We start from the raw sequence: 56,418 nt of genomic DNA, 5'->3' as shown, positions 1-56,418 counted from the left end.
TTGGAATTATTTATTTATTGGTAAGAAGAGAAGGTCATTATGTGATTGGATATATGTAGCTCTGAGAACTCTTAGCCGTGCCGAAACCTTTTTGTCTTGTTCGATCCGAGCGGCCGAAGGGAGCCAAGAAGGTCCGTTTCCAGATTCAAACAAAACATGAATCAATTAATGACACTTCTATTGTCATGATGTATGCATGAATTAGGATAACTATTAATAATTTTAATTTATATATATTTTTAAATTTTAATATTTAATAATAATATAATATTTTAAATTTTTTATTAATTATTTTATATTTTATTTTTATTATTTTCAATTACTTAAACTTTTTAATAAAAATTTCATAGTAGAAATAAGTAAAATCTATCTATATCTCATATATATATATATATATATATATATATATATATATATATATATATATATATAGTTTTTGATATAAATAAATTTCATGAAATTTTGTAAAATTTATTTATAAATTTAAAATTTTAGTATTTGATTTAAATAAAAATTCATTTAAAATTCTTAATAATCAATTCCATAAATTTTATTATAATTAAATTAAATTTCATTAAAATTAATAGAATTTACAAATGAATTTCTAAATTTAAAATTATATATATTTCGAGTAATAAAATTATCTTCTTATTATATATTATTTTATTTTATTTTGTTTATTTTAAATATAAAATTCATTTCATTTGAACTGAATTCCATATTTAATATAAAATATACTAAACAAAAGAATTCATTTGTAAATGAATTTTATGATAGAAATGAATTTTATCAAGAATTGAATCAAATAGAGCTTTATTGTAATATTAATAGGGTAACTATTAAATAATTTATGATTTACATATAATAAAGAATGCCACGTGGTAACAATATGAGAGAGAATACTACGTGTTGTTACATGGCAATATTACAATAGATAATATTACATGTAAACTCTTGGGAATACCTTCCTAATATGTATATATATATATTTTTTTATGTACTATTTTTGTACCAAGTTTAGTTGAAAAATAGCAATATTAATAATATTGATATTAAAGTAGATGTTAAAATTGTGGTGAATGCTATTCATTCTATTCAAATAATTAGTCTGAGTTTAGACAAAATATTTCTAATTGTAAACAACTCTTATTTTAAGGGTTTGACTGGATTTTGATTTGAGTGACGAACTAATATAGTAGCTCATTCTTTTATTAGGATAACTATATTTCATACTAGTCTCATTTTTTTCCTATAATATTTTTTTGTTCGATGTTATTCTATCTTTTTTTTTCACTTAACATTTTAGGTTATAAGTTGAGTCTATTGGGAAACCTATTAGCCTAAATTTACTTGAGTGTATTTAGAAAACCTACTGCCTGAATTTAGTTTGAATCTAATATGTTAAATTTTTTTTTTTAATATTATTAATAAAATTATATTTTTTTTAAAAATTACCCTTTTCGTTACTTCATTTTGTTGGTGATTTCTGGCTTCATTATGTTGTATGAAATAATTTAACTGCATGTAAAATATATCTTTTGAGAAAAATAAATTATTTTTCTTCATTTGTTCTGATGTATATTTGGTAAATATTTAGCCTAATGTACTTTCTCTGTAGATGTGCAGGAAGTATTACAGGAAGGCAAAAAAATATATTATATTTAGGGGGCATGCATAAAGTTGCATAATTGTGATCATATGCGATTAAAGTGCGTTGGCTAGTGGCCTAAGGGACAACTCAAAACTCAGGAAAGACAATCCAACACCTCCAAACCAGTAGCTAGATATGGACAATATTCGGCAAATCCACAAGCCCACCCAAATAACAGGCTTAAAAGGAAAAAGAAAACCCTCCTACCATTATTAGATAGCAGTATAAAACAGATTCCACTCCCTTCACAACCGCATTGAGTAAGTGGAGTTTACATATCGTCCACTAAAAGTGATAGTCAATAAAATTCCAACTTTCAACTTAATGAGAGTGTTTATTGGATTTTAAAAATAAAAGAGATTTAAAATATGGGTAATTAATCTTTAAACAAATACTAATTAAAAAAAAAAAGATTACTTATATTAAAAGTTACCACTTCCATAGCCATACCAGAAACAACAAGAAGACTATCAAACATAAGCTAAGATCTAAAAGTCTCGCCAAAATGGTTTGTGGGAGCAATGGGTGTTGCGGGAGATGCTTCTTCACCATGACAACTAGAGATCTTGACAAATTAATTGCTTAGTTTTCGTCGATGGATCAATTCTAATCGATGCAATCTATGAATCCCAAAATCAACACAACAACGTACAGACACAAAATACTGCCAACTTTTATCTGTGTATACTTTTCCAATTTTTTTTTCTTTGATTTTAGTTTGTGATAAAACCGAATATAAGACGACATAATTAAGCAGCATTTGGAGGCTGCTTTAGTTGCAAATACTTAATAAATAACGATTAAACCATGTCGCTAATTGACATAAGCAAGAACCCTATGGATAAAACCAATAGAAAAGACGGCCAAGAGACTTTATGCTCCCTTTCCATGCTCATTTTTAATGATATTGTGCTATGAAAATGATGTTTGATGGAAGTTGTAGACATTTTTTTTCGGTTTATTTTAGAATTTCAGTGTGCATCATGTGTGAAACCTTGTCAATTTCATGTCAACTTGTTTCATGCACGGCATTAGCGATTTTTTGCTCCATTTTTTTCTAATAATAATCATGAGATACCATAAATCATTAACGCTATCATTGTTGCCGCCAATCTTATGATATGGAGTTTATTCACACTTTCTTCTTATGTCTGATAATAATTTATATAGGCTATACTTTTATAGGAATAATTATCTTCTTCTAATCTTTGAGAGAAAAAAAAAATAAACATGTAAAACTTACTATTAAACTCTTTAAAAATTTATTTTTAATCTCCACAATCAACACTTCTGGGGTGAAATATTTAAAATAAAAGAATAAAAATGACAAAAATATTATATTAAATGGAAAGATGACAGATAAAATAAATATAAAATATTTTATTTCAATTTTATGTATCAGGTCGAGTATTAATTGGAGTCTATTTCTACATCACTATTCAACTAACTCAACTAACTTTGCACTCAAGTTATTTTTGGTAGTTGGACTAAGGTTATATAAACCTATTTTCTTTTTTCTATCTCACCTACGTGGAACAATCTCACCTGTGGGTGTTACAATCTCTCCCCATTAAATTTCTGATTGCAATCCATACTGATACTATGCTAATTTCTGAATACAATTGCTAAATCAGGACTGAACCCTAAACCAAGAAAGAACACTAGGGTATTGTGGTTTGCTAATATTTCAAGCGGCTCTACCTCGTCTCTTTTCCTCATAGCCTACTAAAACTGATTTTGATATCAGTTATAATTCTAAATAACTTTTAAATCTTAAACCACTGAACTGGTTAACCCAAGTTGAGCTTAATATTATACAGACCCATTTTCGATATGGAAAAATCCCATCAAGCGGTGGTTGTTACACAACTGTAGCAAAAAATTTTTAATTTTGAATTTTAAAATGTTAATGGGGCATGATAAGAGAGCTTTTGCTCTAACAGCTTTTTTTTTTTTATTTAAGTCGAGAAATATCTACCATCCAAGTTAAGCCTGGCAGGACCATAAGAGAGACAATTTAGTCATCATCATGAAAAGCAAACTAATAAAAAGAGAGGGACATGTCATTTTATTTCAGCAAGTTCCTCCTTATCTTTCTTTACTATTTCCTTTTTCCCGAGCAGCTGAGGGTTGGAGCAAAGAACTAAAAGCATATAGCCATATGTCATAAACCATTATTCCATTCAAGTTCTACAAATTTCACGAGAGATGTTATATATTTTTTTATTTCACAATGTAATAATATGTATATTCACCTGTATATGATAAGGACCAACAAGCTATTTCACAAATTCACAATTATCTGTTTCTTCGTCAAGGTTGGGGATGTGATACCTCAAGCAGAACCTCCCTTGCAAAGAAACTGCCATATACATCAGTTACTCCAAGATGTTATGGTCAAGTGGCACCTTGTTACATGCTTTTGGCAATGTCCCCCTCTAAGCTTTCATCTGACTAATGTGATACTCGATTTTCCCTGCAGCCACATATGCTGCGTGTGTGCAAATGGTTGGGTGACTGAACAAGGCATTCCTGCTCTTTTCTAGTATGATTAGGGAAGCATTGCAAAATTTTTAACCAGTGACAGAACATAGAGAAGACCAATATCATCCATGTCCTTTTTCCATGCATTAAACCTGAGAGAAATTGACCATGTCAGTGTTATTGTGGAAGCCATCCGAAATATCCCCTGTTCTGGAGTCTGCGACCTCATTCACAGCACCTTCCTTGGAAGTTGCTTTAAAACTGACCCTTCCACGAACTCGCCTAGAAGGCATTGATATCGAGTTACTTTCAGGTATGCCTGCACCTTTTCTTTTTTTCTTTGTGTTGAAAAATCCTAATTCTAAAGCTTCCAATGCCTTTGTGGTCAATGGCCGGTTCCTTGTACTCTGCCTCCGGTTATTTACTAGAGGTTGCTGCCTTGGATCAACTCCATTGTCACAGATCTTAAAAGACTCAGGTTGCTGGCCTGTTCCAGACAGAAAGGATGAACTGTCATTGTTTTGCTCAACATCTGTCATAATATGTTCTTCAGCTGCAAAATCCGGTGATACATGAGGGAAGTTCAAGTCAATCAACTTAAGGGATTGAGGTTTTTCTGGAGATGCTTCTCTACCTAGGAAATTCTCACCAACAATTCCTTCATTGCTCTCAGTTGGCCTGTCTTTAGCCAAAGAACTGGGAAACGGCGAAATTTGAGGTGGGCCCACCTGGAAAATCCTGTCCTCACATGCGTCAGGCGATTTTGATATGTAGTGGGACTCATCTTCTATATTTAAATTCTTGTCCGTAGACATATTTTTAGTGCTCCAGTTCGATTGCCCAGGGTCACAAGCAATAGTATCCTGCTGCTTCGTAATAGGAACCAAATATTTTGAGCAACCAGACTTTACCTTCCTGCTGAATTGATACTTCAGAGTCTTCCTTTCCTCATTGTCATTAATTAGACTTATTTCCACAGCTGCAGTACTGGGATCAGGATTGCTATGAGTGCCACTATTTAGAAGACTACTTGTACAATATGATGAGTCAACACAAATTCTCTTCTCAGTCACATCATCAGCTGGATTTGAGGTGTTAATTTCTTCTGATTCCTCTTGTGAGTCTTCTGATGTATCTTCTTCAGTTTCACTAGAAAGACTAGATGAGGTAGATACACTAGTAGTTTCAACAGGTAAACTTCTGAGCTCTCTCACCTTAGGTTGTTCTGCTCCATGAGCCAAACTGGTATCAACAACTGTAAATTTCTGTACATGCCGATTATAATTTGGAGTACGAGGCTGGAGGTAACAACGGCGTTGCTTGCTTGACACATCATCTTGGTCCTCTTTTAAGGATGGGTCCCATCCACATTCTTCCTTATGTTGGCTGGCATTGGCTGTTTCAGTTTCAAGGTCAAGTAGTCCTGGTTCTGATGCAACTTTATTTAAGACGTCACTAACAGAATCAAAATAGTGGTTACCTTTCACAAGTCTTCTCCTTGAAAATTTTTTAACACCGGGAATGAGAAATACCAAAGAATGCTTAGAACCAGAAAAGCCATTATCCTTAGGCTGCTCAGAGTGCCATCCTTTTGTTAAAAGTCTAGGCCAAACAGCTTCCCAGAAGAGATCACTGGATCGGGCTTTACTTAACCTAAAATTTCCTGTCAGAAACTTGATAATGTCAGCAGATGTAAGAGAGGAGCAGGCCTTGCCGATTGGTATTTCAGGACGAACAGAAATTGTATGATTGGGCTTTATTGGCTCCATGGCTGTGCCAGTGAGATCATGCTTCCCTTTGCCAATGCCCACTGCTTCTATAAGCATATTGATGCCAACTGCACCTTTTAGAGTGAAAACATATTCTGCAAATGAAATCTTCCCTTCTGTAAATGCCCTAGATACCTGCAGCAAGATAATGGAGTAAGCCAAGCTATCAGAATATAGTGAGACATAACAGCTACTGTGCCAAGGTGTTCTTTGAATTCAATAATTGGAATTAAATAAAAAAGAAAAAGAAAGAAAAGAAGTGCCGATTGATGCTCATTGTCTGCTTATTACAAGTTAAGAATTTGAAAGAGAGAGAAGCGAAGAAGAAACTGAAAAGGTAATGAGTGGTCTGACAAAGATGCTTTAGTGGAGAAAAACTTGCAAATGTTTGATCTGAACAATTAAGTTTCACAGCTATGGAAAACCAATATCAATAAAAAATGAAAAATTACAGCTCGCATAAATTTTTGATAGTAGGAAGATCAATTTGAGAGATCATTGCAACAGGAACAATAAGAAAGCCCCCTCTTTTCAGTTCCCATTTTTCCCACTTATATGCCCTTCAAGTTTTGTTCAGAAAGATCATACATACCTTTCTGCATTAAAGGATTACAATTAAAATCATCGGGAATGCTGCATGGAATTGAGTTATATTTGTGGAAATGTTGCAAGCACATTAGGTGAGAGGATAAAAAGAAAAGAAGGGGTAGACCTAAACTGACTTGGAGGAGAGTAGTACAACATGACCTAAAAGCATCACACATTTCCTAGGATGTTTGGAAACCAGCATATACATAGAAACAGCAAGGAGAAGTTCAGGATATAAGTAACAAACAAAGGTTAGGCAAATCAAAGTGGAAATTTTCTTTTGTTTTTTCAACCAACTCTATAAGCTTGAACATGAAGATGAAAAAGAACATACAAATAAATGGACAAAAAGAGGAGGGAGGATCCTAAAAGAACATAAAAGTCAAATAACCATCAAGAGAAATTGTGTTATATTCCAAAGACAAAGTGGGAGGGCCTTTTACAATACTTTGGATAAAAAAGGGTGGGACTTCAGAGAAAAATTTTAAGATGCTCAACTACCATGCATCATAGGAAAGGGAACCAGAAAGTTTGCATACATTGCATCATACTAATCAAACAAGAATAAAAGACCAATATCAATGATAAAATAGGAAGACTAAATGGGTATCCACAATAAAGTTTCTGCACTTTCAAGTAAAAACTCAGTAAAACTCGTCACAAGATTAAATGAATGCCTATGATAGGAAATGATATATATTTGTACATATGTGGCATATTTTAGCAATTATAACAGACTTATATAAGTCAATCACAGCATTGTGGCATGATCTTTAAGTAATAAACCTGCTATTGTTCAACTAATCTATCAATTTAATAGCACTATAATTCAATTAAGTACTATAGCTACATTTTTAACATTTTTCAGCCTTGTGAATGGTCTATCACTCTAGGTGCCATGTTCATAATGATTGGAAATTCAAAACTTTATTGAGAAACATCATCATAATCCATAAACAAAGGATATTTCACCACGTGCATAATAACGGCAAGAAGAATATAATTTTCCCAAATAATACATTATGGGCATTGTAGGTGTCTCTACAACTTCCCATGATAATTGGCCAATCAACAAAATTAACAGGCATGTGACACTCAGTAAGATCAATTCTAATAAGTTTGAAATGAATATAGATTCCAAGAGAATGACATATGATATAGTGGGTGTGTGATTATATAATTCTAACATTAAGAATATACCTCGAGCAACACACCCTGACATTTTTGTGAAACGTGAGAAAATAATCGTGATAATAGTTCCTGTTGCCTCCACCCTGTAAATATCTTTCGTCCATGGATACTTTGTCTGCTTCTTAGCTTTCGGCACTCTGACCACCTGTAATATCCATCAGACCTGTAAAACTTTCCATAATAGAAAGACAGTATATCCCCCATCTTTTTACTACTGACAAACTTCTTCACAGCAACAAGATTCTTCCCAAATATGTATAAACCAAGAAGAAAACTATCATGCTCAACATCTGTCCATGATTCACCCAACAAGCCAGGCAGAGGACAGAAACCTCTTTCTAATAGATCCATTTTGATTGCAGATTCTGGCAGAAGGACTGAGTCGACTTCCATCTTATCACTTCCAGCTGCCTGTTGAATATTTGAATGAATTCCTATATTTTTCCCATAGCCTGATATAGTATCCAATGGCTCAACTTTATGTTCTGGAGATTCATTGTTGGAAGTAATTTGGCTCTCCTCACTGTTTTCAAATTCTACTGTCCCATTAATGCTTTCAACTCCAGCATGTGACCACATAAGCGGGAGGGGTAATCCCAGTAGAAAAGGCTGGTGAATATTGAGCATGAAATCTGAATTTCTTGATGTATTTATAAGCTGTAAAAGATCACATTCTGCAATTAGAGGAGGAATTTCTGCTTGATATTCATCTCCTACATGAGGAAGCACCTGTGGATCTCCAAAAATATCTCCCATTTCATAAGGAGATGAAGAAAATGATTGCTCAGCATATTCATCTTGATTATCTTCCATGTCACAATGTAGAGAAACAGAATCAATCTGCCCATAATGCAGGAGAAATTGAACTCAGAAGTCAGAATGTGCAAGAATCTTAAATTTTAATTACAATTTTAATTCATCAGCCCTTGTCAGTAAATGATATCCCTTCCCTTGCCAAGTGGAATAAGGGACCATCCTATGCAGCAAGATAAAGATGCAAATAGCAGAAACAAAATTTAATCTAATGTGAAAATCATACAGTTTGTTTGATAGAAACAATGAAGCTAATGCAAAGCTAATTACAATTGAAGACTGCAGTACGAGAATTTCTGCTTTGCAAGCATATTGAAGTGCCAACGAATAAATGAATATTTTGGTAGAACAATAAGGTCATAAAACAGTACTGATTTAATTGCAAGTATCAGAATCCCAGTATTGCATCCCAAACCCCAAAATATTAGATTAAATTAATTATGAATTAAAAAAAAATTCCACCCTATGCATGCAGTCAACTATGCATGGACCAAACTCCCTTAACCATTAAGGGAAGGGCAAAAGCATGAAACAATTTACATATTCATCACATAATAGGGGGGAAATAAAGGCATTATTGAATCAATTTAATTAAGATCTGCGTCCCTACTAAAAAGCCATTAGGATTCCTAAATGAACGTGCCCTTTAGTGTCATTTTGATCTATAAGTACCACTCTTGGATTAAGATCAGTACAAATAATTATCCATGTAGAACAGATGAAATGCTCAAAGCAACATCGCGATGTAGATGAGCTTTCACATTCAGCACTATGATCATACAGCAAGACATTCTTTGCAATATAATTTAGCATAAGAACAACCAGATGGAGGTCCATGATCGAGAGCAGAACCAATACAAAAGGCAACCGTACAAGTTCATTTACCGATTAAACTTAGTAAAAGTAATCATAACACCAAATCAATGAAACCCAATAGCTAAACAACTCTCGATACCCAAAACTATTGCATAATCTCGTGCAGGCAATAAACATTCAAGTGAAAAAAAAAATGGACTGCCCATTGTTTAGTGAAAAGTCTTATACAACCCCATTAAATTCAAGCGCTAGAGCAATAAATAACTGTTTAAGAAGAGAGAGATACAATAAGTCATATCTATACAAATAAAACAAAGCAATACGTAAAAAAGAATGGTTTTGAAGAAAACATATAGCTAACCTCCTAGGAAGAACTTGAACGTTAAAACCCACGAAGAAGAGAAAACCTGGGCAAATGGGCATTTTAGTTATGCATCTGTTAACCTCGATTGTCAACTCATTCTTCTTCTTTAAAAATAACAATAAAAGCAATAATAGAAAACACACAAAACCAAGAAAAATAAATGAAAGAAGATAGACGTGTTTAAGTTAAAAAAGAAAATGGAAGAGAAAAGGAAAAGAAAAGATTTATTTGCTTACCTTGTAGGAGAAAGTAGAGATGTCATGTAAACGAAGGTTGAATTGTTGAGGAGAAGGAAGGGAATAGAGGAATATAGACTGCAAAAAGAAAATTTTCGCTGTTTTTGTGTTCTCTCAGGGGGAAGAGAGAGAGAGAGAGAGAGAGGTTTAACGCTTGCTCGGTTTGATGTATGAGAGTGAGACCACGCGTTCGTAAGGTGGGTTCTGTAATGAACCCAAAATTACCGAAAAGTCCATGCTTCTCCTTATTCCTTTTTCTTCCCTTTTTTGGAATTTTAATGCTTCTTTCTTTTTTTCCCTCTAAATTTATTAGAAAAAAAATATATAATAATAAAGAGAGATTTAGATTTGCTGTCAAAACTATATAAAATAAAAACAATTTCGATTGAGCTTTATTATATTTAAAATAAAATTTAAAATAATAAACATATTGCAATAAAATAAATATGTGTATTAATACACATTTTATCAAAATCTAAAAAATAATTTCTCATTTAATTATAAATAGTAATTATTTTCAAGTCTTAATATTTTCATTGATAAAAAAGTGTTTTATTGTTTTTTTTAATTTTTTAAAAAATTAAACATTAATTAAACAAGTTTAAGATAACTACTACTTTAACTTTTTGATCTCAAACAGTCAATCACTTGAATTTTTTTTTTTTTTTTTAATACTCTCTCTGTGGAAAACTTTTGTATTGGCACTGTTGACACGTGTTATATCTCCGACAGGGTATAGTGACGTGGCTATCTTATTGGTCAAAATATTAATAATCCCTAGTGGGTACTGGACCCACTAGCTTCATGTGGGTCCATCTCAGGCCAGTTTCTGGCGGGCACGCCTTCTGTTATTGGTAAAATAGGCGTGCGATTTTGGTTTAATTCAGAATTTATTTAGGAATTGTAATTGGATTAAAATTTTAATATAATTTTAATTTATTTTTTTATTATTTTAATTTTAATTTAATATTATTTTTTATTTGATTTTTAATTTTTAAAATAATTTTATATAATTATTTTTATAAAAAATTATATTTAAATTTATCCTTAATATAATTAATATTAGCAAATACCTACTTTATAAAAAGAGAATCACATTTAGTGACTTTCAAAAGTGGGCAACATAGAAGTCAAATCGACTTCCTCTTAACTAGGAAGACAAATAGAGCTCTATGCAAGGATTGCAAGGTCATTCCAGGAGAGGCTTTAATAAGTCAACATCGGTTGGTGGTCTTGGATGTCAAGTTTAAGAACAATTCAAGTAAGGTCAGAAGAAATAGTGTAGCTCGAACAAAGTAGTGGGAGTTCAAAGGAGTAAAGCAAGTGAAGTTCAAAAATGAGCTTCTCGAGTCGGAAGTATAGAAGCTGGATATGGAGGCCAATGATATATGGATACAGATGGCATCAAAGATTAGAGAAGTAGCTAGAAAAATACTTGGAGAGTCTAAAGGACATAGACCACCCTCAAAAGAGAGATGGTGGTGGAATGAGGAAGTACAAAAGGCAGTGAAAAGAAAAAGAGAATGGTATAAGAAATTACCTAAATGTGATAATAATGAGACATATGAACAGTACAAGATAGCAAAGAAATAGGCAAAAAAGGCAGTTAGTCAAGCAAGAGCACAGGCCTTTGAAAAATTATATGAGAAACTTGGAACTAAAGAAGGGGAGAAAGATATTTATAGATTAGCAAGGAGAAGATAAAAGAAATGTCAAGATCTAAATCAAGTTAGGTGCATTAAGGATAAAGAAGGAAAAGTGTTGGTGAAAGATGAGGACATTAAAGAAAGATGGAGAAATTATTTTAATGATCACTTTAATAATAGTCAAAATAGTAATAGCGTGAATATAGATTATAGAACAATAGAAAATAATGTAAATTATACTAGAAGGATTAGATCTTTAGAAGTAAAGGAAGCACTTAAGAGAATGAAAGTGGGTAAAGCCTGTGGACCTGATGAAATACTAATTGAAGTGTGGAAGTATTTGAGAGATATGGGAGTGGCATAGTTAACTAAATTATTTAATAAGATTCTAAACTCAAAGAAAATGCCTGATGAATTGAGGAAGAGTATTTTAGTACCTATTTTTAAAAATAAGGGAGACATACAGAGTTGCTCAAACTATAGGAGAATTAAACTCATGAGCCATACTATGAAGTTGTGGGAGAGAGTTATGGAGCATCGACTACGTCATGATACTTCTATCTCTCTCAATCAATTTGGTTTCATGCCCAGTCGTTCAACTATAGAAGCGATCTTTCTCATTAGAAGCTTGATGGAGAAATATAGAGATGTGAAGAAAGATCTACACATGGTTTTTATTGATTTGGATAAAGCTTATGATAGTGTTCCAAGAGAGGTCTTATGGAATGTGTTAGAACAAAAGAGGGTATCTATTAGGTACATACAAGTATTGAAAGATATGTATGAAGGAGCAACTACTATTGTGCGCACAATGGGAGAGGACACAAGAGATTTTCCGATCTCAATTGGATTACACCAAGGATCAGCCATAAGCCCTTACCTTTTTACATTAGTTTTAGATGAACTGACGAAACATATACAAGAGAGTATTCCTTGGTGCATGATGTTTGCGGATGATATTGTTCTGATAGATGAGACACAAGAAGGAGTCAATAGAAAGCTAGAACTTTGGAGAAGTACTCTAGAGTCAAAGGGTTTTAAGTTAAGTAGAACGAAGACAGAATACATGCATTGCAAGTTCAGTGAAGGCCAAACTGGTGATAGGGAAGGAGTTAGTTTAAATGGAGTGATATTGCCCCAAAGTAATCACTTTAAATATCTAGGCTCAGTCCTTCCAGTAGATAGGGGATGTGAGGAGGATGTTAGTCATAGGATTAAAGCCAGATGGTTGAAGTGGAGGCGTGCCACGGGAATTTTATGTAATCGTAAGATTCCCAATAAATTGAAAGGAAAATTTTACCGTACAGTCATACGACCGGCTATGTTATATGGTAGTGAGTGTTGGGCACTGAAAGAGTCATATGCATCTAAGATAAGAGTTGCAGAGATGAGAATGTTAAGATGGATGAGTGGCCATACTAGACTATATAAAGTCCATAATGAGAGTATTAGCAAAAAGGTAGGAGTGGTGCCAATTGAAGATAAGTTGAGAGAAGGGAGATTGAGGTTGTTTGGTCATGTGAAGCGTAGACATACGGAGGCTCCGGTTAGACAAGTAGAGCACATTAGGTTAGAGGATAGAAAGAAAAAAAGGGGTAGACCTAAATTGACTTGGAGGAGAGTAGTACAACATGACCTAGAAGCATTACACATTTCTGAGGATTTAACCCAAAATCGTTCAGAGTGGAGAAAGTGAATCCATATAGCCGACCCCAAATTTTTGGGATAAAAGCTTAGTTGAGTTGAGTTGAGTTTAAATTTTAAATTTATTATTAATACATAATATATTATATAATATATTTTTAAATTAATTTTAAATTATATAATCTTTCATTATAAAGTCTATATAATTAATTTATGATTAATTATATTATATAATATAATAATATAAACATATCACATAATATATATTTTAACTATTTATTAATTATGTAATATTTAATTATAATTATGAATTAATATATATAGTATCATAATATATTTATAATTAAAAATTATAAAGTAATTTAATATATTTACAATTAAAATTATTAAAAAAATAAAATATATTATTAGATTGTGTTTAGTTCATAATTATACATATATAATTATATTAAAAGTATGTAATACATATAAAAAATAATAAAAAATATATATATTTAAATTCAGTTCTTAACTTGATTTCAATTAAGTATAATTTTAGTTCGATTTTGATATAATTCTGATTCAATATTTAATAAAAAATTAAAATTAAATTAAAATATTAAAATATTTTTTATTTAGTATAATTTCTATTGATTTGATATAATTTTTTGGTTCAATTTAAAACGCTCAAGAATCATCGCCACCAACTACGAGGGGTGTGAAGTGTGATGTTGAAATTTTTTGTAATATATTAATCTAAAGATATTAAAATTAAATTTTTACACTTTAATTATAATAATTTTAAAATAATTAAATAATTTTCTTAATTTATTTTTTTAACATTATTCAGAATTATATTTTTTAAAAATTACATTTTTATTCTTTTAATTTTAATTTTAAATAGAAAAAAAATTCTTCCGTCATTATATTTTCAAAATAATTTTTATTATTTATTATTACTTATAAATAAATTTTTAATAAGTTAATCAACAAATAATTTAATTGATTTTTCTCTGCTTCTACACATAATGAATTCAAACATTTTCATTTATTTATTCTGAAATTTGTCGTTTTTATTATAAAAAAAATTATTTTTTCTAAGATTTCAAACCTTGAATTAATATTTGAGATAATTCTTAATTTTTTAAAATAAAATCTTTATATATTTTCAATAGAGACATAATAAATGGGTTAAAATTGATAGGCTACATAATAGAGGTAACCATTTTGCTTTCTTACACAAAGATGAATAATCTTAAAAAAGGTAAATGAGAAAAGTGACATCAAAACTAATCAGACTATCCCTTGATTAGTAAAAAAAAATTTATTTTTTAATACATCAAATTAATAGGTTGAGAAAATTTTTTTACTAAAAATCTTAAAATACTTTGAAATACTTTCAATTACTCTCTAACAATAAAAAAATTTTAAAGATTCAAAATTTATGAAAATTTTCATTTTAAAAAATTTTACTCAAACAAAGTGTAAGAGTATATAAAAAGATAGTATTAAAAAAAAGTAATATAAAAAAATAAAAAGTAAATAAAAATTTATTATCAATGATAATGCAGTGAGGCTGAGCAGTATCATATATGGTCCTGATTGAGTAGTTGTAAGGGTGGACACAGTCCGGTTTTGAATCGGAATCGAATCAAAATCGGCTTCGAACTAGACCGAAACAGTCCTTCTGCGGTTTGGTTCAAGTTTATATTTTTTTAAGAACCGTGAACCGATGGTTCCGAACCGGATTGAATCAACGATTCCAAACGGAATTGAACTGACAATTTCAAACCGGATTAAACCGGTGATTTAAATATAAAAAAATTCAATAAATATATTATCTCACTTCTAATTCATTTATATATATAATTAATTATCTACACAATTATTCTCTGCATTTTCTTCAATTCTTAATATTTTTTCAATTTTTTTCAAATTCTCTAAATAATTATTTTCTACACTCATTTTAATTTTCAATACTCTCTCAATTTTCCTACTTTATTATTTTATATACTTACTGAAATTTTCAATACTATCTCAATTACTTTGTTATTACTTTAAATCCTCAATAAAATTTCTAATACCCTCTATTTTAATTTTTTTTTCTCTTTTATACTTTTTAATTATCAATTATTATATAATTTTAAAAAAAGGCAAGTAATAGAACTATAAATTTTTATTCCTCTAAATCCTAAAGGGATATTTAAGCAAAATTAAGTTCATACACTTTTTGCTAATTTCTTTAAAAAAATTAATTTCTTCTCTAATTTTTTAATCATATTCAAGTCTTTATTTATTAAATTTTTCTTAAAGATAAATTATTTTCTTTCTTTTTTTTTCTTATTTTATTTTGATTGAAATATTTCTAAGAAAAATTAAAATATTTTTACAAATATAACTTAAATTTTGAATTAATAAAATTTCTCTAATTTTTTTTGTCTAAACTACCCTTAAACCATCTCTAAACTACTTTCAAACCGTCCTCCAAACTGTCTTGAACCGTTCTTTTTCGAACCGTCCTTCAAACCGTTTTAAACCAGGGTTCAAATCGGCGATTTAGGAACCGTCTTCCAAATCATTCCCTGATGATTTGATTCAGGTTCATGATTTCATTGAACCTAAACTAGCGATTCCTGAACCGTGGCCACCCCTGAGTAGTTGGGTGATACAGCGTTCTATAACTTGGTGTTGGAGGAGACGTAGTCACTCATCGTCTCCTCAAAATATCATCCTTATTGCCATGGCCTCGGCTATCGCTCAAGGAGGAGAGAGATTATAGTATGAATGAGTTATTTCATCCAAGACTGTTATATGAAATAATAATATAATTAAAGAGTAACATTTAAATTGGAAAAATAATTATAATTTGAAAATATAGTGATAACTGAATTTTATATGTCTCATTATTTTTTATTTGTCGTGTTAGCGAATTTATATGGAATCAGTGTAATAGAATGAAAAAAGATTTATTAAAGTAAGATAAAGATAAAGTAAAATAAAATATTGAAAGGTAATGTATCAAAATTTTTATAACCCATTAATTTAATAAATTAAAAAAATAAGATTTTTAAAAATTTTTAAACCTTATATATCGTTTAAAATATCTTCCTCCCACTTTAAAAACTTATGCCTTACTTTTAAAAACACCCTTCCAAACGTGATATAAGGGCCAAAGTCCAAGAACAAATGAAGAAAAAAAGAGAAAATATGGAGCGTCTATTAAATAAAAGTAGAGGGGATGAGGGTCATATGCATAGGAGAAGCCCAAAATTAAGATGGGCCAAAAATGAGTTGTTGGATCCAATTCTCTGTGCTCAAAAGTTTCGACATGCTATTTGAATTATGATAGCAGTTTTCTCGAAGCTCAGAAGAAGAAAGAAGCTAATTTTGGGATTGAAACAAGAAGCCCAAATGCACAATTACATAGATGAATCCGAAGCCCAAAAATCTTACCCAATACCCAATTATGATATTGCCATTTCCGCACTACATATATATATATATAAAATATAAGACATTGATGAAAGATGAATCAGGTTCTCAACAGTACAGCTTAAAGGAATTAATTATTTTTTTTATTGAAAATTTGCAAGAGGGAATGAGTTGTTAAGATTAAAATTTTAATATCTTATATTATATATAAAAAAAATATTTGATTACCAAATTCTTAATATAATAATAAAGAGGCTAATTGTATTTTATCTTAAAATAATGGAACCTAATCTGAGATAAGACTGGTAAATCAAAAATATAGAGAGGGCAAGCATCCAATAAAGAGAGTTCAAGTGGCAGTATTTAATATTGTTGACACGTAGAGAAGGGAATAAATGAAAAAAACAACAGAGAAAATCTAGCTAATGCGTAAGCATTCAGCATACTGAGTTGGGTTAAGGAAAACCTAAACAAACTGAAACAAGAATCAGTGATTTTCCCTTTCAGCGTAGACTTTCCAGGATTGGTCCATAAATTCTTTTATTAGATCAGCTCAGATGCCCACCAACTGGGAATTTGATGAGGCGAATCTCACGTTCTCAACAAAAGCTGGATATGGAATGTGGCCTCTTGAAATTAAAATTAAAGAGATACAAAAGGTTTTAAAGGGAGATTATGAGACCAATAACTATGTCCTTCCTGTTGTTTTTATGCTGCTTTTATTCAGCTGCGGGGCTAATGATCGAAGCAAACTTTGTAATTATTTAGTAAATATGGACCACAAATCATGTTCTATGAACAGTGGATTCACGCAGCAAAGCAAAAGTATAGTTAGATCTACAGGTTTTTCACTCATTAAGCAATGGAATATATATTATATATTACAAGATATCTTAATTAATATAAAAATGGCAATGGGATATATTCCTTAACAACGCAAAACTTTCTCAGAATATATATACAATAGCATATACCTGAACCTGAATTTCCTCAGAATATAAATGACTTCAGCCAAAAAAAAAATTATATTTTTTAATTTCTCACCGTCCAAGTTTTGTTTAATTCCTCATCATTCCATTTTCATTTTATACTTTCAATCTGTTTTTTTTTTTTTTTTATACTTTTAAATTTTGAGAGTATTTTATTTGACTACTTATTTTTAACTTTTGACTTAAAATATATTTTTTTAATTTACGAGTCAAATTAAAAATAAGTAATTAATTATTTAATAAAATTATTTTAAAATAATTTTTAAATAATTTAAGTGTAAAGGGTGTCTAAAAATAATTTAATTGATTAAATTATCAAATAGATATATAATTAAGTATTATAGTTGTCAAAATGAGAATAATTTTAATATTTTTAAAAAACATTTGAATAATATAGTCTTTTACTTAATTGAAGAGTAGTTTTAAAATGAATAGATAAATTATAAGTGAAGTGTTTTTACTTATAACTTATTTTAAATAAAATTTTTAACTAATAAATAAAATTAAATATTAATCTACTTATAATTTTTTTATTTTACTAATTTATAAGTCAAATTAAATATTCTCTTTGTGTATTATACAGCCTTAAACTCAAGATAATTGGCAGGTTTAATCTTCAACATAATTTTTGCAAATTTTTGTATATGTTGATTTTTTTTTATTTATTAAAATATTTTTTCATGTTGATTTTATTGCTGGCAAAAGATTATTCTTTTAAGAGTTTGTAAGTTAATTAAAAATATAATTAATAAAAAATATGAAAACATTAATTAACTATAAAATATCAAGTTGGGGCACAGTTTTCTAAACTATTAATTAACCCTGATTATAACTCTTCTTTCTAAGGGTTTTGTTGTCGTTTACTGCACATGTTTTGTCTTTCATATCTTAAATTTTTCAATGCTAATCGGCCACTTTGAATTAGGGTTTATGTGTATATATAGTAATTAACTTATAATATTTTTGACCTCAAATAGCAATTTAGTTCATGAATTTAGAACTTTTAACTAAAAAGAGGAATAAAATTTTTATAGCAATTGTCATACATCTAGTAGCTTTTGCTTATTTTATTTTATTTTTTAGCAGAATCTATGAGTGTTAGATATGGCTGATGTAGAATTTGATTTAAAAAAATATGAGCATCTAATAATAATGTGCTCTCTTAAGTAGTTCATATATTTAATTATTGAAAAAAAAATTCAATAACTTTATGGATGATCTAATTAATTAAAATGGAATTGAGTCATTTTCAAAGTACATGTGGAATGTAGGGATGGCTTAACAATGCATAATGATTCATGACCTGAAAATGAATTTGCACCAAATGAATTAATTAATATTTAAAAAAAAAATTCATCCAAACCGGATTGATTGATTAACCAGTAATCGCCACGCGACATATTGCTACGTATAAGTTGAATTTAGAGCTATAATTCTCCAAGCTTTTTTATTCATTAGTACAGAGTTCCTGCTGGAGGAGATGGAGATCGCCATCATCAAGAACTCTTAAAGTTTAGCTTCCAAAGTAAAATGATTTGCTAGTCGTCTAGGATGACAAAATCCCATATTTTAAAGAACTAATGAAAGTAGGTAATCCAACACTACATAGGGTTTCTAATTTATACAATTAATCCATTCTTTTTAGGTCTTAATTTGGTTGTCTGTACATATTAAGCAACACACTTGTACAATAGATACACCACAAGTTCACTTCACACTATTATTTAAACATTGCTTGTTTCAGACTTATTGGAAGCATTAATGATTAATTAATTAATTAAACACTTAAATCTGGGAGGAAGGAAGGGGACCATTTTTAATTTTTGTCCACATTTAATAAGTTTTGAGTCCTTTTCTTTCTCAATTAGGGTTAGGTTGCTCCCATGACCACTTAATTCTTATGCTTTCCAATTTTAAAAGAAAAAGGGAAGACCTAACTCATGCCAACTCTAGTAACTTGCCCACCATTGTGTTCCCCATCAAATGCTGACCAGGATCATGTTGTGACATATCATCATGACCATCATGCACATACATGAAGATGACATATGCATATTCTTTTAATTATTAATTTTAAGGAAAAGAAAAGTTTTTGAGACTCGAAACTTACGGCTCCAGTTGAAATTGCTTTATATATCTTCTTATTATATAAAGGATATTTGCTATATATTAATACATTAGTTGCATTTAAAAGCCAAGTGTTTGTGTTTAACAAGATATCAGTTTCCTCTCTTTATTGAGATATGGTGGATAACATAGGCAGTTATTCATGCCAAAAGTACAACTTTGCAGGAGCTAGCAGTGCTTCAGGTGAGGATGGCATCATGAAAGAGCAAGATAGATTGCTTCCAATAGCTAATGTGGGGCGGATCATGAAGCAGATTCTGCCTCCGAATGCAAAAATATCCAAGGAAGCTAAAGAAACCATGCAAGAATGTGTCTCGGAGTTCATAAGCTTTGTCACTGGTGAAGCATCCGATAAATGTCATAAAGAGAAGCGGAAAACAGTTAACGGGGATGACATTTGCTGGGCTCTTGCTACTCTAGGGTTTGATGACTATGCTGAGCCACTCAAAAGGTATTTGTATAAATACAGGGAGCAGGAAGGAGAGAGAGCTAACCATAGAGCAAGCAAGAATGAAGAAAAAGACGATTCGTTGAGTTATAGAGGTGATCAGACGAGGAAATCTACCACTCCATTGATTTTCCCAGTGGTTGAAAGAAGTAAAACTTCTCTGTCCAGGCGATTTTGAGCTCCATCAAGTATACATATGGTAACATATAATCTATCTCTAGCCTTACTTGAAGATATTAATTGATATAGTAAGTGTGAACAATATGCAGTTTTCTGGGTGGGGGATGGGGAGGGCTAAGGGATTTTAGTTGGTGTGGGCTTAAAATCTCCCTGGTTTGTGTTTTGATTGACTGTTATTGGAGTAATAGTTGTGTGTATTATGTCGTTTAATTAATCCTTGCGACTGGGAATTATTTATAAACTTGCCACAGCTTATTGCTATGCTTTTTTAGAAGGATTTATAGCTAACTTAATTGGTCTTGGTTCAATTACCTCATCATTTTGATTTTGTTTTAACCTGAACTCTAATTGAGTTAAACGGGCTATTGTTTGCCTTTCGAGGTTGTTTATCATGCTGTGGAAAGAACTGTAAGGCTTGCCTCAATAGTCTGTTGAAAATTGAAATAGAAGTTACTTGACTTGTACATGCCCTTGTAGATGGTCATATCACCGTAACATAATTTTGGTTTGTTATTATCATGATTAATTCATTGATATGTAAAAAATTTATCTAAATTTGATTTATTATAGATTCAATATGTAAATATGTGAATTTCATCTATTTTATATATAATTTTCACTTATATATTATACCCTGTATCTATATATAATAAATTACGTATAGATAAAATTATTTCATTTATATATATATATATATATATAATAGGTTTTTTTTTTTTAATAACAGCCATTATACATGATCATATGCTCTTGTCAATTTTTTTTTTATTAACTTCTTTAATTTTAGTATAATTTCAATTAGGGAAATTCTTTCCTAATGAAGATTATGATAAAAATTGAATATTTTATATTTATTTTGCAATTGAGAATCCATATTCATGATAACATTTATCTTTTTCATTTTTATTCAATGGTTTTTATTTTTTTATTTTAAATAAATAGAGAGAAAACTTATTTAAATCTAGTTCATTATAAATTTAAAATGTAAATATATGAGTTTCACTTATTTTTCATGTGAATTTTATTATATATATATATATTATATATTGACTCCAAAATAATTGTATTTATAATAAATTGAGTCTAGCAAAAATTTCTCATGAATTAAATATATGGTCTCTTATAAATTTCTCGATAAATCTAATTTATTTTATGATGGAGGTAAGTTTTTCCATGATTTCTTTTAGTAGAAAATTTTAATTCGAAATCATATATGAAATTAGAAATACGATCTAAATAGATTAATGTTCAACAATTTATGACCCTTTTTTTCTTTAATTGGAATTAGCATGTAAGAAACATATTTACGGTTTAAACTTGCTCTTCCACTCTCCTCATTCACCTTCATTCTCACTACCTCAATTCATTCTCACTCTATACCACGTCAATTGGAAATAGTAATATTTAATTGCTGAAAATAACTTACACTTTACTTAAGCTTTGCATATACAATGGCACTACATCAAGAGAAAATTATACATCAGTCAGCAATACTAAGCCTAGATAGCACTCCATTTTCTCTGAAAGATGAGAAATCCTCAGCTATACGTGCTTTACATAAAACATTCTGTTTTATCGTTCACAAAGAGAATAGCTTCATGCATGCATCGAACTTCTGCTTCACTTTCGGAGAAGGAATTTATCTTCTTTTACTTGCCTTCCTGCTTGTTTAGTTGTTCTTAGTAACCATTTTTTTTACTTCTAAGGTTCTCAGGTTGATCCATCACACCTTCATTTACTTCATTTTCTAAAGCTCATAAGTCATACCTACTTTGAGCATGCGCTTCTGCGGAATATCAAACACTTTCTCACTCTGTCTCAAGTTTCTTTTCAAGAAATTGAAAGCATAATCTATCAGAATTCTCTTTCCTACATTTGCTCCTTCGCCTGCAACCACGTCATTCTCACCAATCAAGTGAACAACGCCAGCACGCCATACTCTGTCGATCATGTCAATCTGGTTATCCACATCCTCTAAATCTTCTTGCTTCGTATTTGTATTTTCATCAATTTGTCCATCGTCAATTTCTTGATCACTGGTTGTCTCACCATTATTCAGAATTGCCTTCTTTAACCAGTAATCATCTCTGATAAACTCCTTCAATTTCTCAATCAACATTCTCTCAAAGGGCTCATGGCGATCATTGCGTACATCCGTGTATCCATATCGTGCTACACAACGGAACACATTGAGCTCCATTGGTTCTACTTTGCGGAAAAGGAATCGTTCTTCCACTGGAACCTTTCCAATGGGAAGTGATTTGATGGATACAAAAATAAGGACTGAGTGAAGTGCAGGCACATTTGCCACATAATGCTTGAAGATGGGAGGGATACCCTGAACAAGCTCGGAGTAGAACATGGCAAGTCCTGGAAGTCTGCTAAAATTGGCCTCAGCAACAATCTCCTTCAGCTTATCAGGAGAAATTTTGTTTTCAAGCTCATAGTAGTACTTCCTTCGGTACACATCATTCCAGACAAACATTATGGTCATGAGAACTGCAGCAAAGGCTAAAGGTAGATATCCTCCTTGCTCAAATTTGTAAAGGACAGAACTTAAATAAACGAGTTCCACCACGCCAATGGTTAGCACATAGGCAATTACATAAAGGATGTTGGTTTTCCATATCATCAGCATGATCAACACTAGAAAAGCTGATGTGAGAGTCATTACAAACACCACAGCAATCCCTGTAATATACAGCAGTTGATTCAATGGTTTCGCTACAATGATACTTGAGAAATAATTGGAATATATAGCTTGAATAAAATATGTTAAAATTGTGGCTTACCGTATGCATTGCCAATATTGGTAGTATTCCTAAAACCAAGAGTAACTGCTACACAAGCAATCATAAGAAGGTAATTGATTTCAGGAATGTAAACTTGTCCTTCATATTTGGTGGATGTGTGCACGATTTTCACTCGAGGGAAGCATCCAAGTGAGAGCGATTGCTGTATAATTGAAAAGGTTCCAGAAATCATGGCTTGACTTGCAATGATCGAAGCCAGCACAGCCACCACAAACATGGGCCAGTAGAGAGGGTCTGCATCGATTTGATCAAAATAGTTCATATATTGAATAAAGAGGAGAAAGCAGTGAAAATGAAGTCAAAAACAGGGCAGTGGACGCAAACCTGGTATAGACTTATAAAAGGTATGGGGGACAAGATCATTGTGCTTTCTAAGGAAAGCAGCTTGTCCAGTGTATGCACATAAAAGAGCTGGGTAGGTCACAGTGCACATACTTATTTGTATGGATCGAACTGTGAAATGGCCAACATCTGCAAATAGTGCTTCAGTTCCTGCATTTCCCAAAGTCAAAAAAAATTCGTTAAGAAGAAATGAAGAATAGATACAAATATGGCATGTACAGTAGAAAGAGGAGAAAGAGGAAGAAGAAACCTGTTATGGCAAGGACAACGCCACCAAGGGAAATCCATGCTTTATCTTTGTTCCTCCTGAAATAATCTATTATATGCTTTGGGTTTAAAGCTTTAACAACTTCAGGATCATATTTGACGAAATTGTAAACGCCAATACCACCAATCATTGTGAACCAAACACAAATTATTGGAGCAAAACTGTAGCCCACTTTATCAGTTCCGAATCTTTGAACCATGAACAGGCAGATCAAGATTGCTGCTGATATCCAAACAATCATATCTGTGTTCATACAGTTAAAATAAACTCAACTCCATTAATCCAATTGTGCCGTGGAAATCTTGGATTTGGACCTACTGACATAGTTCTACAACTATATATAATTCTGTGTCACTAAAAATATTAATTAATTAGGCCAGTAAAATCAATAAAATATTAATTAATTAATAAAATATATATAAATACACACTATTATACATGTATATTGATACACATGAATGTATAAAGGAATTTTGTTAACGTACTATCGGTCATTTTTGTAGTGGCTTGCTGGATCCCTCCAACTGCTGATAAAACTGCAAGATATAATTGGTTAGTCAAAAGACGAAAATTTAAAATTGTCTTGTTCTAAAGAATTCCCAGGAAAAAGCCAGCAGCCAGCCCACCAAAGATGAAATATGTAACAAGACATGGACCATCTATGCTTGCAGATTTGCAAATGCTAAAAGATTGATGTCATTGACGGAGGCCTTTTTCTTTCCTTTTCCTTGGAATTCTTTTACCTCTTATGCAATTATTTCATAAAGAAAATATTAAAATAACCTGAAATGCAAGGAGTAAGGACACCATCTCCAATGACCATGGAAGTACCAAGCATAGTAGCAAAGAGTAAAAATAACTTAGCAAATTGACTATTTTCCAGCTTGGATTTCAATTTTGTTGCCCTCCGCAAACGCTTGCTTGGTAACTCAAGCTCGAAATTAGATACATCGCGATCCTCAGCTTGTTGGCTTGGGATTAGACCTACTTTAGCATATCTGCAAACCAGCGAGTACAAAGCAAATGTCCCTCCTGCAAATGTTAAACGTACATTAATCATTATTTTTCTTAAATTTAAGAATATATTTATTAAAAGGTTAAAAAAATTAAAAATTAAATGTTACTATTATAAATTTTAATTTTTTTAAAAAATAATTATTAATTTTGACCTTCTAAATTAATATTTAACCCTTCAAAAAGTAATAAATATTAAAAAGATAAAAAATTAATCTAATTTCTATACATATTTAAATAATATAAAAAAATTAAATAATTATGTCTTATTAATTTTCGTAGCAAACAATCTAAGATTAATTGAGATTTATATCAGAAATCAATTACCAAATTTGCCAATGGAATGAGGATGTTATTAATTTATTATTTTACGTGCTATTCTGACACTAGGAAAATTATTGGTATTACCACTGCCACTGGCGGAACTATTAAGAGATCTGAGGGGCCATGGCCCCAAACTTGGCCATTTTTTTAAGTAAAATATATAGTTATTAAATTAATTATTCTTAAAAGGTAACTTTCATATGGTTGCTCTCTCTTTTAATAATAGCCAAACTTGCTTTATAAGTTTTAATGCTTAATTTTAAGAATAATTTTCTTTTATGGACTAACTATTTAAAGAAATGAATTCTAAAATAATAATAATAATAATGTATTACAAGTAAAAGAAATTCATTATGATAAATCTTTGATGAATTTATATTCAATATTATTGATTTTAAAATTGAATTTTGTATATAATTTTAATCTTTCACTCCAATTATGTAAATCATTAAACTTTATCCATCTAATTTAAAGTGATGTATATGCGGTAATGAATTTTTGTATAATCTTATCATATAAATTCTTATAACTATTGTAATTTAATAGAATATATTTAAAAAAATTAATGATTATATTTATATTATAATTAAGATAAGCAACCTGTCACTTCATCAGTTTTCAATTTTACTCGCACCATTGAAAATTTGCAAGCATGTGACGTCGAAATAGACTTCAAGGCTTACTCATTCACATTTCTCCCCCAGTTGATTGTTCTCTTCATGAATTTAAAATATAATATACATAATTTACATATAAAATTAATGAAATCCACGTATTTAAATATTTTATTCATTATAAACCAACTCTAAACAAGTTTTTCCCTGATGCTCACATCTGCTAGAGTTTGGACTGTTGAACTTCTTGATATGTGCAGAACAAGGAGCTTCGAAGCCAGCCACCTTGATAAGTTCGATCATAGTTATAAAGGAAAAAAAAAAGTGCGATTTGCGACCTTTAAAATGTTTAAAAATTTTATATATATATATATATATATATATATATATATATATATATATATATATATATATAATGAGTCTGAAATTTGTATAAATATTGATTTGATTCTATATTAATGTTCAGAAAATAGGGTCGATTATTGGAAATTAAATGGAGTAAAAAGAAATTAAGAAAAGTGAAATAAATATATAAAGAAGTTACCATCGCCATTATCGTTGGCACGCAAGACGATTAAGACGTACTTGATGAGAGGGATAAGAGTGATGGTATACAGAATCAAAGAAAGTACACCCAAGATGTCATCGTTGTGGCGGATACCATCAGTGAAAGTGCTCGCGTACACATACAGCGGTGATGTACCGATATCTCCATACACTATCCCAATGCTCTGGAATGCCAATTGCAAGATCACTGACCAACTGACAGCCTTGAGAGAGAGAAAGAAACAGAGAAAAAACAAAAAAGTTAGATGTATATTATCAGTGGCTGGAGGTCAACGGTGGCGGAGACGGCGGCAAGAACGGCGATATTTAATAAGAAATGATGAATAAAGGCCGTGCAAGTAAAATCAGGCAGAGACGCAGACCTTAGAACCATGGAGTTGACGTCCAGGGAACTTGCGGGATTCGATTTCCAAGGAGTCATTGCGGCGCAACTTTTGCCAGGAAAGTTTCTTTCCATTCAAGGGCTTGGAAAAATGATCTGAGCTGTCTCCAATATTGATGCTTTGATCTACTACGTTACCATTTTCAGCCATTTTCTCGTAACTCTAGCTTTCGTTTTGGTTAGGAGATGAGATAAGAAGCGATGAAAATTTAAAGGGAAAAGGGTATCTTAATTACGAGTCAAACTCTGATGGCTTGGCTTCCAACGTGTGGGGGCGTGGCGGTGTGAGTTGTGGGGGTCCGGGCACCTAGCGATGAGGGGTGGGTGAAGGCGGATATTTAAAGAAGAGAAGGGGAGAAGCTGTAAAATGGGAAATGAGACAAAAAGAAAACAACGGCTTTATGGGAACGTACTACCTCAACGAGACCTCCGAGGCATAGACGTTGATGGGTGGGTCCCTCTTAAAAGATCTTCCCAATGTGAATTTCCTTGCTTTTTCATATGCATTTATCACTGTTTGCAGTTTGAATGACTATTACTATTACACGCTTTATTGTTTTAAATAATTTTTTTAATTATAAATACTAATAATTAAACGATTTATCAATTTTAACCCTTAATTTTATCAAATTATTAGATTGATGACAACAAAATTACATCAATGAAATCTGCACCTTCTCCTTCAGCAGTATGAATTTAAAGAAACATTAGAAAAAAAAAAAAGAAAAATTTTTCTTTTAATTTCAATTCTAATTCAGAAGCAAAATCTTTAAACATTATGAATCTACTCTTAATTATTTTTACAGATTAAATAAAGAAAATAAAAATAAAAATATTAATATTGATCTATATGAGACAGTGGAAGAAACTTTTAATTTATTATTTAAAAATTTTGAATAATTTAATTTATTGTATATAAATTTTAATTTTTTTTTTGATAAAATAATTGAGGGTGGATATACTCTTCATCTTATTGGAAAAAGGGTTCTATTAATTAAAAAATTCAAAAATAATTAAAAACAATTTTAATATAAAAAACAATGTTTTTAAAAAAAATCATTTTCATAAATTTCAAATGGAATCTTATTAATAAGTTTGTGGAGGGCTCATATATTTTTTTTTTAATTGTTATTTTCATTTATTTGATTTGATTATTTTGATATGATTTAATTACAATTATCTGTTAAAGTCACATGAATGTAGTGATGCTTGATTGAATTTTTGTTTTGTTTAAAAATAATAGTTGATAATATTTTTAGTTGCATTAAATGTTTAGATAGCAATTGGACAAAATGCAGCTGGAACAGGTGAGGTGAGCTATTAAGATGCCAATAGAAAAATGAATAAAGTAAAAAAGTCAAAGGAATCAAAGATAGGGTGCGGTAAAGTGGCTTGACCTTAAAGAAGCAATGGGCAATGTGTGGGCAAAGCTAGCTACATATGAAATACGGAAATGTAAAGTTTGTGGCTCAAATTTGGAGCTTTCTTGACATTTTTGAAGTAGGGTACATAATTATTGATATTACTGTGTCTTCAAATAATCAAATTCTACGGCTCATGATAATGATATTTAGCATAGACAATCACACGCAAAAATTCAAGGGGAAATTTTAAATTAAAATCATTATAAATATTATTATAATTATTTATTATAATAAATTTCATATGAATTTTATTATAACTAATGATCAAAATATATCCGTTATAAGAAAAATGTGATCAATGAACTCTAGTTGGTATTTAATAAAAAAAATGTTTTTTTATTATGAACAAAGATATAATTAAAATAATTTATGTATATTAAGATTAAATTTTATTTTTAAATTTTATATTAATTATTATATTTTAAATATTATTTTCAAAATATTTTTCATAAAATAAAAATAATTAATAAAAAATTTTCGTTATTATTAATTGAATAAATTTTTATTGAATTGAAACTAAATGATAAAAAAATAAAATATTTATGTTAATTATTAATTTAAACCAAATATTTTAATGTTATTAATTTAATCATAAACTTTTCATATTAATTTCAATTTTAACAATAAATTTAATTCAAATAATTAAACTCATTGATTAACAAATTATTCAGATTTTTTTAATTTATATATTGTCATTTTTAGATAACCAATTTAATTTTATTAATTCTTTCAATAATTTTAACATTTTCAATAATCTTAACAAACTTTCTATTGATAAAAAAAAATATATATATAATTGAATAATATATCTAATATATATTGTTGTAACACCCCAAATTTTATTATTTATGAGTATTTTTGGTATTTTAATTTTATTTGAATTTTAGGAATTTTTTTGAGATTTTTCGGATTTTAAAAATCGGGTTTTTTTTTAAAAAAAAAAAACTTGATGATTTTTTAAAAATTAATTAAAACCACACGTAAAAAAAAAAAAATATATTTGGAGTCTTTTTTTTTTTTTTTTTTTTTTTTTTTTTTTTTTTTTTTTTTTTTTTTTTAAAAAAAATAAAAAATTTTTTTTTCGATCGAAAGAAATCGAATCGACGATCGGGGGATCGGACGGGACCGACTTCTCTTCTTTTCTTCTTCTTCTCTCTCTCTCGCTCTCCTCTCTCTCTCTCTCTCTCTCTCTCTCTCTCTCCCTCCTCTCTCCCCTCCCTCTCCTCCCGCCCCTGCCCTCCCCGCAGCCCCCCCCCCCGAATTCCGGCCCACGCCGCCGGCGAACGCGCGCGCCGCCGCTGCGCGCGGCGCGCGCACGCCCCCGACCCCCGCCCCCCCCGCGGACCCCCCACCCACCACCAGGTCCAAAATCTGACATCTTCTCATCTTTCATCATCTCAAACATATTCACCAAGAACGAAATCCATCGAAATTTTTTTTAGATTTTTTTTTTTTTCATTTTTAGATTTTTTTTTTTTTTTCGATTTTTCCAGAACCAAAAAAAACCAAAACCACACCAAAACATCAGCCACCAGCACGCTCCATTCGCCGCTTTTTTCATTTTTTTTTAATTTTTTTTTTTTTTCGCTTTTTTGTGGGTTTTTTTACTTTTTTAAATTCTTTTTTAAAATTAAAAAAAAAAGAAAGTAAAAAAAAAAAAAAAAAAAATGTTGTACCGTCGTCGTATGGGGATCTTCGGTGATTTTATTCATTGATCGAATTCTGCAGCGGAAAAAGTTCGATGAAGCCGGCTCGAAAAAAGCCTAATTGGGCTGAGGTTTTTGTCGGCCCCATTGTCCGTCGTTGTCGTGTTCCCAAATAAGGTGAGACGAAAAAAGGAAAAAAAAATTTTTTTTTTTTTTAATTTTAAAATAAAAAAATAAAAAAAAAAATAAAGAAAAGAAAAATTAGAAAATTAATTAATAATTTTTATTAAATTAATTTAATTTTTTAATTTTTTTTTTATTTTTTTTATTTTTTTATTTTTTTTTTTGCAATTTTTGCAAAAATTGAAAATGATGGAATATGAAATGAATTTGAATTTTTATTGATTTGATGATATGATGTGATGAGAGGGATGATGATGATTGATATGATTTGTTGATATATATATATATTGTGATGAAGTATTTATTAGTTTTTTTAGACTTTTTAGGTTGCTTTTTTACTAGGTGTAGGTTTTTTTTAGGTTTTTTTTTTTTTTGTGATTTTGTTTGTTTTTTTTTTGTTTTATTTTGTAATTGTATTGTGTAATTGTAATTTTGATTTGTAATTTATTGTAATTTCTTCAGCCTCGCCAAATTAGAATTCAAGTTTTTGTAAATTTTTAAATATTAATTATTTTTTTTTATTTTTATATATTTATATTATATATATATTTATTATATATATATATATATTATATATATGCATATATGTATACGCATAAGCATTTATGTTATATTATGTTGCATATGTTGTGTGTTGTTGTATTTGGACTGGTGCGTGCGTTGGCGTGGCGGTGTGGGTGCGTGTGGATGTGGATGTGCTTGATGGACGGGTGGTGGTGTTCTTTTGAGGATCTGTTTCTTGCAGGATAGTCGCGGGGACGTGTTCCGTGGACCTCTTATTGGTTTTTTTGGTTTAAGGTTGGAGTATAGTTGATGTTTTTTGGAGTTGGATTTGTGTATTAGAGAAGATAAGAGATGATGACCCAATATATTATGATTGGTGCAGATGTGATTTGATCCATGATTTGCTTTTGATGCTTATGATTGATGTTATTTTTGATGTTTTATTTTTTTTTTGTTGCGAGTTATTTGATTTTTTGATGTTTATAGATATTTTTATTAAAATTGATTTTTTTCTTTTATAATTTTTAATTTTTTTTCTCAATTTTATTTTTTTTTTTTTTTCATTTTTTTATTTAATTTTTTTTTTTTTATTTTATTTTTTTAATTATTTTTTGTTTTTTAATATTTTATTATTATATAAATTTTTATTTGATTTGATTGATTTTATTTGTTATTTATATATTATGTTTTGTATTAATATATGAATTTTGTTATTATTTGATTATTGATTGATATTTTATTTTGATTGATTTTATTTTATGTTGAGATTATGAGATGATTTTTATGAGAATATGATGAAATGATATATTTGAGCCAAAATATGTGAGGTGAATATAAATTATGTGGTTTAAAGATTTTTTTTGTGGTCTTTGCTTGCCTTGTTTTGAAAATTTTGCAAAATTGCCTTGGGGCTGGGCCATTGGGTTAGTTTCGGGCTTTAAATGTAGGGTTTAGCCTTGCCTTGGATAGGGTGGGCAGGGGGGGAGGTCGTGACAATTGTTATCTTAATTTTAACAAACTTTTAATTTAACTTTTTTCTTATTATTTTATCTCAAATTTAAGATTTAATAAATTAAAAAATCAAATATTTAATCATAAAATATTAATAAATAATGTAATCAAAATAAATCTAATTATAACTTTAAAAAAAATAAGCATTTGATTTAATAAAACAATATTTTTATTTAATGTATTCTAAAATAATTACTAAAATAATAAAAATAAATAAAATAATTACCTAATTATTTAACTTGTAAAGCGCATTTGCCAATTAAACAGTGAATTGCAAATGATTTCATTGAAAATATTTAAATTATTTTCATTAATTAAATTAATTGTTAAAATTAAAATTAATGTAAAAATTTAAAACTAGATTGATAAAATTAAAAAATTTACTAAAAATGAAAAAATTATAAAAATTTAGATTTTTTTTAATTATTTAGCATTAAATTTATTAAAATAATATTTAGTTAAGGAATGAAAGGTGCACGGATAGCTTGGTTTGGTAGTTGGCATTCTTAATTCTATTATTACCCATGAAAAGCCATAGGCTAGCTCACGCAGTTCTAGTCTTCTAACTTTCATAAAAACATTAGGTTTCAACTGATCAAGACCTGGCACCAGGGAGGCAGGAACACGGGTATAGTACAACTCGTGGAGAAAATGCAGTAAAAGCCTAGATTTTTTTTTTTTTTAAATTAATGATCAATAAAATTATATTTAAGGCTATTCTTATTATATAATTTAAATTATTTCAACTCTTAAATATTTTTTAAAAATAAAAAATTAAAAGAATAAAAAATTAAAATCTAAGCTTATCGAATGAATAACATATATTTAATTAATCATTAGGTCAAATCAGATTAACGTAATCGAGCAGGAATTTCAAATTTGAAAGTTTTGACTGCAATTCAAATTATTTTACGAGCAATAATTAAGGGCAGTTGTCTTATATACTTTGTTTTCATCATTAAAACAAAGCGAAGGCACATATCATGACCTCTATAATTCATTAATGCATAGAATTTAACCTCCAATCTCATACATAATTAAAGAATTATTAATCCAATTACAAGGAGGTGGTATCTATGATGATGGGGATAGGCTGATGGGTGGATATATTTCCACAAGAGGCGTTTGCAAAATTTGTCCCGTTGCAAAATATTCATATTCAAATTTTAATAATAACTAAAACTTTGTTCAAATGAATTTTTGAATTGTAAAAATAATAATAATAATTTTGATATTCAAATTATATTATCTAAATGCTAGAACATATAAAGAATATCTTTTATTAATCCAAAACAATACAAGGGCGCTTGTGCTCTGTTTGAAATCTCACATAAATATCAATTAAGCATACTAGGCTTGGCAGGTTCATGATCAGGACAATAGATACGATATGCCATGGCAATGAAAATTTTGGATTTATGTGATTAGGTTTTCCTATAATAGGCTTTACATGGTTGCATCCATTCATTTAAGGATAAGAGAAGTCGTGGATTTACATCATTCCACGCAGCATGCTTTTCATTGATCATAAAATTTTAAATAATGGTCTAATAATTTAGCAATATGCTCTAGACGAACTTCATTATTACATATACCTGAAACAATAACAATAATTCAATACATAACAATGGCAAAGACTGAAATACATTCTTTATTTTTTACCCTGAATAAGTTAAACATACTTTATATAATGCAACCAACTCATATGTTAACTAAATTCATTCTCATTATCCTTTTCCCTATCAAACATGGCGTAAAGACAGGATGTATCAAGTTGAACTTGAATATCTTTTAGATTCATCAAAAAGCTTTAATGCTTTTGCACATCACACTAGAGGGTGTATCAATTTGAAAACTGAGATTTTGTTGTAATCGAATGGTTATCTGAACCAGATTTGAGAGCAAAAGTAATCTAACATCTGTATTTGGCTATTTGCTAGTTAGCTCAAGTTCTCAACAATTTTAATTTGATACTCCTTCCTGTCTGATTCACATTCTTTTGCCAAATTTTGTACACTGATTACTAAAAATAAAGAGGGCATTTTATTAAATTGCATACCTCCAGTCCATAAACAGATATATTTGAGGACAGCCTTCCTCTTAACTCCACAACACCTGCACTTTGACCGGGAGAAAAATAGGTGAATGTACTGAAGAAGGAACTGTTGTTACAAAATTGTCCATTCAGTGTGTTGGCACAGCTCGCTTAGCTACGGCAGCTGATCATTAGAGGCACCATATACAAAAATTCCTTTCCCAAGAATCCAACTAAGATTTCACTTGATTGAGTTTTCTTTGAAGCTTGTCAAATATTGAACTCTCTAGTATTTCTTTAGCAGAAGGCCTCCGAACTGCATCTGGATCTAGCATGGCCTAATCAAATTACCAAATCATCAGATTACATAAACCATGAAGTGGATACCTGTCCCCCATATACGCTGCTTAACACACATGGTTTCAAATAACAGCCATTATGTAATGTAATAGCCATTATTTACAAGTTTTGGAAGAGTTCATTACATGATACACTGTTATTTACGAACAAATCTAGAGTTGCAAGTGCCATTATTTACCGTCGCATAACGATAACTGCCATTACTTTAATTATTCCCCTGCTGAAATCGCATGGAAATAGTATTATTTTGCTTCTTTTTTCTTTATCTACATATTCTCTCTTACATAACTTCTGTATATCTCATATTCTGTCAAAGTTTCACCTAAATTTCTACTTTCTTCTACAAAATCTCTCCCTTATTGTTTGCTAAGTTAAAATCATCATTAAATATCTCTATTATAGCAATAAATTGTTTAATGCTAATGATGTCTAATATTTTTATTTGACGTATTTGTGCTTATTATATAATTGTGTATCTTAGTTTTACTTGTATCTATCAATATATAGTCATTTTATGAACTTCGCAAAATTTTCAAAAAAATTTGCATAACGCCAAACTGTTACCATTACATTACAGCCGTTACTAGCCTGCTTCTGTTACTTGCAACCACAAAAGCGATTTGAAACCATGTTAACACATCTAGAAGGTTCAACTTCCCCAGTTCCAAATAAGTGCACGAGTATAGTTAAAAAGAAATATGCATAATACCTTGAGTAAGTTCTGAAATTGCAATGAGTGGCCAAGAAGAATTGGCAGTCTCCCCTCCCTAAGGTTAAAAAATTGAGATCCCGATTGGGACAAAGGTAACCCTCTAATAAGCTCATAAATAGCAGCTCCAAAGGAAAAGATGTCAACTTTATCTAGATGATTGTAATCCTCATTCAAGATTTCTTGAGGCATATAACGTGCATCACCCTCTTCAATTGGCAAGCTCTGATTAAGGAGTGTTGCACATCCAAAGTCACCAAGTTTATAAACTCCATTCTTGACATAAATATTATCAGGTTTTACATCTAAGTGAGCAATTCCTCTTTCATGGATGAACTGCAATGCCTTAGCAATCTGTAAAAAGTCCAACATCAAAGAGCATCTAATTAGATAAACAGGAAATTGTCAAAAGTATTTTCAGATCAGTTTAAACAATACAAAAACTGTGCGGTTGTTTTTTTTTTTTAAAAAATCTGATGTGAAAATTAATTTAGATCATAATCACAACGTGGGATTCACTTCATAGTTCAATCAAACAAGTGGAAGACTACATGACTAATGGTGAAGGCAATGAAAGATAATGAAAACAGTATCATCATGCATCATACACACTATAAGAAAAGACTTAATTCCATTTCAAATTAGAAGAGAAATCAGATATCCACAATTCTCAATTCCACTTAAAATTGAATAAAAAAGTTTGCTCCTCCAAGGTATTTAAGATGCCTAAACTTTATGAAAAAAGAATCTTACAACATCTTGTATGTAATTCTGATTACTTGGGCATTTTCTAAGCACACATCTTGTCCATCACAAGTTCCATTCAGTTTAGAGATATTTTCATAAGAAGAAAATGCCTCTGTGCTGCTATACATATTCTGTTCATGAGAATTCAATACTTCATAATAATGCATTTAAATGTGACAAGAGATGTTAACCTGATGCAAGACTTCTAACACTTTGTCCTCTGTGAATGATTTGGAAGATTTATTAATGGATAAGCTGCAATCACAGAGTTCCATCTGAATGTATAGTTGCTCATTTTCAAACCAGGAAGAATAATATCCAACAATGTTTTCATGATATCCTACAAAGACAACCATAAAACGCATAAAGAAAGATAATTTTGATGTCAAATACGCAAAGCAAATGTGCAAATATTATACAACAGTTACGTACAAACCTATAGCTGCCAAAGCTTGAACTTCCATCAAAGATTTCCTCCTGAAAAATGCAAACAAGATGGTGCCTAAGCCAGTTGATTGAACATATGATGGAAGTATCTAAAAATGCACAAAGAAATTACCTCTCTGAATCTTGATGTAACTGCCTTGTGCTACATTTCACAGCATACATGCAACCATCAATTCTCTTCAAAACTTTGAAAGCACGGCTGAAGCTTCCACTGCCAATTTGCTAGAAAGGAAATCAAAATACAATGATTTACACAACCAAAAGATGATGATTCTGAAACAGTTGAGAATCCTTGGATCCTGGATGGATACCTGGATCTCATGAAAATCTGTGTGATAGCGTGAAAGGCCAGCTCCACCAACAACTGCAGAGAAAAAACCTGTAGATTGCAACAATGATTAACTAAAAGAAACCCCTGCAATCTTTCAATGGTGCAACAACTTTTCCACTGAAAGAAAAAAGAATAATGGAAAAGAAATTATAATATTGTTGCAAGCAGAACTTGCTTTGATAATTGAGGACTGTACCTGCACATTTTGATCGTCTATTGCCAAATGGATCTACATTCACATCCGAGGCTTGCATCAGATATGGGTTCTTAATGCAAGGAGGGGGCATAACCCGACAGCGCAAGGCAACAGCAGATTGTGATACATAATTTTGGCTTTTCTGAGTTCCAAATACTGTTGCTTTCTCAATGTTCACTTCATCTGTACCAAAAGTATCTTTGGCAATTTCCAGATTTTGTTGCTTCTCAGACAAAGTAGGGCTGAGAGGATTGGCCGGGATCACTTCTGTAACCAGTTTGGATTTTTAATAAGAAAGAAGAAGAAGACATAATTAGTACCTGATAATTATGTGATCAAAACTCAGAATAGTTTGCCGGATCATGAACAGATGAAAACAATGTGCTTACAATTTTGAAATCTGAAAAGCATTCACATGCTAATCAAGACCATGATTAAAACTCAAGCTCAAGGGAGCAACTAATCTTACCCTGTCGAAGTTTTTTGGTTTTAATAGTGTTTAGCTTCTCTGGTGATTCAGGGCATAACATGTTTTCCTGCAACAATCAAAGTGGAGAAATTCAATTTTGATACTTTAGCATATATCAAACTACGCGTGAAGTTCAACCCTTCAGTATCATCACCTTGTTGCAATCAAAGCTGTTTATTAAATTTTGATCCACTGGTGTTATATAATCTGGAGTGCTGCATTTACAAAACATAATGAAGAAAAAAAAAAGAAACAGAAAAATAAGATTAATATGACTATGCACAATGACAAAGCGAGGTACTTTTCCCAATAAGCAAACCAATTTCTATTTTCAAGCCTATGCAAGCATGTCCATGAATCATATAGCAGTATTCGGCAGCAAAAAAATTACCTTTGATTTCAAAAACCATCAGAAGTAGCATCATAAAACAAAGTCAGGATTGCATTTGATAGCATTTAAATAGCTCTAAGCATAATCTCGACTTTACAATTGATTTCGTGGATTTGGAGATTGAAGGGATTGTGCATTGCCATTATACACCCATGAATATACAATAAGACATTGAAATTGAAGTTAAAATGTCAGATTTTTTAATTGCTCTAGTGTCTAGTACACCCAATTCCACAAAATGTGTGATGGACTACCGATTCCTATTAATCAGAAAACTGGATAAAAGCACAAAATTTAAATATTGTAGAAAATGAAGAAAGACTAACCAGAAGAAGTCTTGACTAAGAATGCAATCTTTCTCGTCGACATCGATGTCGCCAATACTGGGGTTTTCCATGGAGGAATGGAGCTGTGGATCGGAAGCTTCGGAATCTAGAAGGTTCTGGAAGAGAGAAGAGGAATTAGACGCCGCTGCGGTGGAAGAAGACGATTGCTGGTACTGGAAAGGCATCACGGGGACTTGTCCCAGCTGAACCTGCAAGTGCCTAGCCAAAGTACCCTTCAGTTTACTGCTCTCTCTCCTCCTCCTATTGCTTCCCTTTAGAGCTTGTTTGGATTGGAGAAAAAGAGGGAGGAAGGAAAATAAAGTATGGAAAATATTTATGATGTGACATTTTTCCCTGTTTGGAAAATAGAGGAAAAGTGAGGATTGAAAGGAAAATATCCAATATTTTCCTTTGAGCTTGTTTTCTCTGATTTGGAGAGAAAAGAAACAGTGTGGGGGTAAAGTCATCTTTTTAACTTATAAAATTACATAATAATCCTTTTACTTTTATATTCATTTATATCTTTTAGTTATTTGTATATTTTTTTTTAATATTTTTAATATTAATGATAAAATAGTGGAATAATATTTTATGAACTCTTTTTCATAATTATATATTTAATATAGTATTTATTAAATTGAAATCTTTATTCACATAAAAAAATAATTTATAAGATAAAAATAAAATAATAATTTTAATTATTTTACTTTCACTTTTTTACAAGAGAAAATAAATTTATTTTCTAAAATAAAGGATGAAAAATAAAAAAAAATTCCCTCCCTTTATTTTCCTTCCCCTCCTATAATTTATCCAAACATAGAGTTTTCCTCTTCATTAATCACCACCACCTATACCGCCCAGCGAGCGCCACACCGCCTACTATTTCTCTACTTTTTTTAATTACTCTCCGAATATCAAAACGAGGTTTTTATTTTCTTTCTTTCACAATTCAAAATTACGCGGGTTCACAATCTTCTTTGGCAAGACTCAGAGGATACAAGGACTACAATAACCATACTCTAACGTCGAATCTTCTCCGTACAATACTTGACTCAATTGATTTAGCCAATCAGTCTCATAAGTAACATCAATGATGTGATAGGCTAATTTGTATCGCGTAATATGTAAGCTTTTCTCTTCCTCCTAATGGCCTGTAGAGCGGACGTAAAAGGCGCGCTTTTCTAGATCTTCTTGGTTGGGCCCAACAATTGTAGAAGCCGCAGAGGCCCAGAAGAACATACAAAACAATCGGGCATCTCTAGTACATTTTCGGGTTCGGGTTTCTAGCGGCGGCTCTCGAACAGTTACAGGGATACCGAATGTGGCGACGAAGTGCTTTTCCAGTGGAAATCCTCCTTCCGAACCTAACTTATTTTTATTTCCTTCTTTATGAATACTACATGCTAATCATTTATCTGTTTCAGGGGAATTCAGATTCTGATCAGAGCATTTCTGGTAATTTTAGCTTTATCGTATGAATTTGCAGTGTTATGTTAGGGTTTTTTGATCGGTTTTTGGTTCGTGTAATAACATGACAGATGGTGAGGAATTAAATGGCGATTTGGTAGACAATTGCTTTTCTTTGAATGCGAATGCAGAGAAAGAGGCAAGTTCTTACCTTTCTATTGCTCAATTTGATTTTGAAAATTTGATCCGGATCACAGCATTTCCAGTGAAGCTATCTATATGTGTAAATCTTCATTGCCTTTTGGTTTCGTGGAAGTTTGAGTTTTTTCAGTAACCATTATTTTGTACACATAAGCACTATTTTGAATTTTTGTATTCCAACGGAGCTTTTAAGTTTTCTTCTTGATATATATCAGTACTCTTATTCTGACTATACTTTTGTATATCTATAGCGAGGATTCCTACTTCAGTCACGAATGGAGATACTTAGAGGTATCAAGTTTTTTTTTTTTTTTTTTTCTTGTGGTCTAGTTTATGTGATTCCAGTCCACCATGCAGTTTCTTAATATTTTGTTAATTCTTTACTTTCCTTGCCCCATTTTCAATTTGATTGTGGCTTCTAGCCTTTATGGGAGTATGTGACGGCATTGTGTTGTACTGTTGATAAAATTCATTAGTTACAAGTTGCATTAGACATGCAACTATGCAAGTGCTCTCTTTTTCTATAAATTTGAATTCAAGTGATTTTCACTATTGTCATTCATCAGAAAGACTTTTAACAAATATTTCTTTTCACAGGTATGAAAGATGGAAGTTTGGGAAAGGAAGCTGGAAATTTAATACATGAGGCATGTGCAACTACAGCTCAGTTTTAGTAATCATTTTCTTACATCACATATTAATGAATAATGTGAGATGTTGTGATCAGAACCAAACAAGCTTCTTTGTTGGAGACGAGGTTGAAGTGCCTGATTTCCCCAATGATGGTGGCTTAATCTTTTCCCAAAGGAAGGAATCTAAACACCATCAAAATGAGGAAATCATATCTGATGATGAGGTATGCAAATATCTGGACATCATTTCAGCATTAAGGCTCTATTTTTTTTCAGAGAAAATGACTTAGTCAAGTAAAATTTTAATACAAAATTACTTATTACATTGTTTTTCCTAAGCATGCCTAATGCCTGAACAATAAAAAATATTGTTGGAAAATATTTTCCATGAAAAAAATGGAGCGTAATAAGTTCTGCTTATTTTACAACTTTATGATGTGTGTTTGAACAGGATGACTATGTACTTGCAAATTCCATTACATCTAGTGATAGGAAGCTCAATAAAGATAGTAATCTCCATATTTTAAGAAGTGAAAAACAAGATGAGGCATGCACATGGTCCATGATAAGTAAAGAAGCTGAGGCGTTAAACCATTTGAATGAACAATCTTTGTCTTCCTTTTCTGCCTTCTCCAAAGCAAACAAATCTTGTCAAGGTAGTTTTCTGAGTTGATAAGTGCTGCTTAACAATGATATTTGCTTTTCCATTGTTGATATGCTTTTGTTAAGAATCATTTGCATCAACACATGGAGCATAAGATGTCTTTGGCTTTTTGTATATCATATGAAAAACTAAAGTTTCTGACTTCATATGTTATTTGAGTTGTGAGACAAACCATGAACCTGGGTAGACAGAGATTGGTGAAAAATTAAACTGGAAATGAACAAAAATAAGACATTTAAAAGCAAATCCCAGTTACACATCTATGAGTTGACTCTGGTCTCTTTCACTTGGAAACTTAATAAATGACCCTTGTCAGAAAGTAGCCCAAGGTCGCAACTCATAACCCAACTAATTGAGCTTGTGTGATATTCAGTTGCGAAGATAGATAATCACAAGCTTGCTTGTGTGGCAGATATATGTTTTGTATATAAATATGAATTAAATCTGCTGGTTGTTTGACCATAATTGATTTGTGAAGCTTTGTTACTTGAGTTGATTTTCTGGTAGTTTCTCTGGCCAAGCATCTTCATGGGTTGCAGGTGTTGGAGACAAAGTAAAGCTAAAATTCTCTCTGCGTATAAAGTCACATAAAGATGGACTCTTTCATCCTTTTATTCCTGAGGATGAAAATGTTACGTCATCCAAGGCTCTTGATGCACCTGAAGAACTGGAACCAATTGAGGATGAAACCATAGAAAATTCAAACCTTGAGTTTCTTGAAGATTTTCATGGAGAAAATGGAAGGCCATTAAAAGTTGCACCTGCTGATGTAGAAGCCATTGGGAATGGACTCATTGAGCATTCAATGGCTGAGCTATTAGAGGGCCTTCGGGATAGGAATGTTCTTCAAAGAGGAAATTCTCAAATGGTTTGCTTTCTCTGATTAGCAATAAGTTTTTTCTGGAAAATTTTAGATAACCAGTTTGATTCTGTATTTACTGCAGTTTAGAAGAACAAAAGGAAAAAGGGCACAGCTCATGGTGAAGAAAAATGTATCACCATTGGGTGACAGAGTCATTGATGATGAAGAAAAACCTGAGCAAGTAATTACTGGGTCATCAAGTGATGATGAGGTATTTCTTGGCTTTAATTCCTTTCTAATTTTTTGCTCGAGTTAAAGTTATCCACTGCTTGTTTAAATTTCTACCCTTCAGGGCAATTATCAAAACCTAGATCTTGCAAACCCGGAGATGAAGAGGCAGAGTATGGCTGATCGATTTCAGGAAGCATTGGCTGCTACCTCTTTCAGCAATGACGATGGGGCCCATGTTGCAGCTGCCAAACTGTCAGGGTAATTGATGGAAATAGATTTTTACTATTATCAGCCATACTTTTGATTATTAATATTTGAAGTGCAACAAAATATTCCTAGCGAAATAAACTTTTTTGCTACCCAATTTTGCAGTATTGGATTGTTCAGGAAGTTACAGCAGGTCATGCAGAGTGAAAAGGAAAGAGATGCTAATTTTCTGAAAAAGATACAGATGGGAGCTAGCCCCAGTGGTAAAGCCTTTTGGTTATGTATTATTTTTGTTCTTAAAGCATCTCCTCCAACTGACGTGTGTATATGAACAATCAACACCAACAGACTTTTTGCATCTTGCATTTCTTAATCCACTACTTATCTTTGGCAAATGTTGGATACAGATAATGCACATTCTATAGTTGTAAAGATCCTTTCAAGATATTTGGATGCAAAGCTGACCGTTTGTCACTGCATGTTTTGCAAGAATGTAGAGGTTGTGCTCTATACTCGGAACAGGTTTAATATGTAATATTTTAGCATTGGGACTCACTATTGTAGTATTCATTATTCAAGTCATGCTCTGATTTCGGAGGCTTTCTGTACTTCTCATTGAGTAATACATGTTTGATGTTACTAGCAATTCTACCATAATGCCCCGCTTGGAGACAAGCCTATGCTATTATCTTATTGGGAGCTCTCTGTTTCCTTTTCATCCAGGAATATATGTATAACTTGTGGTTACTGTTGCTAATCCTGGATGAAAATTAGATAAACTTGCTAGCTGCCGGACCTTGATCAAGAGCATTTGCTGACTAAAGGTTATGTCTGCAGGGCTCCCAAAAATTGGTAGATAGAGAAAGGGAAGGAACAGTTATATTTAGTCCAAGAATTTGCAGCGATGTTGATCTGGAAGTAGGGAACTTGATTTGTATTCATCCTCCATGGTATGCATATATACCTTCTTTCAAATCTACTTAGGGCCTGTTTGGCATTACTGTTGAAACTACTGTTGAGAAAATCACTTTTTTAAATATACTAGTTAGATAGTGTTAAAAAATAATTAAAAATTAAATTTGATAAGTTTTAGTCACAAGAACACTAAAATAACAAAATAGCTTTTTCTAAACTACTTTTTTCAACAGCATCTAAAATGGTGCTTTTATTCAGAAAAGTAGTTTCAGGCTCTTAAACTCAATGCTAAACAGGGCCTTAGTCACATGGAGCTTTGCTTCTTTGTTTTCCTTGCTAGAAGTCTGAATGACAGTGTTCCTTCTTTTTTTTTTTGCCGGGGTGGTTCCTTCACGAGTGTTATGTGCAACTGTTGCTGCATTAGTGAAAATTGGAACCAAAGCCATTGAAATTATTTAATTTAATTTTTACTGATTTGATTGTTTTCATTGTTCAATTAAAATGATTTTCAGTGCTTTAACCAATGAAGTTTGATAGCGGGCTTCTGTGAACAGGAAGGAGGTTCAAGTGATGGGGAATGACAAGAGCACTATCTTATCTACATATTTCTCCAACATTTTAGTGTGATTATTTCAAACTCTTAGTGGATAGAATTATCTGTCGACTCAAATCTCATTATTTGACCAGTGATGAGAGACATGGTATCATTAATAAACCTTTCTGATACTCCATCTTGTTTAATAAAGAATGTCTTCATTAGTCTCTCTTGTTTTTTAGGTGTTATGCTTAATAGAATTTTGAAGATCCAGTTCAAGCTACGGAGGAGGATCATGGTTGTGTTATCATGGCTGCTTAATTTTGCCCTCTGGGAATGTAGCTTAATGTTTTTTGACCCAGTTAATTAATTGGGTCCGGCTTGAGTTACATTTGATTCATCTGACCTTGCATATTACGGTGCTGCGGCCGCAGCAGCATTAATCTTTGCCTGTAAAATGGGGGAAAAAAATAATCTTACCAATTATCATATAAAAATTTGATATATGAAATCTGAGTTTAAAATGGATCAGATTTAGCTCCATAGGAAGTTGACTCAAAAAATAAAGTTTGTTCAGATTTTATACATGATACAAACACTTTATCTCAAGAATAAAGTTTGTAGGTAAACATATTTATAGGTGATTTAAAGGACTATATTTTGATTCAATTTCATTTTAAAAGCTAATTCAAGGGTAAGAGTTTTACTTAAATTACAAACAATTTATTTCAAATCAACATATACAATATTTTATATGCATAGGTTTTCTGATTTGATATTTATAAATTTAAAATATAAACAGTCAGTTTATAAATAGAAATGATTCGAATTTATAAGTTGAGTTGAATTTAGAAATTCAAAATGATTTGAAGTCAAAAAATTGAGTAACTCATTTGAGTGGACATGAGCAATACGAATTTTAATGAATAAATAAATAAAATAAAATAGTTTGAAAAATTTTTAACATTTTGATTAAAATGATTTATAATTTAAAGTAATTTAATAGGTAATTTGACTCCAAACGTGAACACAAAAATCCGAAATGGATTGAACATCCTTCATTCGCAAAGTTTTAAATTCATCTTTTAATGTTTGGAGTTGCATCTTCTTCACTCTATCAACTCTTTGGAGGAAATTTTTCAAAATCTCCCAAACTTGCTTTACTTTAATAACATCGGCCATCTTTAAGAACATAGATTCATCCAAATATTGATGGATGAGAGCAGGGCTTGTTCATCCTTCTTCCTTTCTTTTGCTAAAGCATCCTTCTCATTTTGAGATAGCGATGCTTAATATTCGAGTGAAGTAAAGCTTTTATCAACAATATTTCACACATCTTGTGTGTCACACCTTATCCCTCTGTAACGCATAACATGATCCCGTAGTATACCTAATGAATTACCGACTTCATTTACCGATAACCCATTAAATATACTACAAGGGATTTTAAAACAATTTTCTTACTTTTTGAAAATGGTGAGCTTTTCTAGCAGATATTAAAAATATTTAATTAAAATTTAAAAACTAGTCAAAATTTTTGTCCATTTTTATTTTTTCGTAAATTTTGAAAAAATTTCGGCAGAGTGTCAACAGTATTTGAGAAAAACAAAAAATTTTATCTATAGAAAACACTTCCAAATATATCACTTCAACCAATCTCAACCACCATTATAACTCAAATCAGCACAATTTCCTTCAAACTCTACAATTCAATCAATATTTCACAACTCAAAATTTCAATTCAATTATTTCAAAAAATAGTAATAATTAATTTCATACACATTGTATTAAAGAAAAATTAATTTATATTTATCAGTTCAAAATTTACATCAGAAAATCCAAAATAATATTATTACAAAATCTGTACAACTGCTCATGACCACTTTACAAATGTACATACAGTCAATTACATCAAAATAAACATGTACAATCAGGGTATAAAAATATATCCGACAAAAAGTCCAGAAATAGCTCTGAAATCCTCAGCAGCTCACTTCGCTGTTCTACTAGTCTCTCTATCTGCGACAGCAATAAACAATCATCGCTGTGTACAATGACTCAGTGGTGCACAACATACTAAAATAAAATCTTATGCATAAATCAAATCACGTTTATTCACATATGGTACTGAAAATGAAAAACAAATACAAAACACAATTTATAATTTTAGTCAAAATAGTCTCATTTCGGAAGTCCCAAAATAAATTTCATAAAAACACACAGTTATATCATGCCATCAGTACAATGTTCATCTCAATAGCCAGAGGCTTATGAGGAATCTTAAGGCTAACTAGCTCAAACTATGGGTACCCGTTCAATTTCTTCCTCTACTAGCACACACCTCAAAATTTCAGCCAGAGAGGGAATTCAAAATTCAAAACTAATTCCTCAAACTATGCATGCTAGTGAGACATTCAGATATATGGTTATGACACTGTAGTTTCAAAACTATCTTAACATTTTACTAAACATTTATTGACAATTCAAATACATACAATTAAATTTTCAACAATTTAAGTCAAAAGCATAATATTCATTTCATTCACAAATTTGCAATAAAAATAAATCACAATTTATTCATCAAAACAAATTGTCAAGAGAATTTACAGAAAAATTTTATGTTGTGCACAAACCTTGTGCGAGTCGCTTCTAAGCTTTGACTCGATGTCTCAGGTTCTTTCCCGGCATTCTTTTCAATTGAAATACATAATTTTACAGTGTTTCAGTATCATAACGTATAATAAATTCAATAATAAATTCACAATTACTTATATCTAGCTCTAATATGCTTAATTTAACGTTCTTTGAATTTACATTTTCGGTTTACTATTTATGACACTATTCAAGTCAAATTATTGACTTTCTTATGCTTAATAGGTATGAGAATTTCAATTTCACCCACATACCACATTTTGGTTGCTTAATTTGTTGATTTTGGTTGCACCTTCAATTTTTAGGTCTCCTAAGTATAATTTTAAATTTTCAGATTTGGTGTCCTGTTTTGCACTGTTCCATTGGTTATGTTGCTGTGGTAATTTGGCTAAGTGTTCTTCATAGAAATTATTTCTTATTGTCTTAGCTTTAATCCCCTTTTTGAATCACTCCATTCGGAGTTTTGTAGCCCAAGATATGGCCATTTGAACATGGCTGGCCGGATTAGTTTAACCCAGATTTCTAGGCACCTAATTTTGTTCTGGTAGTTTTGGACCACTAACTTCGAGTGGCAAAATGACTTAGTTATGGGCAGAATTCGGGTTGGTGTTCTTCATAAAAGTTGTAGTGATATGTCATACCTTTCCAATGCCATAAAAATCAGGTCATTTAGACCTGTATAACTCAAGTTATGGCCAAATAAATAAACACTATTCATTTGTTCATTTTGGTACAGTGGCAGTGCACTACACCCGGGTTTGACCTAATTGTTCACTATGTTAATGTCATTTTCTGGGCATGGTTCCTGAATGAAAAATGTGTCATTATGTGTCTATTTTCATTCCCAATTAGCCTCACACTATTTGGGTTAGTAAATTTTCAGTTTTAGTCCCTGAAAGAGACCTATGTCAAGCGGTCAGAATAGTGTCCCTAACCAATCCAAATTGCAATTTCATTCTATCAATTCATACACATAACAAATGGTCCCAATTGACCATTTCTAACCTCAATTAGGGTCAATTGCATTAATTGACCATTTCCTCCAATTTTTCTCCCAATTTTAAAAGGCTTAAGAACCCTAATTTTCCAATTGTGCAATTTCATGCAATTAAAGTGTATAAGTCTTGTTTACATGCTTAATTACACTCAATTACCTCTTTAATTTCATCAAACTCATACCCTTCTAACTCCCTTAAATGCTGGCTAAAAATTCCATTTATCCCCCAATAATTGTTTTTGTTTGATTTATCATTAATTATAAGTTAAATTAACTTAAAACATATGCTTCAACCAAAAATTTCAATTTAAATTACTTACCTCAACCCTTGATTTCTAAGTCTCCAAATCTTCATTTTTCTCCTTCCTTTTTCTTCTTCAATCTTCTTTTCTAGTTGAGATAACAAGGTTTTATATAGAATTTTGGGGGAATTTAGGGTTAATTGATGGAATCAGAAGCTTGAAACCAAACTTTCATGGAAGAAATAATGGAGGAGGAGGAAGAGAGAGTTTCGGCCAAATTGGGTGGAGAAGAAGAAGTGAATTTCCTTTTTAATTTTTTTTATGTATTTTTATGTGTAATCATGTGTATTTGACTTGGTAAAAAATGTAGGGAAAATTAAATTTAATTTTGACATCAAATGTGATGTCATCAAGGTGATGCAATAATTTACTTTTCATTTCATTTTCCTTCCTTAATTTTTCCTCATTTCTTTAATTTAATTCTCAATTCTAAAATTTTCGTTTCTCCGATTTTATTAGACAGTTAGGTCAGAAGTAGGCACTAGGGGTGAATTGACCAATTTGCCCCTCGCCGGTCTGATCCAGTTTGTTAGTTATTCAATATTTCTTTCGGATTTCTGACCTAATTATTTGACCTGCTTAATAATTATTTTATGTGATTTTCTCTTTTCCACTGTGTTCACAATAGTCCTAAGGACAGCAGCGTCATATTTTTTGGTTCAAAATTTGGGTTAAGACTAACCTCGCAGTCACTTCCCGGGAAGGTCACCCATCGCTGTGACTCCCGGCTCATTTAACCTTTTGTGTTATGTTTTTCTTATTTATACTTAACTATATGACAATCACTAATTATTTGCATTCAGGGCTTATCTAGGTGTTTTAGATGTGGTTCTAATCCCCTTAATTGTCCAGACCGACATTGGTCACCAGAACATTGAAATATACCAGGCTATGCATATAGGGGTGTTACAATTCTCCCCCACTTAAAATAAATTTCGTCTCGAAATTTTTACCTAGTGTTAGTCTCTGAACAGCTGTGGGTGTTGCCTCTTCATGTCCTCCTCACGCTCCTAAGTAGCTTCCTGGCCTGAATGATGGTTCTACAGCACTTTCACCAGCGGTATCTGCTTGTTTCTCAGTTGCTTTACCTCATATACCAGAATCTCTATGGGTTCTTCTTCATATGTGAGGTCTGGATTCACTTTAATTTCTTTTACCGGTAACACATGAGATGAGTCTGATCAATACCTTCTTAACATGGACACATGGAAGACGTTATGTATCTTCTCCAACTCTAGAGGTAATGCCAAACGGTATGCCAAAGGACCCACTCTTTCCATAACCTCATATGGCCCGATGAAACGAGGACTCAGTTTCTCGTTTCTGCCAAATCCCATAATTTTCTTCCAAGGGAAAACCTTGAGGAATACTTTCTCACCCACTATATACTCAATATCCCTTCTCTTCATATCAATATAGGACTTCTGACGGTCTGATGCAGCTTTGAGTCGATCTCTGATTAATCTGATTTTCTCATCAGTCTGCTGAATAATTTCAGGCCCAATCATCTTTCTTTCACCCACTTTATCCCAACACAGGGGAGTTCTACACTTCCTGGCATACAAAACTTCATATGGAGGCATCCCAATGCTTGATTGGTAGTTGTCGTTATAAACAAACTCAATCAGAGGCAAGTGTGTGTCCCAACTGCCCTCAAACTCAATCACACAAGCCCGTAGCATGTCCTCCAATATCTGAATTATCCTCTCAGACTGGCCATCTGTCTATGGGTGGAATGCCATGCTAAAGTTCAATCTAGTTCCTAGGGCTCTCTGAAGACTACTCCAGAATCTAAAAGTAAACCTAGGATCTCTGTTAGATACAATGGATATTGGCACTCCATGCAATCTTACTATCTCATCAATGTACAACTTGGCCAATCTTTCTAAACTGTAGTCCATCCAGACAGGCAGAAAGTGAGCAGACTTGGTCAGTCTGTCAACTATGACCCATACTGCATCATGACTCTTCTGTGTCCTCGGAAGTCCCATCACAAAATCCATAGTTATCCATTCCCATTTCCATTCAGGCACTAGTAATGGATGTAACAAACCAGCTGGTACTTGATGTTCTTCCTTCACTTGCTGACAAGTTAGGCATTTGGAAATAAATTCTGCTACATCTCTTTTCATACCCATCCACCAGTAATGTTCTTTCAGTCCTCTATACATTTTAGTACCACTCGGGTGCATAGCAAAAGGAGATTTATGTGCTTCCTTCATAATGATCTGTCTCAAGTCAATATTATTAGGAACTCACATTTTGCCCTAGTGTAGCAGTAGACCATCTTCTCGCACTGAGAATTCAGGTTTCTTACCCTGCCGGACTTTTTCCACTAGCTTCTGATATTTCTGATCATTCTGAGCAGCCATTCTGATTAGATCAATCAACACTGGCTATACATGCCATGCAATTGTTGTCTGCCCCTCGTCATTAATCTCTAAACTGGCACGCAATGCTCTCAACTCATGTACCATAGATAAAGGAGAAACTCTCAGACTTGCCATAGTCTTGCGACTTAAGGCGTTAGCCACCACATTAGCTTTCCCTGGCTGATAGTCTATCAGACAATCATAGTCTTTTATCAACTCTAACCATCTCCTCTATCTCAAATTCAACTCTTTCTGAGTGCCCAAATACTTCAAAACTCTTATGATCTGTGTATATGTAACACTTCTCCCCATATAAGTAGTGTCTCCAGATCTTAAGAGCAACTATGATAGTTGTAAGCTCCAAGTCATGTGTCAGATAGTTCCTCTCATGCGGTTTCAGCTGGCGTGATGCATATGCAATGACATTCTGATCTTGCATCAATACACAGCCTAACCCATTATGAGAAGCATCACTATAAACTGTGTATTCTTTACTCGGTGTAGGTAAAGTAAGGACTGGAGCTTTAGTCAAACATCTCTTCAATTCATCAAAACTCTGCTGGCATTTGTCAGTCCACTGAAATTTCACATCTTTTCGAAGTAGCTTGGTCAATGGAGATGCCAATATGGAGAACCCTTTCACAAAATGGCGGTAGTATCCAGCTAAACCAAGAAAACTATGAATTTCTGTGACATTCCTGGGTGGCTTCCAATTAAGGACAACTTCTATCTTGTTGGGATCTACCTTAATGCCTTCTGCCGATTCTATGTGCCCTAAGAAGGATATTTCCTTTAGCCAAAATTCACACTTTGACAATTTTGCATATAGTTGTTTTTCCCTTGAAGTCTGTAGCACAATCCGCAGATGTCGATCATGCTCCTCTGCACTCCTCGAATAAACCAATATGTCATCGATGAATACCACCACAAACTGATCGAGGTATGGTCTGAAAATAGTGTTCATTAGATCCATAAAAGTAGTCGGAGCATTGGTTAACCCGAATAGCATGACCAGGAATTCATAATAGCCATATTGAGTTCTAAAGGCAGTTTTTGGGATACTCTGCTCTTGCACTTTCAACTGATAATAACTCGATCTCAGGTCAATTTTGGAGAACACAGCTGCACCCCTCAACTGATCAAACAAGTCATCAATGCGGGGCAATGGGTATCTATTCTTTATTGTCACCTTATTCAATTATCAGTAGTCAATACATAAGCAAAGAGTGCCATCTTTCTTCTTAACAAACAACACTGGCACTTCCCAAGGTGACACACTAGGGCGGATAAAGCTCTTGTCAAGTAGCTCTTGCAACTGTACTTTCAATTCTTTCAGTTCTGCTGGTGCCATTCTGTATAGTGTTATGGAGATTGGGTCCACACCAGGCATAACATCAATCTCAAACTGCACCTTTCTTTTCGGAGGTAATCCTGGCAACTCATCAGGAAACACATCCGAAAAATTACATATTGTAGGGATGTCCCTCAATGCTGGACTTCCCACTTGAGTGTCTATCACATGTGCCAAGTATGCTTCACACCCCTTTCTGATCATCTTTCTGGCTAGTGCAACCGAAATGATATTTGATGGTAGTAATTGCCTCTCCCCGTGTATTACCACATCACCATATAGAGGGAGACCAAAAGTGACTGTCTTTAGTCTACAGTCAATCATTGCATGATGCCTGGCTAACCAATCCATGCCTAAGATGATATCATAATCTTTGAAGGGCATTTCAATCAAATCTGATAGAAAAATATGTCCTTGGATCACCAAAGGACAATCTCTATACATTATGTTGACCCTGACTTCTTGTCCTAATGGACTCGTTACTAGTACCTCAAAATCCATTTTGACACACGAAATAGCAAGGGAACTGACGATGCTAGCACTAACATACGAATGGGTAGAACCCGGATCAAACAGTACAAATACATCTTGATCAGAGATAGAGAATGTAACGGCCACAATGTCAGAAGTTTCAGCTTCTTCTCGCTGTCTTATAGTGTAGACTCTAGTCGGAGTACTACCTTGTTCTGACTGGTTTACTGTACCCTGAATGCCTGAAGTGCTGCCTCGACCTCTGCCTCTACCTTTGCTAACTGGTTATGAACCTCTAGTAGCAGAACTCTGAATGGATCCTTCTGCAGTAGTAGGAGCTGGCCCAAATCTACGGGCGCTAGTGCAGTCCTTGGCAAGATGGCCCATGCCTCCGCAGTTAAAATAGGCTCCTGAAGCCCAATAACATATCCCACTATGGGTCTTGCCACATGTCTCATAAGGGCAGGGAGGGTGAGAACTCCTAGACGTCTGCTGACTGGACTAAGGGGGTCTCTACCCAGAAAATCTATCTCTACCAGACCTTCCACCTCTGCCTGATCCCCCAAATTTCTTTCTTTTTTCAGTATTGCCACTGGAACTTTGATCCACTTCCTTTCCACTTTTCTCTTTTTATGATTTCTCTGTCTTCTCTGTTTTCTCTTTCACTGGTGCCCCTTCTGACTCAATTCTTTCTAATTCAAGTGCTTGAGAGATGAGCTCAGAAAAGTTATTATGTCTGAATCCAACCACTTGCATCTTTAGACTGGGTTTCAAGTCGGTTTCAAACCTCTTACATCTTTCTCTGCTGGTAGATAGGAGACTCCCTGCATAGTGGCTTAAGCGGGAGAACTCCCTTTCATACTCTGCCACAAACCGATTCCCTTGCTTCAGAATTAAAAACTCTTGCAGCTTCTGGTCCACATTGGCATTGGGGACATACTTTTGTCTGAACTCTCTAATGAAGTCGTCCCATGTCAGTACTGGAGGTTCAACCAAGCTGTAAGGGATGGTCTTCCACCAATCATATGCATCCCCTTGAAGTAGCGACACTGAATACTCAAATTTCAGTTCATCCGGGCAGTGTAGTTTCTTGAATACTCTGTCCATTCTCTCCATCCACTGCTCTGCCTCTAGAGGGTCTACTGTACCCTTGAATTCTGTAGCCCCATATTTCAATAGCTTATCATATTGTCTGGTTGGAGCCTGAGGTTGCACCACTAGTGTCTGAAGTGGACCTTGAGCAAGCATACTTCCAACCATCTATTGGAACATCGCAGTCATCTGCTGGGCAAATTGTGCAGGAAACTGAAGCATTTGTGGGGCTGGTGCCACTGAACCACTGACATTTTGAAGAGCTGGGGCTTCCTCTTGTGCCTCAGCCTCTACAGATTGCTCAACTGAGCGGTCCCCTTCTTCCATTTCAAATCGGGGGGTAGAATATCTCCTGAACAAAAAACACAAGGAGATTTCCCTCCGTTAGTTCATATTTATAATGTAATGCACTGTATGTAACAAATAAGGACATTGAGCAATTGTACTTATCAAAGAAATAGACAAATTCATAAGTAAAAACATACGTAAAAAATTTGCTCTTATACCACTAAAACATATCACACCTCACCCCTCTGTAAGGCATAACATAATCCCGTAGTATACCTAATGAATTACTGACTCCGTCTACTGATAACTCATTAAATATACTACAAGGGATTTTAAAACAATTTTCTTACTTTTTGAAAGTTGTGAGCTTTTCTAGTAGGTATTAAAAATATTTAATTGAAGTTTAAAAACTAGTTAAAATTTTTGTCCATTTTTATTTTTCTGTAAATTTTAAAAAAATTTCGGCAGAGTGCCGGCAGTATTTGAGAAAAATCAAAAATTTTACCCATAGAAAATACTTCCAAATATATCACTTCAACCAATCTCAACCACCATTATAACTCAAATCAGCACAATTTCCTCCAAACTCCACAATTCAATCAATATTTCACAACTCAAAATTTCAATTCAATTATTTCTAAAAACAGTAATAATTAATTTCATACACATTGCATTAAAGAAAAATTAATTTACATTTATCAGTCCAAAATTTACCTCAGAAAATCCAAAATAATATTATTACAAAATATGTACAACTGCTCATGACCACTTTACAAATGTACATACAGTCAATTACATCAAAATAAACATATACAATCAGGGTATAAAATTATACCCGACAAAAGGTCCAGAAGGAGCTCTGAAATCCTCAGTAGCTCACTCCGCTGCTCTACTAGTCTCTCTATCTGCAACAGCAATAAACAGCCATCGTTGAGTACTATGACTCAGTGGTGCACAACATACTAAAATAAAATCTTATGCATAAATTAATTCACGTTTATTCACATATGGTACTGAAAATAAAAAACAAATACAAAACACAATTTATAAGTTTAGTCAAAACAGTCTCATTTCGAAAGTCCCAAAATAAATTTCATAAAAACACACAGTTATATCATGCCATTAGTACAATGTTCATCTCAATAGCAGGAGGCTTATGAGGAATCTCAAGGTTAGCTAGCTCAAACTATGGGTACCTATTCAATTTCTTCCTCTACTGGCACACACCTCAACACTTCAGCTAGAGAGGGAATTCAAAATTCAAAACTAATTCCTCCCACTAGGCATGCTAGTGAGGCATTCAAATATATGGTCATGATACTGTGGTTTCAAAACTATCTTAACATTTTACTAAACATTTATTGACAATTCAAACACATACAATTAAATTTCCAACAATTTAAGTCAAAAGCATAATATTAATTTCATTCACAAATTTACAATAAAAATAAATCACAATTTATTCATTAAAACAAATTGTCAAGAGAATTTACAGAATTGTGCACAAACCTTGTGCGAGTCGCCTTTAGGCATTGACTCGATATCTCGGGTTCTTTCCCGATATTCTTTTCTAATGAAACACACAATTTTACAGTATTTCAGTATCATAACGTATAATAAATTCAATAATAAATTCACAATTACTTATGCCTAGCTCTAATATGCTTAATTTAACGTTCTTTAAATTTTATATTTCGGGTTTACTATTCACGATACTATTCAAGTCAAATTGTTGACTTTCTTATGCTTAATAGGTATGGGAATTTCAATTTACCCACATACCACATTTTGGTTGCTTAATTTGTTGATTTTGGTTACCCCTTCAATTTTTAGGTCTCCTAAGTACAATTTCAAATTTTCAGATTTGGTGTCATATTTTACATTGATCCATTGGTCATGTTGCAGTGGTAATTTAGCTAAGTGTTCTTCATAGAAGTTGTTCCTTATTGTCTTAGCTTTAATCCCCTTTTTGAATCACTCCATTCGAAGTTTTGTAGCCCAAGATATGGCCATTTGAACATGGCTGGCTGGATTGGTTTAACCCAGATTTCTGGGCACCTAATTTGGTTCTGGCAGTTTTGGACCACTAACTTTGGGTGGCAAAATGACTTAGTTATGGGCAGAATTCGGGTTAGTGTTCTTCACGAAAGTTGTAATGCTATGTCATATTGGACCTGTATAGCCCAAAGTTATGGCCAAAATGTTAGTGTTCTTCACGAAAGTTGTAATGCTATGTCATAACTTTCCAATGTCATAAAAATCAGGTCATTTGGACCTGTATAGCCCAAGTTATGGCCAAATGAACAAACACTGTTCGTTTAGTTATTTTGGCAAAGTAGCAGTGCACTACACCCGGGTTTGACCTAATTGTTCACTATGTTAATGTTATTTTCTGGGCATGGTTCCTAAATGAAAAATGTGCCATTATGTGTCTATTTTCATTTCCAATTAGCTTCACACTATTTGGGTTGGTAAATTTTCAGTTTTAGTCCCTGAAAAAGACCTAGGTCAAACTACCAGAATAGTATCCCTAACCAATCCAAATTGCAATTTCATTCTATCAATTCATACACATAACAAATGGTCCCAATTGACTATTTCTAACCTCAATTAGGGTTAATTGCATCAATTGACCATTTCCTCTAATTTTTCTCCCAATTTCAAAAGGCTTAAGAACCCTAATTTTCCAATTATGCAATTTCATGCAATTAAAGTGTATAAGTCTTGTTTACATGCTTAATTACACTCAATTACCTCTTTAATTTGATCAAACTCATACCCTTCTAACTCCCTTAAACGCTGGCCGAAAATTCCATTTATCCCCCAATAATTGTTTTTGTTTGATTTATCATTAATTATAAGTTAAATTAACTTAAAACATATGCTTCAACTAAAAATTTCAATTTAAATTACTTACCTCAACCCTTTATTTCTAAGTCTCCAAATCTTCACTTTTCTCCTTCATTTTTCTTCTTCAATCTTCTTTTCTAGTTGAGATAACAAGGTTTTATGGAGAATTTTGAGGGAATTTAGGGTTAATTGATGGAATCAAAAGCTTGAAACCAAGCTTTCATGGAAGAAATAATGGAGGAGGAAGAGAGAGTTTTGGCCAAATTGGGTAGAGAAGAAGAAGTGAATTTCCTTTTTAATTTTTTTTATGTATTTTTATGTGTAGGAAAAATGTAGGAAAAATTAAATTTAATTTTGACATCACATGTGATGTCATCAAGGTGATGCAATCATTCACTTTTCATTTCTTTTTCCTTTTTCTTAAATTTTCCTTGTTTCTTTAATTTAATTCTCGATTCCGAAAATTTTATTTCTCTGATTTTATTGGACAGTTAGGTCAGGAGTAAGCTCTAGGGGTGAATTGACCAATTTGCCCCTCGCCGGTCTGATTTGGTTTGTTAGTTATTCAATATTTCTTCCGGATTCCTGACCTAATTATTTGACCTGCTTAACAATTCTTTTATGTGATTTTCTCTTTTCCACTATGTTCGCAATAATTCTAAGGACCGCGGCGTCACATTTTCTGGTTCAAAATTCGGGTTAAGACTGACCTCGCAGTCACTTCTCGGGAAGGTCACCCATCGCTATGACTCCCAGCTCATTTAACCTTTTGTGTTCTGTTTTTCTTATTTATACTTAACTATCTGGCAATCACTAATTATTTGCATTTAGGGCTTTTCTAGGTGTCTTAGATGTGGTTCTAATCCCCTTAATTGTCTGGACCAACACCAGTCATCGGAACAGTGAAATATACCAGGCTATGCATATAGGGGTTTTACATTGTGAGCCAAGCAAGGCTTTCATATGAATACACCAACTCTCATAATTTT

The 56,418-nt window shown here is 32.1% G+C and overlaps 5 protein-coding genes across 19 annotated transcripts; 2 read left to right on the top strand and 3 right to left on the bottom strand.

Moving 5' to 3' along the window:
- Positions 1 to 3,791: 3,791 nt before the first annotated feature.
- On the bottom strand, positions 3,792 to 10,057 carry LOC110640743 (uncharacterized). 3 transcript variants are annotated; one of them, XM_021792211.2, is made up of 5 exons: positions 9,913 to 10,057; positions 9,674 to 9,719; positions 7,693 to 8,523; positions 5,616 to 6,039; positions 3,792 to 5,531 (listed from the first exon to the last, which is right to left on the bottom strand). In XM_021792211.2, the coding sequence occupies exons 3-5, from the start codon at positions 8,494 to 8,496 to the stop codon at positions 4,282 to 4,284; spliced, it is 2,478 nt and encodes an 825-aa protein (XP_021647903.2). In that variant the 5' UTR covers positions 8,497 to 8,523; positions 9,674 to 9,719; positions 9,913 to 10,057; the 3' UTR covers positions 3,792 to 4,281. The 3 variants fall into 3 exon arrangements, with proteins under 3 accessions (XP_021647903.2, XP_021647901.2, XP_021647902.2); XM_021792209.2 differs by having other exon boundaries at positions 3,792 to 6,039; positions 9,913 to 10,051; XM_021792210.2 differs by lacking the exon at positions 9,674 to 9,719 and having other exon boundaries at positions 3,792 to 6,039; positions 9,913 to 10,051.
- A 9,747-nt stretch (positions 10,058 to 19,804) lies between these two features.
- Positions 19,805 to 20,821, top strand: LOC110640755 (nuclear transcription factor Y subunit B-4-like). The gene has a single exon (XM_021792222.2). The coding sequence runs from the start codon at positions 19,846 to 19,848 to the stop codon at positions 20,353 to 20,355; it is 510 nt and encodes a 169-aa protein (XP_021647914.1). The 5' UTR covers positions 19,805 to 19,845; the 3' UTR covers positions 20,356 to 20,821.
- A 924-nt stretch (positions 20,822 to 21,745) lies between these two features.
- LOC110652625 (potassium transporter 5-like) lies at positions 21,746 to 27,025 on the bottom strand. Its single transcript, XM_058152670.1, has 8 exons — positions 26,662 to 27,025; positions 26,277 to 26,502; positions 24,564 to 24,812; positions 24,266 to 24,316; positions 23,763 to 24,023; positions 23,495 to 23,662; positions 23,150 to 23,404; positions 21,746 to 23,048 (listed from the first exon to the last, which is right to left on the bottom strand). The coding sequence occupies exons 1-8, from the start codon at positions 26,830 to 26,832 to the stop codon at positions 22,105 to 22,107; spliced, it is 2,325 nt and encodes a 774-aa protein (XP_058008653.1). The 5' UTR covers positions 26,833 to 27,025; the 3' UTR covers positions 21,746 to 22,104.
- A 6,332-nt stretch (positions 27,026 to 33,357) lies between these two features.
- On the bottom strand, positions 33,358 to 37,927 carry LOC110671468 (wee1-like protein kinase). The gene is made up of 10 exons (XM_021833952.2): positions 37,461 to 37,927; positions 36,898 to 36,958; positions 36,744 to 36,810; positions 36,275 to 36,541; positions 36,059 to 36,126; positions 35,860 to 35,969; positions 35,737 to 35,777; positions 35,492 to 35,640; positions 34,554 to 34,907; positions 33,358 to 33,822 (listed from the first exon to the last, which is right to left on the bottom strand). The coding sequence occupies exons 1-10, from the start codon at positions 37,925 to 37,927 to the stop codon at positions 33,718 to 33,720; spliced, it is 1,689 nt and encodes a 562-aa protein (XP_021689644.2). The 3' UTR covers positions 33,358 to 33,717.
- Positions 37,928 to 38,297: 370 nt separating this feature from the next.
- Positions 38,298 to 43,585, top strand: LOC110640740 (uncharacterized). Of its 13 annotated transcripts, none has more exons than XM_021792198.2 (16): positions 38,298 to 38,803; positions 38,885 to 38,915; positions 38,999 to 39,066; positions 39,320 to 39,359; positions 39,666 to 39,715; positions 39,796 to 39,924; positions 40,152 to 40,356; positions 40,904 to 41,232; positions 41,309 to 41,437; positions 41,519 to 41,655; positions 41,770 to 41,867; positions 42,012 to 42,126; positions 42,248 to 42,335; positions 42,442 to 42,554; positions 43,074 to 43,220; positions 43,297 to 43,585. In XM_021792198.2, the coding sequence occupies exons 1-15, from the start codon at positions 38,780 to 38,782 to the stop codon at positions 43,144 to 43,146; spliced, it is 1,629 nt and encodes a 542-aa protein (XP_021647890.2). In that variant the 5' UTR covers positions 38,298 to 38,779; the 3' UTR covers positions 43,147 to 43,220; positions 43,297 to 43,585. The 13 variants fall into 13 exon arrangements, with proteins under 13 accessions (XP_021647890.2, XP_058008650.1, XP_021647887.2 ...); XM_021792203.2 differs by having other exon boundaries at positions 38,300 to 38,803; positions 38,895 to 38,915; XM_058152667.1 differs by having other exon boundaries at positions 38,298 to 38,915; positions 39,320 to 39,354; positions 39,664 to 39,715.
- Positions 43,586 to 56,418: the final 12,833 nt, after the last annotated feature.

The sequence above is a fragment of the Hevea brasiliensis genome, chromosome 9 (genome assembly GCF_030052815.1).
Source record: "Hevea brasiliensis isolate MT/VB/25A 57/8 chromosome 9, ASM3005281v1, whole genome shotgun sequence".
NCBI classification, from domain to species: Eukaryota; Viridiplantae; Streptophyta; class Magnoliopsida; order Malpighiales; family Euphorbiaceae; genus Hevea; species Hevea brasiliensis.
Note: the sequence above shows the minus strand (reverse complement) of the source record. Positions and strands in the feature narration are given on the sequence as shown.

Coding starts and splice junctions, on each gene's coding strand:
- LOC110640743 (XM_021792209.2), bottom strand. CDS start 8,496: ATGGAAGATAATCAAGATGAATATGCTGAGCAATCATTTTCTTCATCT. Junction 6,040..7,692: donor GTCAGGGTGTGTTGCTCGAG/GTATATTCTTAA, acceptor ATCTTGCTGCAG/GTATCTAGGGCATTTACAGA.
- LOC110640755 (XM_021792222.2), top strand. CDS start 19,846: ATGGTGGATAACATAGGCAGTTATTCATGCCAAAAGTACAACTTTGCA.
- LOC110652625 (XM_058152670.1), bottom strand. CDS start 26,832: ATGGCTGAAAATGGTAACGTAGTAGATCAAAGCATCAATATTGGAGAC. Junction 24,813..26,276: donor TGCCAACGATAATGGCGATG/GTAACTTCTTTA, acceptor TAACATTTGCAG/GAGGGACATTTGCTTTGTAC. Junction 24,317..24,563: donor CCTTACTCCTTGCATTTCAG/GTTATTTTAATA, acceptor TATATCTTGCAG/TTTTATCAGCAGTTGGAGGG.
- LOC110671468 (XM_021833952.2), bottom strand. CDS start 37,927: ATGACTTTACCCCCACACTGTTTCTTTTCTCTCCAAATCAGAGAAAAC. Junction 36,542..36,743: donor AACCAAAAAACTTCGACAGG/GTAAGATTAGTT, acceptor AACTGGTTACAG/AAGTGATCCCGGCCAATCCT. Junction 33,823..34,553: donor AATTTCAGAACTTACTCAAG/GTATTATGCATA, acceptor TAATTTGATTAG/GCCATGCTAGATCCAGATGC.
- LOC110640740 (XM_021792195.2), top strand. CDS start 38,780: ATGTGGCGACGAAGTGCTTTTCCAGTGGAAATCCTCCTTCCGAACCTA. Junction 39,925..40,151: donor AAATCATATCTGATGATGAG/GTATGCAAATAT, acceptor GTGTTTGAACAG/GATGACTATGTACTTGCAAA. Junction 42,555..43,073: donor ATTTGTATTCATCCTCCATG/GTATGCATATAT, acceptor TTCTGTGAACAG/GAAGGAGGTTCAAGTGATGG.